The 72,089-nt window shown below is 37.5% G+C and overlaps 2 protein-coding genes, 1 non-coding gene and 1 pseudogene across 3 annotated transcripts; 3 read left to right on the plus strand and 1 right to left on the minus strand.

The window, feature by feature from the left end:
• Positions 1-15,562: 15,562 nt before the first annotated feature.
• Positions 15,563-17,559, minus strand: LOC107829443 (aldehyde oxidase GLOX-like). The gene has a single exon (XM_016656900.2). The coding sequence runs from the start codon at positions 17,386-17,388 to the stop codon at positions 15,778-15,780; it is 1,611 nt and encodes a 536-aa protein (XP_016512386.2). The 5' UTR covers positions 17,389-17,559; the 3' UTR covers positions 15,563-15,777.
• Positions 17,560-21,444: 3,885 nt separating this feature from the next.
• On the plus strand, positions 21,445-21,515 carry TRNAG-GCC (transfer RNA glycine (anticodon GCC)). The gene has a single exon. It is a non-coding gene; the product is annotated as a tRNA-Gly (tRNA).
• Positions 21,516-22,421: 906 nt separating this feature from the next.
• Positions 22,422-24,928, plus strand: LOC107829442 (uncharacterized). The gene is made up of 5 exons (XM_016656899.2): positions 22,422-22,562; positions 22,702-22,822; positions 22,917-23,020; positions 24,482-24,613; positions 24,699-24,928. Exons 1-5 carry the CDS (start codon positions 22,560-22,562, stop codon positions 24,723-24,725), a joined length of 387 nt encoding a protein of 128 aa, XP_016512385.1. The 5' UTR covers positions 22,422-22,559; the 3' UTR covers positions 24,726-24,928.
• Positions 24,929-52,958: 28,030 nt separating this feature from the next.
• On the plus strand, positions 52,959-55,207 carry LOC142180656 (uncharacterized; annotated as a pseudogene).
• Positions 55,208-72,089: the final 16,882 nt, after the last annotated feature.

The following is a 72,089-nucleotide window of genomic DNA, read 5'->3' on the forward strand; positions in this document are numbered from 1 at the left end:
TTTGTTAAATTAATAAAAAAAATACAAAAATATGTCGCATTTGCATTTAGGATTTAATTCTAAAATTATGAATAATTAAGTTTGTTTTACAAGAATGAAAATTACAAAAATATGCATCGTTTGCATTTTTAGCATTCAATGTCAGATTGTGCAATATTGTTTTAATAGGTGTTTAATTATGTATGATATTTGTCACTAGGAATTAATTAGTATTTTTTATAAGTTAATTTAGCTTATAATTTAATTTAGAATTTTAGTTTTATTAATTAGAAAGTAAAAGAAAATAGAGCAAAAAATATAAAGAAAATCAGAATTGGGCCTCTTTTTCAATTTTTAACCACAAGCCCAAAGAACCAAACCCATACCGAGTTAACCCGACCCGGTCCACCCCATAACCAAAAATACCCGCCCAACACCCCTATCTTCCTCTATCTCATTTCAACCTAAAAAAAAACCCTAACCAATCTGCCCCCTCTCTCTTCATCTTCCCAAAAACTCCAAAACATACACATCTATGGCTGCCTTCGAACCAACGATGTCGACCACTGCTGCTGCTTCATCTTCGTCGTCAAGCTCGAGCTCCCATGGCTGCCTTCTTCGTCGAACTCCATGTTTGACGCCGCCATGAACGACCACTGCCATCACCGAGCTCCAGCCATGGACGTGGGATTTGCTTCATCTGCTCCACCAACAAACCTTCTCATTCGCCATTGCTGCTTCTGCTACGTCCAAACAAACCCCGTTGCTGCTGCTTCATCTTCTTCGTCTTCGTTGAGCTCGAGCACGAGCTCCCATGGCTGCCTCCGCTCACCACTGCCATCTCCGAGCTCCAGCCATGGACGTGGGGTTTCGCTTCGTTTTTCTCCATCCAAATGACCAGCTCGCTTCTGCTGCTCATGCTGCATCCAGCCAACGACGTGAAGCAGCTCGTCGATCACCAACAAACCTCACCTGCTGCGTTGTTGCTGCCTTCAGCTTTGTCGAGCATCTGCTTTGGCTGCGTTGCTGCTGCCTCGTCGAGCATCTGGATTCAAAACCAAACTCCATCGCTGCTGCTTCACTTTTTGTTTTCGTCGCCTTCAGTTCAAAACCAAAACGAGGCTTCACCATCTCGTTTGTTCGAGCTTTGGTCGGGGTCATCGAAATAGTTCATACGCAGTCAAGGTACGGATTGTTAAAAGTTTTTAAGGTCCGTCTCATCTCCCTTTCTCATTTTTATGATCTATATGTGAGTAAGATAAGAGCCGCTAAAATCTGTTTAAATGTTATGGGTTTAAGGAATTTGAATCGTTCTTGGATTGAATCTTGGTTATAAGAAATTCGTTGAATTCTTTTAGTCGAATTTGAGTTCGATTGGTTTGTCACTCGTTATTATTAGTTGTAGAATGTACAGTATCTTTGCTAATATTGAGTTGGTTCAGATAATTTCGTTTTGTGTATTGTTTGGTTTCCTGCTTTTTGTTGTTCATCATATGATTTCAGTTTGCATTTTGTTTCCGTTAATTGTGATTCATGTTGTTTCAGTTTACTTTTGTTGTTAATATTGTTTACTCCTTGCTCGTTCATTTGTGTCTAAGTTAACCAGGATTGGCTCCCAATATGGTTAACTTATTCCCATTAATTTGATGTTGTATGATTCAATCCGTGTTCATGGGATTTGTTGTTTGAATTTATTTAGAAATTGGTTATATCTGCTGTATTTTGGTTGGAATTGATTAGGTGAATTGGTTATAGTTGATGGGGGCAGATTGGTAAATTGCAGTACGTTCAGGGGTAAAATGGTAATTTCAGTAAGGTCGGAGGGGTATTTTTGGAATTGAACATTTGAACAATTATTTAATCTAAGTGCTCTGTCCACTAGACATTAACAATATTAAAATAGTATATTGTGGGGGACAAGACATAAGTTAGTGGGGAGGTAATATAATTGTTTAATATAGTGGGGACAAGACATAATGTAGTGGGGGAATAATGTAATTATTTAAGTTAAGCATGTGGGACAAGATATAATGGAGTGGGGTGGATATATTTGTTTAATATAGTGGGGGACAAAACATGTAGGCATGGGGGACAAGGGAATTAAATAAGAAAAACATTAAGTAGTGGGGGCAAGGCATACAATTAAAAGAATATTTCGGGTTAGTGGTTCAAGACAAGAGTCTTGCTATAAATAAGAGTCATTTTGACATAAAAAAGGGACGATTTTGAGAGAACATTTTAGGAGGACATTTTTTTTACAAAGATAGTTTTTAGAGAGGATTATTTTTGGAGAGAGAAAGACATTTTAAAAATCCTAAGAGAGTGTTGGAGAATTTAAAAAGAGAAAACAAAAACAAAGTGAGACGAGTTTAGTTTCGGGTTTAATACACGTGGGGTTGAGTATGTTTGCGGTGATGTGGTTTGTTGCTGTTTAAGTCTTTTACAAACTTTTGGGTTTGTTCTATCGAGCTTGCTTGGTTTTCTTCAAATTTTTATGGGTCTCGAATCTGGTTCGAATTGCTGCTGTTGGGTTGCTGTTGTCTTGCCGTGTTGCTACTGTTGCTGACTGCTCTTTCATCTTCTTGTATTGCCATTTCCAGGTACATATTTGTACACTCTTAGCTTGAGGCGAAATGAAGTATTGACCAGGCTTTGTTTCTGTTGAATTCCTCCTGTTTAGATTTGTGCTTGAATAAAGTTTTCCTTTCTTTTGTATAAAATATAGTTGACTGATTAATGAGTAATGGGGTTACATATGTATAATAATTCCTTCATCTAATAATGTTAGTTTAAATCAATCAAAGAATAGTCAATTTGTTTTGATATTATTGTGTGTCAATCTCATATTCTAGTGTTATTAAATAATAGAATATAGAATGAAAGCAATCTCTCTTTGTACAAACTCGATTGCAATTTTCCATTTGTATTAGCCGTAAATTAATAACTAATAAGTTACGTCCTTTTTTAGCATGTAATTAATTGAGAGATTTTCTTTTATTTTAGAGACGAACTTAATAGAAAATGTAGTCGCTGTAGGTTTAACCCTTTAAATAAAAACAACGAGGCGAGCCTCGCCAAATAAAACGCACAGATTGCGAGGCCCTCACAAAAATGTATGTGTTAATTACTTAGAACTCGGGATAGGCCGCTTAGCGAACTCCACGGCCTTACCCAAAATAATAATACGCTAATCGCTTTAGGCGCATTTTAATAATCTTACCTTCTTAAACTCGGGTGCACATTTATGTGACCCAAATCCAAATCTCAACGGAGTCGAAATGTATCTCTAATCACGGGTACATTGATTGTAACGTGGTTCGAGACGCATGTCCATGATGTTGCAAATTCCTTTAAAAAATAATGAATGAGACGAGCCTCGACAAAATAAGAATACACAAATTGCGGGGCCCTCAACATATAGTTATTTCGAATGCATAGATTTCGAGACAGGCCGCATAGCGAACTTTACGGCTTTTCTCAAAATAACAACGCGTTAGTCTTTAGGCGCGTATTTAATAATGTTATTTTCCTAAATTCGGGTGCACATTTATGTGACCCAAATTCAAATCTCAACAGAGTTGAGATCTGCCAACAACCACGGGTGTATTGATGTGATGTGGTTCGAGATGTATTTCCACGATGTTGCAATTCTTGATAAAAATAATAATAATGACAAAAGCGGTTAAAAGTTAAAATTCGCACATAGGTTCAACATGTATTAAATCAGATAATCAAGCCGAATATGACAGTTGAGCGACCGTTCTTGAACCACGGAACTCGGGAATGCCTAACACCTTCTCCCGGGTTAATAGAATTCCTTATCCAGATTTCTGGTTCGCGGACTGTTAAACAAAGTCATTCTTCTTCTCGATTCAGGATTAAACCGGTGACTTGGGACACCCTAAATCTCCCAAGTGGCGACTCTAAAATAAATAAATAAATCCCGTTTCGATTGTCCTTTAATTGAAAAAACTCCTTCACCCCTCGCGGAGGCGGAAAAAGGAGGTGTGACACCTAGATCCTTATGGATTTGCTAGAAAAGTCCTCGAAATCTTCTAGGCTTGTAGAGAATTCTAGAGAAAGCTCTTATCTCGTAAATATTAAGGACTTGTGTAATAATTAATATTTATACACTAGCCCCTATGAGACTAGTATATAAAGGGGGTCATTCATTTGTAATTCACCAAGCAAAAAATTCAAGTTCTCTCTAATATAAAGCTTCCCTTAACAATTCTCTTGTGTTCTTTCTACCATTCTCTTAGCGATCTTGAGTGTAGTAAGGCTGACTTGGCATAGCAAGAACGTGAGCAAGTTGTGCAAGATCGTGAGCGAGTTGTCAAGTGCCGCATGTGTACTTAGTTAACAACTAAGGACGTGACAACACGGTATCAGAGCGAAGATTTCAACTAAGAGAATGGTGAACAACGGAGAAATTAACGCTGCTAACACCTAAGCCAACGTAATCCAGGATGCTGCTGACAGGAAGGGCCGCAACAAAAAGAGGAATGCCACCAACAAGAGCCAAGAGGAGCTGCCCAAGATTGTGCCAAACGAGGGGATTACATCCCAAGAACCATCTATCATTAAGGCGAGCGAGAATGAAGTGGAGGTCTTGCCCGAGGACGTCTCGCTCAGTAAAGAGTGGGTGATGAAGATGAACACGGGGATCGACGCCATGGAGATCTTTGGCCAATGCTCGGGGAAGGTGAAAGGCATCCTTAGCGTTCTTGAGGGGCACACTCTTGAAGAGATTGAGAGTATCCGAAATGACTTGGAGGGACGTACACAGACCGAGATGGAACTAAGGCAAACCACTACTGGCTTAGAGTTCAGACTCATGGAGGCTTTGAGTACTATCGATGCGATGAAGGCAAAGATGAAGTCACTCGAGGAGCATGTCGATGCTAGCGTGACATAGGCAGCCAACAATGTTGTGGTGATGAGGGAGACCAAGATCGAGGCTCCTAAACCCTTAGTGTTCAAAGGTGCTCGTGATTCACAAGAAGTGGAAAACTTCTTTTGGAACTTGGAGAACTACTTTAGGCATGGGAAAGTGAGGGATGGCGAGGCCAAGATCAACACTGCTGTGTTATATCTCTCAGAGACTATCATGCTATGGTAGAGAAGGAAGATGGCTGACGTGGATAAAGGTCTATGTTCTATTAGCACGTAGGACTAGTTCAAAGCCGAGTTCAAGCAACAGTTCTTTCCAAACAATGATGACTTGTTGTTCCACTTCATGGACGGGTTGCAAAATTGGGTTAAGTAAGATTGCAACGCCGGCAAGTCGCGGATATAGACCAAGCCATAGTGAAGGCCGAATCATTGATGGATTTCAGGCATGACAAGCACGACAAAGGCAAAGGCAAGGAGTCAAAAGTTAACAATGTCAAAGGTGGGGGAGACCGTGAAAAAGGCAAGGAGATACAACATCAATACTCCAAGACTCAAGATTCCAAAAAGTCGAGTGGTCGTTAGGGCTACGCCAAGAAAAAGGGATGCTACATATGCGGAGAGCCGCATGACTTCAGGAATTGTCCCGACCTAAAGAGCCTCAGCACCATGGTCCGTGAATGGAAGGAGCAGCCACAAAGAGAAAGTTTGGGAACTGCACAGTTGGGTATGATCGACTTATGTGGTGCTGTCACGAAGCAAGCTATCTAACCTACCGAGAATGGCAATCAATACGTGGATCTCACCATCAATAACAAGCCCGCTCGTGCAATGATGGATACTGGAGCAACTCATAATTTCGTAACTGAGGTTGCCGCAAAAAGACTAGAATTGAAGCTTGCTCCAACCAACTCTCGCGTAAAGATAGTGAATGGCGAGATACAGAATGCTCGTGGGATAGCTAATGGAGTTGGTGTCAAATTGGAAACTTGGAAAGGTATGACAAACTTTACCTTAACCGCTATGGATATCTTTGACATCATACTGGGGCAAGAGTTCTTTAGACATTGTCATACTTTGATCGACCCCTACCTCCAACGTCTCTTGGTTATGGAGCGAGAAGGAGTTTGCATGGTACCTACAGTGACTATGTCATATGAACTGATCCAAGCACAACTATCAGCCATGCAGGTTGTCAAGGGGATCAAGAAGGGGGAGCCAACATTCGTGGCAATCGTTGGAAGTCTAGAGGAAGACAAGAGTTTTCAAGAGACACCGCCACCTTGCATAGAGGAGTTTCTTTAGGAAAACAAAGATGGCATGCCCAAGGAGTGGACTAAGCACTTGTTGCCTAGGCAATAGGTGGATCACAAGATTGAGTTGGAGCCAGGGTCTAAGCCACCTGCATTCGCCCCATATCGTATAGCACTGCCCGAACTAGAGGAGCTCAGGAAACAATTGAAAGAGTTGTTGGATGTTGGTCACATTCACCCATCAAAGGCACCTTTCGGCGCACCAATATTGTTCCAGAAGAAGAAGGATGGATCATTGCACTTGTGCATAGACTACCGAGCACTTAATAAGGTCACAATGAAGAATAAATATCCGATCCCGCTCATTATTGACCTGTTCGATAGACTTGGGCAAGCCAAGTACTTTACCAAGGTGGATCTTCGCAAGGGCTACTACCAAGTTCACATTGCGGAAGGGGATGAGCCAAAGACAGCATGTGTGGCGAAATTTGGAGCCTTTGAGTGGTTGGTGATGCCCTTCGGTTTAACCAATGCACCGGCCATGTTTTGCACCCTTATAAATAAGATTTTCCATCCCTACCTTGATCAGTTCATAGTAGTCTACCTAGACGACATAGTTACCTACAACAACACATTGGAGGAGCACATGGAGCACTTGAGGAAGGTTTTCCAAGTCTTGCAGGTGAACGATCTATATGTCAAGAGGGAGAAATCCGAGTTTTCACAATCAAAGGTGCACTTCTTAGGCCATGTGATTAGCAATGGCGTGCTACGCATGGACGAGGCTAAGGTACGTGCTATCCAGGAGTGGAATACACCTATAAAGGTAACTGAGTTACGATCCTTCCTTGGCCTTGTTAACTACTATCGTCAGTTCATCAGTGGCTACTCAACAAAGGCCGCACCATTAACTGAGTTGCTAAAGAAGAACAAGCCATGGGTTTGGACGGAGCATTGTCAAAAGACATTTGAAGGCCTTAAGGAAGCTATCATAAAGGAGCCAATCTTGGCGTTACCTGACTTTACTAAGACATTTGAGGTGCACACAGACGCCTCAGACTTTGTCATTAGAGGTGTCCCCATGCAGGATAAGCATCCCATAGCATTTGAGAGCTGCAAGTTAAATGAGACGGAGTGGCACTACATGGTGCAAGAGAAGGAGATGACCGCCATTGTGCTTTACCTTCGTACATGGTGACATTATTTTCTCGGGTCAAGGTTCGTGGTCAAGACTGGCAATGTGGCTACTAGCTACTTTCAGACGCAGAAGAAGCTCACACCAAAGCAAGCTAGATGGAAGGATTTCTTGGCCAAGTTTGATTATGTGTTGGAGTACAAGCCGGGCAAAGGTAACGTTGTAGCCGATGACTTGAGCCGGAAAGTCAAGCTTCCTACTATCACTTCAGCAAGTTGGGACATTCGCGAGGCTATAAAAGAAGGTATGCAACATGATCCAGCAACCAAAAAACTTATCGAGTTAGCTAACCAGGGCTAAACGAGACGTTTTTTGGGTAGAAGGCAGCCTATTGCTTACCATAGGTTAGTAGGTCTACGTGCCTAAGTTTGGAGACATTAGATGGTGGATAATAAGGGAGAGTCATGACATAATGTGGGCTGGTCATCTAGGCTGATGTTTTATAATTCAATACCACACAAGAGGGGGGTGATTTATGTGATGACCAATTTTTTTGCTGAAGCTATTTATGGAAGGACCTGGTTCTTCTAAGTGTTCCTTAACCTACTATTCCAGAAATAGTAAATGCGGAAAGTAAAGAACACAAGTATTTTACGTGAAAAACACCTGGCTCAAAAGGTGAAAAAACCACGACCTACTTTCCAGTAGGATTTTTCCAAACTCTCCACTAAAATCACTGAGCCAAAAACAACATTTACAAAACCTTTTTTGTAAACCTAGGACTAACTCTAATCCCGTTATAGCACACAACCTCAACTATTGCGACAACTTCAAGTTAACTCTAACTTAAAAACTCTAAGTACCTAATATAATTGCTTCTAGATAAAGCTGAAAGATACAATATGAAAACACCTACTACAATTGAACTAGAATAAAAGACAGACACTTGGAACTAGTTCTTCTATCTGGTTCAAGTAGCTTCAGGTTTGCACGTTTGAATCACACACAAACTGCTTGCAAAATGATCTTGATATTTTGCTCTCAATTCACCTTTAACTTTTGCTTATGTGTGTTACCTGTAAAAGAGAACAACACTGATATTTATAGAGTTAGTAAATAGAGAATGACTAAAATTCTGATGCTACTCTTCCTTGGTGGAAGAGTTCTAGTTGATCTCAACCTCTAACTCCTTCCCTTTCTCAAACTGTGTTCTCTTTGAGTAAGGAGTCCTTTTCCTTATCCAATATGCAACCTTTTCGATCAAGATCCGGAGATATTACTTCTATCAACTTAAGTTTATCTCTTTCACGTGTATCTCACATGCTTAAGTCTATCCGTATCTGTGCTCTACTATGGTGGACCTGGTTCATGTCTGAGTTCCTTTGTCAGTCTTCAAAACTAACCTTTACTTGGGCCAAAAAATTCTCCCTTTTTGATGATGACAAACTCTGTGCTTTTCATACACTTAGGCCCTGCTAGAACTCAGCTCAACATCAATGCAATGTTAGAAATTTTTCTCACTTATCATCAAGGACCATGTTCATTAGGTTATAAATATCACTATTCAGAATATAAAGCACAATACCTTTTCCCACTTTTGGCATCATCAAAAAGTTGCATAAACAAAGTGTGATTCCCAGATTGTAAAAATTACTCATAGCCACTGGGGCAACTACAAATGCGTTCATGGATTAATCATCAGTAATCAACTACACATTCAAACTATCAAGGAAAGAGAAACAGTTAACAAGAGCAAAATCAACAACTTCATTGATAAAGAATATCATTCTGCCACAATCCACAAAAAGAAACAAAAATAGTTAAAGCATGAGCAACAAAAGAAAAATTCCTAATCTGGGTCACTAAAAGGTCTAGGCAAGGTTCAAGAAATGAAGGCTTAGGAAATTAAGGCTTGGAAGAACTGGAGGGTTGGCTTTTGGCTTGGAGAAGGTGCAACATGTCTTGAAGAATTCTATCATTCTTCTTATTTTCCTTTGTGAGCTCAGTTCTGAAAGCATCTCTCTTAGATTCTACCTCTGCCAAACGAGTCTTCAGCCTTGCTATCTCAGCATTCTTTGCCCCACTCTCCTGCAATAGAGCTCCGACTTTGCTATTGATAGGTGTCTTTTAGATGAACCAAGTTCATTGGGAATGACAGTAACCTCATAATCACACGCAATCAGAGTATTGATTCCAAAATAGTCTTTGCTTGTGGCCATCTCTCACTTCTTCAGTGGCAACCTTAGAATGGGCAAGAACAGTAGCGAGAATGAAACCATAAGGAGTGGCATGGGCCTTGGAGCCATTGATAACTCGATCAAGTAGCTTGATCATAAACCCAGGCTAGTTAATCTGTCGCCCACTTTCCAGACACTCAATCAAAACCAAATCAATGTAGTTGGCAATGTGCCTTCTGTCCTGCCTAGGCAGCAACACTTGTTGACGAATTCAAACAGGACTTTGTGGGATGACTTCATTTCACTCTTATACACAACCTTGGCCTCATTCACTTCTGTGCTATCACGGAACTTCTTAGTAATGGCTAGGGCAGTAAGAAGGGAATCCAGACTTGACCATTTTTGCCTAGTGTAGTCATCATAACCTTCATAAGGAATACCAAGGATTTCACCCAGCTCTTTTGCATCAAAAGACACTTGAACCCCTTTCACCTGGCTGGTAACTCTTCCATCCTTGACCTCTACATTGGCCATGAACTCAATTATCTCATTTCTAGCCAGCCTACCATCTAACTGAACGACCATGTCCTTCTACCCCTGAACCTCTAGCGCGTCAACCAGTAAAACTATCCCTGGTTCCTCCAAGTCCTTCAAAAGTCTACCCTTCAAGATGGTTCATTTGCCAAACTTGGCCAGCTTATCTTGTTCATTATCGGATTCATCCTCTTCTTCACCACTCCAATCTTCCTCCTCGATAATCTTAACTTGATTGACTTTCACAGTAGACCTTGTCCTTTTAGCCAAAATAGAAGGTTCACCAGACTTGGATACAGATGGAGATTTTTTTGAGGAAGTCTTGGTCTTCTTGGGCTTAGGGGTCTGAACCTCCACCTTCACAGTCATATGTTCACCTTGATGGACCGGGTCCATCTCATCCACAACAACAGCCTAAATAGGCTCTGCCTTTGCTTTCCCTTTGTCCATTCTTTTCTTCTTACTTTCTTCCATAGCTTTCTGCAATTCCTCCTCACTCTGCTTCAACTTACTTCTTGTGGCCCTTCCTTTTAGTAAAGGAATAGAAGTATTTGTCGGAGAAGCAGCCTTCCTCTTCTTGGTGGTTCTTGCAGTGCTAAGAGTTTTTGGAGTTGGAGTTCTCCTTTTCTTGGGGTTATAGCTGGCGCAACCTTCTTCAGAAGATCTACTTTGGTCTCCTCAATAAATTACCCAAATAAATATTTGGACAAAAATACCCACACCTAAAACATGGAAAACTTTAGGAACAATTGCTGGACTTTGAATAGTTATAAGTTCAGACTCCACGAATTGTTCATGAAATTTGAAAATATTCTGTTTGTGAAACCCCAATATTATATGCCGTAGTTTGAAATTTTAAAAGGTAATAGTCCAGCGTTGTATGCTGCGGTTTAAAACTTTAAGACTTCTCTGCAAGTAAAATCCTAAAATTCTCTGTAGGTGAAACCCCAATACCCCAGTACATGCACTGCATTGCGCTAGCTTGATTCGCATCACCCAAATAGATGAGGTTTGATGTAGCATCTTCAAGAAAGTCACAAATCTGGATCCAATTATGTGACCAAACTATCTCTTAATAGACCTGGGGCTATGAATTAAGATACTTTAATGATATCCGGCTTTGCTCATACATCCATGATGCTGTAAAGTTCTTTCTAACAATAGGAATTGTTCCTGAAATTTGAACTCTAGCAAATTTATGCTGATTTTCACTTGTCAAAGTGTTGAAGTTGTGTTTCACATTTTAGTTAGGGGAAAAAACATCAATTTAGTCGGACCAGTAACTATTTTGCTAATTCCTTTGGAATGCTGACTAAACTCTAATAGTCGGCCCAACAAAGGGCTAGTCCAGCTATTTTTTATGTTAAAATAGCATGGGCTAGCCGATTTTCGGACTGCTAATTGAAAAATAGCCTGCATTTACAAAGTCATTAAAAAAGCCACTATTTTATTGCAACACAAAAGGTTCCAGCATAACACACTGTTTAAAATCCGAAAAATACGCCAGTATATTATGCTGGAGTTCCAGCATAAGTATATTTGAACTCCACCATATTATGCTTGAGTTCCAGGATAAGTATACTTGAACTCCAGCATAATATGATGGAGTTCCCGCATAAGTACACTGGAATTCCAGCATAATATCCTGGAGTTCCAGCAAAGTATATCGGTCCAGTATAATATGCTGGAACTTCATACACAAGTGCTCGAATCTCCAGTATATTATGCTGGGACTTTCCATATGTTGGAGTTCTAGCATAATATGCTTGGAGTTCATACACAGATGCACTGAACTCCAGTATATTATGCTGGACCGGTCTCTGTTGCAGCAAAATAGTGATTATTTTTTAATAACTTGACAAACGCTGACTATATTTGATGACTAGTCCGAAAACTGACCAGCCCGTGCTATTTTTACGGTTATAGACCTTGCAGCTACCCTTCTAAAAGGCTCAAATTTTGCCATTCCTTTTCCAGCCCAACCAAGTATATTTTATTCATTTTATTGGATAATTAACCTACATAGTCGCCTATCAATTGCTTAAACTATGAAAAACTAGAGCAGTTATATATATATATATATATATATATATATATATATATATATATATATATATATATCATGTAAACCGGAGTTTCTTCTGTTTATTTCCGATATTTCATTTTTATCCAGCAGTAAATTATATAAAGATCCATAATTTATTTAGCTTTGATTTCCTTTCCCTTTTCCTATGCTTCTTTGACAATATTAGCCATTATCAGATGGCTTTTACCAATTACCATGTTTAGATTAATCCAGCATCATGGATAACTTTTCCTCACTAGACAAATTTCATATAGCCATTACACGTATGTTTTGAAGATAAACTTGAGAAACTAAAAGCGAGCATTTTCTAACAACTTTAGCCTTTTCATTATATCTTCATGCAATTTAATATGGGTGAGGCAGTAAAGAATCTAATTTCAAATCTCATCGCCACCTTTTTGTAAAATAGAAAATGTGAGGGGACATGTTGAGAAAATATAGTTAAGGAAATAAAATTTCATCATCTAGAAAAGTTTGAACTTTTAGAAGAGGTGGTATAATCTTTACCTTCGGTATCAAAGATTTTGGTCGTTCTCAATAGATTATTCTATTTTTTTAAAGGATTTTGGGTATAGCAATCCACCCATTGAACAGGCTTACAAGAAATTGTGAAGGAGATGCAGTACTAAATAACCCATTTTTTGGGCTTCCTCTCTAGTGAAATTCTTGGCTAAAACATTTCCAATTCCACTAGCCCAGCTGGAGGACAACATAGCTTCTCAGAATGGGCTGTTAAGCGAATGTACTCGTGTACAGGCGCAGTAAAATGCTCTCCAACTTTAGCTTAAAAATTGAGGTAAAAATTGGGTGAAATTCAAAAATAGCCAGATTTATAAGTGATAGTTGAAAAATAGTCACAACTTTAAAAGTAATTAAAATTTAGCCACTTTCCATGTAATGATAAATCTTAATAAAAATACTGTTCAAAATTTGAAAAATATTACAGCATAATATACTGGAGTTCTACCGTAATGTACTGAACTTCCAGCATAATATACTAGTCCAACATAATATGCTAGAAGTTAATATACATGTGCTCCAATCTCCAATATTATACTGGAACTTTCCGTGTATTGGAGTTCCAGCACAATATACTGTAAGTTCATGCACATGTGTTCGCTCGGATTTATCTTTACATGAAAAATGGCTAAATTTCGATTACTTTTGAAAGAATGACTATTTTTGAGTGACCACTAATAATCTGGCTATTTTTGAATTTCTCCCTCTATAACCTATTGGGCAAAAATCACTTTTGGTCTGCGATTGGAATTATTTATATTCGATAGATATAAATGTACATAAAATTTGTATATATATATATATATAAAATATATTTTTCGACTATTATTTTTAAAGCGACTACAGGGTGTCGTTTTTCCTAATGGACTTTTGGGCTACCAAAGTAAACCCAGATACTAGGTCCAGATGGGAATGGAGCCCTACGTGGTCTTTTCACATGGAAACAAAATTGGTGGGGTATAATAATTTTATCTTTTACTTTTGGAATGTACAACCTTTGTGCTTAATTAGTTCTTTAATAGTCGGAAATGATTCCACATTTAAACAGAAGGCATCATCATAGAGGTTTTTTTTAAGTGACCACAGAGCGACCTTTGCATCTTTGTCTTTTGTTATATAATTTCCAACTAATTTTTCACTTAGAATCCACGCTAAATAAAGTTCATGTCCTTTTAACTTTATGGAAGTCCACGAAGCTATGAGACTCAAGTAAAATGTGATTATTTCCGTCTTGCTTGTTTAAATTACATAAGGTATTTATAATAATTTATAATTTCATGAAAACAACTAGTTCTGACTCGAATGTAATTTGGGTTAAATAAATTCAATTGAACACATAATTTTACACGATTTCAAAAGTGCAGTAAGTTCAGAAGTAACTAATGTTGAATTTTGAGCCCGTACTTTTAGAAAGATAAATACACAACAATGTTATAAGTAGCAGAGTAACCTTGTTATCACAATTCATTACTCCCTCCTATCCAAAATAAGTGATTTTTTGGTTGTTTTCACACGTATTAAGGAATTCACATATTAACATTAATTAACAATGAAATTGATCATATTAACCTTTACTATCTTTTCACATAAACACGCCTAACACATACTCCAACATTAATTACTCCAAGGACAATGTAGGAAAAAAATAATTAATTCATTCTTAAAATCTGGAAAAATCACTTATTTTGGACCACATGAGAAAAGCTGAAAAATCACTTATTTTGGACCGGAGGGAGTAAGATTTAGCCCTTTGTTGCTTCGATTCATAAAAAAATATAATTTCAATAGTAAAAATAAAGATGGGATCTATATATGTTTTAACTGGACTATTTTGATGCCAGAATCTTATACTTTATTCGTCCCAATTTATGTGAAGGTTTTCGGGCTTCGAGAGTCAAACAAATTATATTTTAACCGTAATATTTCATATCTTTCAAATATTTTAAATTATTAATTATTGTGACTTATAATTTTTTTTATGTAATTTTTAAATATATAAATTTTATTGTGCATATGTCTTTTAAATATTTTAACTTATTAATTATTGTGACTTATAGTATTTTTCAATGTAGTTTTAAATATGTAAATTTTATTTATAAAAATTAAAATAGTTTATGTTCAAATGTATGGCCAAAATTAAAAAGTTTAAATTTTGAAAAGCGAAAAGTATCACATAAGAAAGAAGGAGTATTGTTTTATATGTTTCGAGTGGCCATTTTCTGGATAACAAAAAAAAGGGAAGATTTAATAACAAAAGCAAATATTGGTTTGAATCAAGTAGTGTACGATAAAGTGAAGTTGAAGGTTGAAAATACATTGCATGATTAGATGCTTTCCTATTGAATTTTTATTTCGAAAAAAGTTCGCATCAAAAGAGGCTTTATTATCAAAGGTAGGACATATGCAATGGTTTTGATAATGGCCTAATGGCCACTCTAATGTGACTAGTTCTTAACAAAAAAACACTAAAGCCGCCAATCAATTTCCAGCTGAGACAAGATGGACATGGCTATAATTGAAAGGTATCTTTACGCAAATAGACCATCGGATCCACTATTTACTTTTCTAACCTATCATTTGATTCTCTTTCGGAATTGGTTACCTGTCTGATTTCAGAAAATAATTAAACTTGTTTTGATTTACTTTTGGAAACTAAAGTATATATTTAAACTTTTGTTACAAGGTTCTAAAAAAGCATCACCACTGCCCTAAAAATTGTACATGCTTTCATGTTAAAAACAGAGAAATATCAACTAAATATCTTTATTCTCTTAATATTCTCTCCAAGACTTTTACATAATCTTTTTATAGTTTTATTCAGGAAAAATAGATCTAATTTCTTGTTTGGTCTGACTTCTGAGTTATAAATACCACTAAGCTTTTAATACAATATAAAGAAGAAAACTGTTTTATTTTTTCTTTTTAAAGAAGAAAACTTTAGGAGAACAAGATACTAAAGCTTTAAAGGAAAAAGAAAAGGAGAAAATAACATAAAAGTACTTGTGAATTTCATTATCTTTCCAACTTATTTGAAAAGGATAATAAAATGATAGACTCTACAGTCTCATTAAGACTTCCAGAATCTAAAATATCTGAGGAAACCTTTAACATTTGTATCCAGTATTAATTAATTAAAGAAAAAGAAAGAAAATCATATACTAATAAAAATTAAAAAGAAAGAAAAGAAAAGTGGAAAAAGTTTCAAACCACAAGCTGGACCCAACGTGCCACACTTGGCACCCCTTGGTTTACCGCAAATACCATGTAGTACCCCGGCGGCGCCACCCTCCCATCCGGCGGAGCCGTACATCCGATCTTATATTTTCCGGCAACATCAGGTATAGCACTCGTTACTCTCAATTTCACAAGCCTTTGCCCTTGCGAAAACGAATGTGTAGAAAACGGAGCACTCGCAAAATTCACCTCCACTATCCCAACCACCGGCAACTCCACCGTCACCGCCACATCAAACTCCTCACCGTAATTCACCTTTTCCGGCGACTCCACCAAAACCGGTCGAATATTCGCTTTATCAGCCGCTAAATACTCCAGAGAAAACGCTTCAATCCGTAACTCCGTCGGAAATTCAGTAGCAAACTTGTAAAAAAAATGCGGGTTACTTCCGGCGAGCAAAATTCTACCGTCCGGTAGTAAATTTGCCGTTGAATGATACATTCTTGGGACTGTTCCCGGTGTCAAAGTCATAAAACGAAGACCTAAAGGTTCACTTGGCCTATATAAAACAGGATTCAAACATGGATTTGATGCCATTTCAAAACCTTGAGTTCCAGCTTGAGCTCCATTTATAATAAGAATATCACCAGTTGGTAACATTACCATATCACCCATAATTCTAGCAAAAGGCATATCTTCCATTTCCCAAACTGGGTTTTCTCCAGTTGCTTCAATTCTACCACAGCTCCCATGAGCAGGTGTATCACTACTCCTTTGTAAATACGCTCCGAATTCAGCTCCACCGCAAATTACAATTGTAGCAGAGGAATAATCCTCTGTTAACGCTAACATAGCTGAAGACCCAGCTGATGGGTAATTTCTTGGTCCACCCTCTAGTATTGGATAATCTTTTACCACTTTATTTGTATTATAATCGTACATTACAGCTTTATTGTTAGCGAAAATGAAGAGATGTCCGTTGGGTAATAAATGAACATAAGGATAAAGATTATCATGTTGATTGTCTTCAGCTTGAGTTAAGAAAGGGAATTCAAAAGCTCCTTCTTTTCTAGGTGGGAAAAATTCAACACTATTAGCAGCTCGGCCACCGACAATTATGATTTCACCGTTTGGAAGTATTTGGTTAGTTGCATACCATCTGCCTTGTGAAAGTTGAGTATCTTGAAGTTCTTCCCAATCGCAGAGAGAGGTTGAAGGTTCACAAGGTGTGAATTTTCTGAATTTACGGAAGCCGTCGAGGTCTCCGCCGGTGTGAAGAAGTGTGCCGTCGGGGAGGAATTGGCCGGAGGAACACCACGTGTCGGTGAGGATCATGAGGGGACGAATTGAGTTTGTTTGTAAATCGAGTAAAACAGAGTGAGCATAGCAGTCTTTCTTCAAAATGGGGTCGTTGGGGTCCACGCGGCAGTGGTGGGGAGGGAGGAGTTTACGTGAAGGACCGATGTCGGTGCGGTCGAGGAGGACGACGGTGTTGAAATGAGTGACGGCGGTGTGCATGGATGCAATTCCGGCGTCGGCGACGAGAAGTTCCCACGTGCCGGGGAGGTCGGCACGTGAGGACATAGTAACAAAGTGGATAAGGAAGATGAGGAGGAATAGAAGTTTCGGAGTCGTCATAGGTGCAGTGAGTTGTGATCAGTGTTAGAAGGAAGAGTTTGGTGTCAAATAATACAGAGAGCTTGTGAAAAGGACAAGAAGAAAGAAGGATTAGTTAGGGAACTGAAAAATATGTAACGGACAAAAATGATATCGTATACTGTGAAGTGTGCGGATCAATGAGTGATATGAGCAGTAGACTCACCAAAAATAAAAAGTACGAGTATATGTAACGGGGCTTGTAAATGAGTCCGGAACCAAAATGTGGCTTTTTTTACTCAAATTACACAAATAGATGGTAAAAAAAAAATGATCTTTTTATATATAGCGTCATAATAGCTGGCGCTATATACTAACAGTAACGGAACCGTTAAGGTATAACGTCAGGTATTGTGGCGCTATACTGTAAAAGCTGACATAGCCAGGTATAACGCCACAATACCTGGCGCTATATATACAGCATTAATGTATAGCGCCAGGTATAGTGGCGCTATACATAGATATTTTATACCCCTCCGTCTTCTTCTCCAATTCATCCATCCACCATTATTTTAAAACTCTTCCCCACTTCTTGGTCCCCCACCGATTCTGCCCGTTTCTTTATCACCCCCCCAATATAATGAAACTCTTATTCCACGCTCTTCAGACATAATGAAAAAATGTTGGAGAATTTAAGAACAATAAACGTTTCAACAAGAGGTAACAAAATTTTTGAATGAATTTCTATACTATTCTAACCTCTTTATATAGGAAATGGCTAGCCGGGATTTTTTTTATATAGGTATAGCGCCCAAAAGGTTGACACTATACGCTTTTGAATTATTGAAGTCACGAATTATTGGTGGGGCCAGGAAATCTATGTATAGTGCCACTATACCTGGCGCTATACATTAATGCTGTATATATAACGCTAGGTATTGTGGCGCTATACCTGGCCATGTCAGCTTTTACAGTATAGCGCCACAATACCTGGCGCTATACCTTAACGGTTTCGTTACTGTTAGTATATAGCGCCAGGTATTATGACGCTATATATAAAAAGATCATTTTTTTACCACCTATTTCTGTAGTTTGAGTAAAAAAAAAATCACATTTTGGTTCCGGACTCCTTGTAAATAGCTGCGTAAATTGGACGATTACAGGCAGGATATTGGTCACTATAATATCGGAGTATTAACTTTAGGTATGTTTACAATTGAATATGTAACATAATTTATACACACATGAATTAACTTGACCCAAAAATATAAAACAAATAAGAATAAAGTCAAAATTATATAAAAAAATACAAGGTTGGTTGTATGATGAGCCTCCCCGAAAGAAATAATATGAACAATGTTAAGAACAAAAGAAAGCAAGTAATTTTATAATATGAGAGCAAATTATAGCCTTTGAGTACAAATGATTTTTTGTCTCTTATAATGGATATTAATTCTCTTATATATAGATCTATTTAGGAAGACATGATCTCCAAATCAAGCTCCTCTTGAATACGAATAAAACCGCCACTGATTCATGCATAATTGTTTAACCAGAAATAGGAATTTCGGTCAAAACTTGTTTTTAGAAGAACTCGGGTTACTAATAATCAAGTAGAAATAGGAATAAATGACGTAAATAATAGTTGGATAGAAAGCTAAGTAAATTAGTATATTCCAACAATATTTCGTGTCCTTACAAATGTTCATTCTTCACCTTTTATAGCTATTTCTAAGTAATACGTTTTTCTCCTTTCATAATAGAGTCATTATGGACATTTAACGACATTTAATGTAACGTTATAATTATCAATCGTAACTGATTCATTACAGATTCTATAACGTTTACCATAATTAATGCCTATTAATTACCAATAATACGTATGTATACCCCTTTTGCTATTTAGGTTCATTCTTCCGATGCGTTTTCAGAATATCAAGAGGTCCGAGCACCTATCCCTTTTGGTTTTCTTGGATCTTTGCCCGTGCCTGTTGAAGCTCGTGCCTCTTCAACTATTCTTTGCCAACTGTCATTCGTTTACGAGTCCACGTGTCATGACATATCACCTCATAATTAATTCGATACATGAACTTGATTTTTCCCAATACAATAACGATTGACTATAAATACATAGATTCTTTGTAACGGCTGTTCATTGAATGTTGTCTTTCCCAACTAATATCTTCCTTTCAAATCTTTGTTATCGGTTCTCATGCCTTCGGAATTTATATAGCATCGAACTCATGTTTGTATCTAATGTCAACTATTTTCGACTCATATATATATATATATATATATATATATATATATATATATATATATATATATATTACTTGTCTCCAGTTACACGTGTCACCTCGTAATTCATCCACCTGTCGCTAACCAATTTACCTTTTACAAGGTCGATGTAGGAACCTCTATTGCATCTCTTCTCTATATTGTTGTAATTTTTGCATGCTTGCTTGGAGCCGAGAGAATATCGGAAACAATCTCTCTATTTGCACAAAGTAAGAATAAGGTTGCATACTCATTACCCTCCTCATAAACTTCAAATTCTATATCCGCTTCTATAATTGTATTTTACTTTTATATCCATATGTTTCACATAAAAATAATGGAGAATAATTGGCAGTAGAAGAAAGGGGAATTTTGGTTTCAGCATTCTAAGAACTCTAGAGGAAACCATGGAATGCAGCTGTGGTCATATTATGCAATGTTTGGCCAAAAAAGAAAAGGATATGAGGTAAAGGAATGGACACCATTCAATGGAGTAAAGCTGAGAGTGGAAGTTACTGTTTTTATAGTGTATGGGCCGCCATGTGAAGAAAATGATTCGTTTTCCTTATTAACCATTTCTAACTTTTGGCTTTTCTGACTTCAATATCTCAATTTCTACTTTCTTTCGTTGAACTATAAAATATCTCTAGGCTTGATGTTTGACATTATTGATTGTTTGTTAAATTGGATTTCCAGAAAATGTTCTTTCATCTTTAAGTAGAAGCGAATGATCCGTGATAGTGATTCTAGCTGTTGATTGTATACCAATTCTACTACGGCGAAAAGCGTTAGCAATTGCTTTTCTCTATTTGGTGCACGTAAACGTAATAGTACTCACCCGATAGGCACATGCAAGCATAGCGAATAGCTGAATAACATAGATAAGCCCCTACCCGCCAACGCGCCAATGGATAGGGCCTTTCTTGATGGCGAATTTTGATTGATTGACACTAGGAATTGATGGCAGGAGTTAGGAGCCGCTAAATTACAAGTTAAAGTTACTTTGGCACATGACCCATGATTCATTATAAACGAGCTTCTATTCTTTGAATATGATGCATTGATTTGTTAAAAGGGCAACCCGGTGTATATATCCTGTATTTACGCAGGGTTCGAAAGAGGGCCGAACATTTAGGGGTGTGTAAACCTACCCTAATACAAGCATTATTGACTATTTTTACGGCTCGAATCCATTCTATAAGTTACACGGAGATAACTTTATCATTGCTCCGAGATTTCCCTCGATGCGCTGATGTGTTGAACCTTGAAATTTACTATTTCTAAATGAAAGAGAAACTTCCATCGCGCCTTGATATCACTTTTCCCAAATTAAGTTACAGATTAGCACAAAGGACTTTTTCAAATAATCTACTCTATTATTCTCAGTGGGGACACTCATCTAAAAAATTAAACAGACAAAAATGTGCAAAATTCCGAACGATTAATTAATAGGAAAGTAACTCAGAATAATTGCAATTTGCAAACACACAATAAAGTTCTTTCATAATTGCTTGAAATGATAAAACCAGCATCTGTTTCCACCAACAAATATCATAAGTGCACAAACATCACAGCTAAGCAAAACAAAAAAACAAGAGTGCCACGGTAAACTATATCCTCATTAGTTTAGCTACTTAGATGCCAAACGCATCAAAAAAATTCAATAACCAAGCAATATAGACATAAAAAGAAATGGAAATGACAGAAGTTAGGCTTACTAGAATTAGGAATTGCCAAATGAATAGCTGCCGAAAATTCTTAAAAACAAGTAACACACTAACTGTTGAATTTCTATTCCATTACAATGACTGTAAGCAAATAGCACCAGTGGTCTAGTGGTAGAATAGTACCCTGCCACGGTACAGACCCGGGTTCGATTCCCGGCTGGTGCATGTGTATTTTTTAATACACAGGTCATCTTTTTGCAGCTTTGATTCTTTTTCTCACCTGCGGTCTAAACACCCCTCAACCGCAAGCCTAAATATGGATGTTCAAAAGAGCATTTGTTAAATACAAATGTAAATACTTATATAACATTTAAGTACCAAGCCCCAGTATGCGAAAACAAATACTGTCAAGAAATATTCTATATACAAATTGACATTTAGCTAGAGTTAATCATAATCCTTAAATATTTTTTTAAAAATTACTGGCCTTTATTGCTGATTTTTAACCTGAGCACATGATATCCAACACTGTCTCATTTTAAGCTGACGTGCACACCATTTTTAAAAAAAATGTAGAGTTTAACTTTTTTACACTATCAATGCAATGGAGTTTTACATTATTGAATCACTTAATATATAATACATGTAACCGTAAATATTACGTCTAGTTAGTAACCTGCAAAATAAGATAACGGCTACTAAAAAAATTAATTATATTGATAGTGTAATTTTTTTTACTGTCAATATATGTAATTCAAATCCTAAAATATAGATACAAAGCTCGTTCGACATAAGTATCTCCATTTTAAATAGTAAAATTACCACAAATCTTGCAAAAAGCAAATAATTAAAAAAATGATGAATTTGGACATCACTTATAGTTAAAGCTTGAGGAATAAAAGTACGAGGAATTTATGGTTTAGCCCCAAAAAACCAACAGTTTATAATTCTGGTTATCATAATATATGGTTAAGCATGATATAACCTTCAAGTAATTGAGATATACACTTTTGATCCTTTTACTTGTATTAATCTTCAAGTAATGAACTTTAACTGTTAATGGCCTATCACAAGGACTAAAAGTATAATTTAATAAACAATGAGGGATCAAAAGTGGCCACCTAACAAAACCCCATTTATTAATAAATGTCTGAAATAACTTAAATAGAGCCCCTTTCGCTCCCTTAAAACCCTAGCAATTTCTGTAAGGCAAACGCTTCCATAAGAGCTCCCTAACTGCAGCTCCCTCCTTTTCAACTCTCCGCCACCATGGTATTCTCTCTCTCTCTCTATATCTTTTTTGGCTTTTGTATGTGTGTATTTGTTGGTAACCTTCATTTTGCTTGGTTACTGTGTTTCATCACTAAAAGCTAATGTCTTTTTTTCACTTTGTGAAAATGTTTAATTGTAGACTACAGAAACAGTAAACCCAAAAGCATACCCACTTGCGGATGCGCAGCTTACTACAACGATAATGGACTTGGTTCAACAAGCTGCTAACTATAAGCAGCTTAAAAAGGGTGCTAATGAAGGTATAATGTTTGTAAAGTTTCAATTTTTATGTCTTTTTTAGTGTATAAGTGATTTATAGATGTAACGGATAAAGTGGGTTTGGTTTTGTTTCAGCCACAAAGACTCTAAACAGAGGGATTGCGGAGTTTGTTGTAATGGCAGCTGATACAGAGCCCCTTGAAATCCTTCTTCATCTCCCACTCCTTGCTGAAGATAAGGTAATTTTGTTTTTTCTTTGTCTTTTGCAACTCTTTTGGCTGGCTATATCATACAGAGTTCCGACCGTCAAAACTCATTCATAAAATTGCTTTGGTTGCTTATCTATAAATCACCGACCTTAACTTGTTTCGGACTAAGGCGTAGTTGTCGTTTGCTTATTAAAAAAAGGAAATAGCTTTGATTGCTTATTTATTAAACAAAGGGAAGATTGCTTTGGTTGCTTACTAGCTTGATTACTTGAGTGAAGTGCAGTTTTTCTTTGATAGCTTAATAGCGATGTGCCCAGAATGAAGCGCAGTTATTCTTGTTAACTCGTTTAATACCAAAATGAGAAAGCCTTTTAGGTGTTACATTTAGCTCTTATGTTTTTTCCTGCGACGATGTGCTATTTCATCTTGTTTTGTGATATACTTAGCATTTACTGGGGACATATAAGGATAATATGGTGATGTTTAAGGATATCAAGCTGAAAAGTTAAGTGCTTTAGTACAGGACAAAGAGCTATAGAATAGGCAAGCTGGAGCCAGTCTCTCACCCTCTGTGGTACTGTTTATCAGAGAGATGTGCTTTCTATTAGCAATATAAATGCCTTGTACCTGGCCCCCACCCTGCCTGGTGATCCCTCCCCCTAAAGAAAGGTTCTGTTGATGGAGAAAGTGGATTCCAGCCGCAGAAGAGTTTGTATTTAAAAAGAGTCTTCTGGCTATTTCTTGTGTTATTCTTTTTTTTTTTCTGACTTTAATCTCTTTATTTGGCTTGGAAAACAATCTAAAACAAGAAGACCGAGCATGTCTATGCAAACTCTTATACTTCTACAGGTCTAAAACATAGGTTTTCCGGTTCGATATCTTTGCATATTTTCAGATCTTTGTGAATTGGTTAATAGTTCAAATGAAGTTCCTTTTTTTTGACAAGTAGTTCAAATGAAGTTCCTTGTCAGTCTATTTGAAGAATTATTCAAGATAGATTCCTTAAAGATGCTTGGAGCCATGAACTTCCATTGTCATGTAGTCGAGCACATTAAATTTTAAAAAGGGAAAAGTTCTAGGATTTTAGAAATGTGAAGATAGGTAATTTTTTGCTGGAAGAGAATATTTACAGAAGTTTATGATTCTTTCTTTCGAACTGTTTGGAGACACTACTTTTGAAGTGATTTTGTTTTTCCTGACTTTTCACAGGTTTTCTGTTAGTGATAGGTTACACTTAAGCTCTAGTATGTAGTCTTCGAGTGACTAGCGTTATTAGCCGGTTGCATATTTAAATTAACCTTCCCTGCTTTGCTGTGTTGTGCAATGCTTATTATACTATCAAACTGCAATTCCTCCCGGTTTTGGTGCTAATTAGCCTTACTGTTGGTAAATAGAATTGCATCTGAGATGAGTGTCAATTTTAATTCTGTAATTCAAGAAATGCTGCTAATTGCTAAACTTTTCTTATCCTTGTTTCTCTCAATATTTCAGAATGTCCCATATGTTTTTGTTCCCTCAAAGCAAGCTCTTGGTCGAGCATGTGGTGTTACCCGACCTGTGATTGCTGCTTCTGTAACAAGCAACGAAGGAAGTCAGTTGAAATCACAAATTCAGCAATTGAAGGTAATGTCATGGATGATTTCTAGAATTTTGAGTTCCTTCCTTTATCTTAATACCGAAATGGATTTTCTCTTTTCTTGTGATGCAGGATGCAATTGAGAAGCTTCTTATATAAATCTTGAGCCTTTTCAGCATGAGGGGCCTCATGATTTCTGAAGTGGATTGAGTAGGCTTTGACTGAAGCAGTTATTTCCTCTCTTTTTTCTCTTTTCCTTCCTTTCTCATTTTCCCTTGTCTGGTTACAATGACTTTTTATGAGTTATGTTAAGACAGCCTATTATGTTTGAGAAGTTAAAATCAAGTTTACATTACCTTTTAGCCTGAGTTTTCATGTATCATGTACTATATCTTTTTTAAGGGTATAAAGGTTTTTAGAAAAATCATGGTGAGCAAGAACATGGTTGAAGGATTCTCGTTCCTGACAGAGATCAGTTCTAGACTCTTGACGTGCATCAAACTCTATTAAAGCTATTAAACTTAAACTGGCTCACTTCCACTCTGCGGTAAACTTGTAAGTTATCCATTATGCGGAGCGGGTTTGGATTTAGTTGGATTCTTTAGAATTCCCAGGTTTTGACATGTGATGACTCTGTTATTTTGAATGGCCACTGACTAAGAACCATAGTGACATTTTACTCATTTTTGCGAATTTGGTGTTGTGAAATCTTTGTTTGATATGTAGGTTTTAGTGGCTGGTACTAAAATGTTGAATCATTCAAGTGATAACTATTTCTCAAATCCTAAACTTGTTGAGGGTGGCTGTAAGAATTCTCAATTGCATTTCTTTTTCTTTGAACTTTGAATTACTGGTTGTGGATTTGTCTTCTAAGACAATTTGAGGATTCCCAAAGCTAGAGTTTCCTCAGGTCTCACTTTCATACATTAACAAACGACTAAAAATAAAGACAATAGCAGACCATAATGTGTTGAATATGTTTCCTTTTTTGTATACTATTGTAGAATAGTTGATGGATATATACTGTGGCCATCGTTCATGTCCGTTTAATTCATCACCCTTTGTCTAGAGAGTTTTGCTAAGCCCGATAAAAGTATGTATGTTATTGCGTTGCACTAGTGACTTTTATAAGACATTGAAAAATTTATCGAAAATTAACCGAACCGTCTCGAAGAGAAATTGATATGATTGAGACGGTTTCGAAAAGTTTAATTTTGTTCATACATAATAGAATAATCGAAAAATTGGTATGGTAGAAATTTAATAATAAAATAACCGGCCGAATCGAAATGTTGACATCCCTACTTTAACGATATAGAGATAATAATTTCACTTAATCTTCAGCTTAAATCTAAACATACTCCTTAAGAGAGAACATTTAAATAACAATAAAAGAACCCAGTTTTAATAAAAGACCATGTTATTCCCAAATAAAATAAAATCATAAATATCCGGATGTTGAGAAAATAAATAGTGTTAATCTCGATATTCAAATCTAAATACAACATGTTAATATTCATATATATATAGTTTCAAGTATCTTAATCCTTTTTAAAAAAATTGCCCCTAATCATAATCAATTTGCATACGTGGAATATACCTCTTAGTTAATAGGGTAATGTGGTTGATGGAGATTCATAAAAAATGAAAAAGAGGATTTCCCACTACACGTTTTGGTTATGCATACGTAGAAAGTATCTTATTTCTATTTTTCTTAATCTATGTATGTTAAGAAACTAAACACAAAGTAATAAAATAGACAATAAAATAGACAATAGATGCAGAGATGATGAGAGAACTTTCTTATTTCATCAAGTGTTTTTCAAGTATATCACTTCTCATCCTCTATTTATAGTATTACATAGAGGTATACAAAAGAATGCCATAAATATGACATTAAGCATTTGAGATCATGGAGGAAGATCATGAGGGAGGTTATGGAAGTATGATAGTTACAACCATAAGTATTGAAGTAGTGAGAGTTATGGAGATAATAGAGAAGAGAAATCGGTATTATTCCTTTGATGGTTATGGACATCCACCACAATTTAATATTTGATAACGCTCCTCCTTGGATGTCCATAGATAATGTGTCTCGTTAAAACCTTACTAGGAAAAATTCATGTGGGAAAAATTCTAGTGAAGGAAAAAGATTGCACATATCTAGTTATACGCATTGCTTACTGTCTTATTAAAAACCTAGCCAGAAAAAGCCAGTGGAATAAAACCTTAGCTAAGGAAAAAAGAGTACAACGCGTATTTGCCTCCCCTGATAGAAGCATCAATTTAATTCTCCAAGATAATGTGTTCCGATCCTGCATACCATCTTCTCAAATGTTAAGGTTACTCATGCTTCATTGAACAAAACCACTAAATTATCAAGCGAACAAATTTGTTGAACATTTATTTCACCGTTCGTTGAAGATTTTGTCTGATAAAGAACATTCGTGAAATATGTTTTATTCTTTTTCCTTCAACATATCCTTTTTTCAATTGAAATAAGCAAACATTATCATCTTCACTATTATTGGAATCTTCTCTTCAAAGGAAAGTCACATCTGTTGTGTGTGTAGTCACTTGCTTTAACAGTTACTAGTATATTGACATGACTTGAATAGCATCAATAATTAAATGCCTTATAGAATAATAATATGGCAGTACCCTCACATGCAAATAGATTGTTTGAAGAAACGAACTTCAAAAAATGCATGCATTTGCATAACCAACAAAATCCTGACAATATTTGTTAGAATAAACAATCTATATTAAAGATTCCTTTTGCAATATAACACTAATCATATTTCAATATCTCCATATAGGAGTAAAACTATATCTCGCTAGCATATTGTTATGCTCATGGTTCTAGCAAGATACATTAGTCCGCAAATTGCACTAGACACAAAAACAAATCATGTACGCCATGATTGCTCCAATCCACATAAGGAGTTACCGAAACTTTATTTAATAAATTTCTTGGGAACCTTAATATGCTTCAGACCAATTTAAATCCTTCAAGAATTTTCATTATACACATATCAAATGTATTATCAAACCAAAACCTGAAATAACTACATTCACCACAGGAGAATATGTCTCCATATAATCAATGCAAGGATATTTACAAATCTTCTTGTTCCACAAGTCGTCTTTATGTCTATAGACTTGATTGTATTTATTTTTGGTTCAAGAACACATTTATACCTCCACTGGCTTTATACTTTCAGGTATTGAGAATATTTGTCCAACTTCACATTTTACTAGTGAAGTCAATTTTCATCACGTATTTTTCATTTGGCCAATCATTTATCTGTCCAAATTCCATGACAGATTTGAGCTCAAGATCCTCATCAATATTAATAATATTGAGCACTACATTATATCAACAATATCGTTGAGGATCACTTTATATCGGTTCCATCGTTACCCAATAAAGACATAAGTTATTCAGATCTCTTTATCTCATTATCAGATACCTGAGCCTCTCCCATGAAGTATTATGAATTGTTATGTCGTGGAGCTATTCTAGAGCACTTTCTTCCTTATTATTACCATCTTGATCATTTGCTTCTCTCCTTCTTCAAGAAGTTTTATCTTTAGAACCATTAGTCTATTACGCTTCATGCATGCCATAGATTCTGTCCATTATGAATTTTATACTATTTGGAGCATTAACAAATGAAGTATAACATTTAGCTTCGGGTCAGCAAATAGCTTTGGCAATATTTTGCAAATAAATTATCACTTGAACTTCATCTAGATATACTCATAATAATTCATTCCACATATCACTTTTTTAGCTGTCTATTTTCTCCCCCTAATGTTCAGATCACCAACACATACCCCAACCTTTTTTGGGAACCCATCTTTGTGCATTGTGGTGGGATAATTTAATCATATAGCACATTCATATTTCTAGGTGAAAATTATTTGGTTCCTGACCCTGAACCAATTGTGAAAGGGAGAATTTATTATAACTTCTTGGCTAGATGCGTACAAGTGCTGCTGTATATTAAATAATATACCTCATACCAAATTTCTATTTTTGGAAGTTTTGTTCTCATAACCAATGGATTATCTATAATTGGAGGCATAGAATTTCTGCTAAACTAACTTGGATTTAAACCATCATTATCAAGATAAATCAACATAATTTATATTCAGGATTTGTACTCTAATAATTTGAGAAATCAACCTTGCAAAATCCAAGATGCAAGTTGATAACAAACGCACATGTGACCATACAATAGATGCATCTATTAAAATCATATAATAACAGTCCATTTGTAACGACCCGATCGGTCATTTTACTTTCTAGAACTCGTTCCCCTAAATAAGACTTTTCGTACTTGCTTTTACTATTTTATGACTTATTGGGATGTTAGTTCGGGATTTGGAAGAGTGCAGGTTGAAATCGGAACATTTGGTTCCTCAAGGTTGGCTTAAAAGGCCAAGTTTGACTTTGGTCAACCTTTTTAGTAAAAGACCTCGGAATCAAGATTTGACGATTCCAATAGGTTCGTATGATGGTTTCGAACTTGGGCGTATGTTCAGAGCGGGTTTTGGATGACCCGGGAGCGTTTCGGCGCCTAATAGTGAAAGTTATCATTTTGAGCAAATTCCATAAGTTTGGCTTGAGATGGATTTTTATGTTTTAGACATCCATTTGGGATTCCGAGCCTGAGAATAGCTCCATATGGTGATTCCTGACTTAGGAGCGCATCCGGAGTGAATTCGGAAGTCCGTAGGTCGTTTCAGAGTCATTTGGCGAAAGTTAGAATTTGAAGTTTTTGAAAAGTTTGATCGATGGTGGACTTTTTGATATCGGGTTAGGATTCTAGTTCCGGAATTTGGAGTAGGCCCTTAATGTCATTTAAGACTTGCACGCAAAGTTTGGCGTCATTCCGAGTTGATTTGATTGGAATCGGACGCGCAGAAGTGTTTTAGAAGTTTTTGGAGTTCATGAATTCATGCGTTTCAGCATCCAGCTCGTGGTTTTTGATGTTATTTTAGTGTTCTGATCGCGTGCAAGTTTATATGATGTTTCTATACTTGTGTGGGTGATTGGTGTGGAGCCCCGAGGGATCGGGTGAGTTTCAGATGTTCGATAGGGATGAAAAACACACCAGATTTCTGGTGTTTCTTGGCATCAGTTGCAGGTATCGCAAATGTGAGAAATAGTTCCCAAATACGAACCTAGCATTTGTGAGAAGAACTTCGCAATTGCGAAGAAGCTCGACTGGGGCATTCTTCGCATTTGCGATACCTGAGCCGCAATTGCGACCTCAACAGTGATCACATTTGCGACCTGAGCAACTGAAGCCAGGCTTCGCATTTGCGAGTATTTTGTCGCATTTGCGAACCTGGTATCACAAATGCAACACTAGAGGCCTGTGTCCAGCTCTTTTAATTCGGGACTTAGGCCATTTATTTCATTTCACTTCATCTCTTGGGCGATTTTTGGAGCTTTTGTAAGAGGGTTTTCACCTAGCACTTTGAGGTAAGTAATTTCTATACAACATGAGTTAAATACATAGATTATGGGTGGATTAACATATAAAAATTAGTGAAAATCAAGGGTTTAGATGAAAACCTATGTTTTTGATAAAAATGAGATTTGACCACGCAATTAGTTATGGAACTTAGTAAAAATCATATATTTATGTTTCTAAGATTATGCGTAACAACATTCTTCAGAGATTTTCGGGATTCGGGCATATGGGCCCGGGGGTGAATTTTAGGAATCTTGCGATTTGGGTTGGGTAATCACTTTAATAAAGGGAATATGAACTTTGAAACATATATTTATTAGTTTTAAACTATTTGAATAGTTTTGGATTGATTCAGCTCCGATTTGAGGGTTTGAGCGCATTCTTGAATCGATCGGAAGTAGGCTTTGAGACGAGGTAAGTCTCTTTTCTAACCTTGTAAGAGGAAAATTTCCCCATAAGTAAATTTAATTAATATGTGATTACTTGTGGGGGTTACGTACACACGAAATGACAAGAGTCCGTACGTAGCTACTATTTCTGTTATGTCCGGGGTAGTTTTAGGCTTACGCCATGCTTTGTGGACACCATTATCTGATCATATTTGTTGATTTGCATTGAACAGAACTAAGTTGAGGTTTTAAGATTTCAAAGGTTTCAAGTAAATTCTTATTTTGAAAATAATTGAGAAAAGTTATGTTATATTTATATTTAACCACGTCGCAAGAATATTCCTCGAGCGGGGTGACTATTTCCACTACTCTCATGGGAGCGGGCCGTTCACTTCGGCAGATTAATAGACACATCTATGGTTCGCGTCGTTCAACCCTCGACAATGCAGAATTTACATTTTATGTTGGATTGGGCCTAATGTCCTCGGTGGAATTTGTGTGTGATAAGAAAACTTGAAGCCCCTTTTTATAATTGGTATAAATTTACCGTTTTAGAGGTCATTTACTTTAAATGAAGGAAGTGTTTTAGGTTTTTAAATATGACGAAAGAATTGTTAAATTATTTCTTGTTCTGAGTTTATTTTTAGCTCTATATATCATGCTTAATTAAAATCACATATTATTATATTGTTGGCCCTAGTAATTGTCGGAGTCGACCCCTCGTCACTGCTTTTTCGAGGTTAGACTAGATACTTACTGGGTACATATTTTTATGTACTCACGCTACACTTCTATACTTGATTGTACAGGATTTGAGGCAGGTACATTTGGCCACCAGTCCGGCGCGTGGATTTGATTTCCCAGCTCGAGACTTCCCGATGAGCTACCCATTTTGCGCTACTCTGCAACAACTGAAGTCTCTCTTATGCTTTATTTTCTGTCTATTTCTTTTCAGACAGTATGCTAGCCTTCTTTTGTATATTCTACTATATTGCCAACATACTTGTGACACCAGGTCTTGGCGCATACACTAGTAGACTTATGATTTTGGTTTTCTTACAAAATTTTGATTGTTACTCATTGCTCCCATTTATTTATGTTACACTTGCAAATTTCTAAATCTTTTAACAAATAAGGAAAAATTACCACTTACTAATTTATTTAAACGAAAAATCACTAATTTGATCAGTGTTGGCTTGTCTAACAATGGTGTTGGGCGCCATCATGACCTATAATGGAATTAAGTCGCAATAACATGGTATCGGGAGCCAGGTTCACGTAGGTCTCACAAGTTATGGACAGACCTAGTTGAGTCTTGCGGATTGGTACGGAGACATCTGTACTTATCTTCAAGAGGCTGTAGGGTGTTAAGAAACTACTCTTTATTCGTCTCCTATCGTGCAGTTGATGGTATAATGAGTTCCTTTCTCTTATTCCCTTAGAGATGGTGAGAACGCACGTAGCATACATTCCGAACCTGAAAGGAGTTGCTCCCCCACTGCTAGAGGCCGAGGTAGATGCCGGAGGAGGCACCGGCCCAAGGTAGGGGATGAGGACGTCCCATAGTTGCCCTATTGCACCACTAGCGGATCCTGTAGATGATCCCATTATTGAGGAGCAGGGCGAGATGCCCCTAGTAGAGCCTACCTCGGTAGATTTCATGACTGCACCAGGATTCTAGGAGGTCATGGGCCGTATGCTGCGGTTCATGGATTCTATGACCCAGGCTGGTTTATTTCCAGCAGACCCAGCCACATCCCAAGCGGGAAAGGGAGCACAGACCCCTACTGCTCAGGGTCCTAGGCATGCAACTATAGTGTATCAGACTTTGGGTACACTACCCGCAGACGGGCCCCAACCAATTGTAGCAGTTGTACTTTAGCCTAGACTAGCTACGATCGGCGAGCCACATAAGCTCTTGGATAGATGGATTAGGCTACACCCTCCTGTCTTCGGAGGTGAGCGACATAAGGACCCCCATGATTCCATTGATAGGTGCAGGGATAGACTGCACAATATGAGGATATTAGAGTTGCATGGGGTGGATTTTACTACTTTCCAGTTGGAGGGCAGGGCCGACAGATGGTTGCAATCTTATCTTCTCGGCAGGAAAGTGGGTTCTCCTCCCATGAATTGGGACCAGTTTACACGACTTTTCTTGGATTGGTATATTCCACTCTCCCAGAGGGAAGAGTTGCGGTGCCAGTTTGGGCATCTCGAGCAGGGTCAGTTGTCTGTGACCGATTATGAGGCAAGATTTTTTGAGTTATCTCGCCATGCACTCATGATACTTCCTATGGACACAAAGAGAGTGCAGAGATTTGTTGCGGGGTTGCAACCCAGTATTCAGGCTAGCATGGCTAGAGAGGTTGAGATGAGTACTAATTATCAGCTAGTGGTAGAGATTGCCCGGAGGATTGAAGGTTACCTCCAGAAGGGTAGAGAACAGATGCAGCAGGACAAGAGGACCCGATTCTCTGGAGAGTTTAAAGGTGCCTGATCGGCTCCAACCCTACACCACTATATAATTGTAAGGAGTGGTCGATGCAGCTTTAACCCGAAGGGCCGGGATCGATTTCCATAGGGAGTTAATATTGGTTGGGAGTTAGGTTTCTATCTAATCTATTTGTGCGTGTTGCTTTTAATTGCACTTCTAAACATATTTGGATTTGTTACTATTCTACTTTTAGTGCTATTGATTGCTGAAAATAAACTAAGTACAATATTTTTGTAAAATTTTCTCAAGTGATAAAAAACACTAGGGAAGTGACTTACACCTAGGCGAGTATCTAATGGGATCTAAAACTTAGGACAATCATGTTATATTTGGGGTCGTGATATAACCTTTACACAATATTACTCACTCTATACCTCTCGGTAGTTTGAGTGACTTTGCCCTAATTGGTTTTTTCAAGCACAATTGGGTGTTCAAATCATGCAAGTAAAATTGGCTCAAGTCGGATATTACTATCTCTAGGTTCAACCCTTTAATTGAGACTATCAATCTCTTGAGTGCACCCCAATTCCTTGTTAGCATAATTTTCCTAAACTTAGTCCCTCTTTCTCAAGAAGAGCCTAAGTCATAAAGGCATAAATCAATATTTGCAACCACCAATTCTACAATTAAAGCATGAATCAAGCTAGATATCATTAACCCATAAACAATTAAGCCCTAAAATAGAAGACCAGTAAATACCCACACTAGGTTAGGTCACAAACCTAGCTAATGGGTTTAGCTACTCATAATAAAGGTAGAAATCAAAGATGAAGATGAAATATAAGCCATAAAAGTTGATTACAAGAATAGAATCTAAGAAATTAAGCTAAAGCTACTCTAAAATTACTCAAAGTGGTGAAATACGGCTGTTCACGAGCTCCTTGGTATGAAAGATGACCTAAAAATGTAAAAAAGGTCTATTTATACACAGCTAAAATTACTAGACAATATATCCATATGGAGGTTCCGCTGTTAGCGCAATATTGAGCGCCCCAACGCTTGAACTTTCGCTGCTGCACAAAAGCAAATGCGGACCGCGTTTCTTCCATTTTGGACTGGGACTGGGTTTGATTTTGTTGGGAGCGTAAAAGAAACTGCCTCAGCGTTGTCTTCAACCGCGGCCGCGTAAAATGTTCACGTACCACACTCTTCATTTGAGCTTAAATTTTCAGGCCTCTGAATCTCTATTTCGCCCTCAACAGAATTGCACCGCGGCCGCGTCAGGTATTCCATTGGTGCATTATTTCATCGCTGTTAGCGGTCCCTGACTGCATCCAAAACACCTTCTCTAAACCTCAATTCCACTGTCAGCATAATTGTGGCCGCCTCAGCGCTAGATCTTCCGCGACCGCTCTTTTCCCAGCTTTGAACTTGTGTAGGTTTAACTCCTTTATGAGCTGGTTATGACTTTCTTGCTTCATTTTGACCAAACCCTACAAACAAGCACAATAAGTTAGTTTTCGGGAATACTTTTACACATTTTCGATCCAAAACCTAAGCAAAAAAGAGCATAAGATAGGCTAGAATCCGTAGTTATCAACTCCTCCAAACTTAAGCTTTTGCTTGTCCTCAAGTAAAAAAAGTAATTCCCACCTCCAAAAGGTAAAATAAAGAAGAATTTCAGCTGTTCTAAGGTGACTTCAGCAAGCATAAATTGGGACTAACAATTACCCTCAACACAAATGTATTATCAACAACACATAACCTTTTTAGCACCATGGCTCTAGTGCGACACAAGAGCATCAAGAGTTGACTTAACTCATCAAGGAAGCTAGCTCTACTACATAGGTCGTTGTGGAACCCAAACTCTTTCTCCCCCACTCTCCATAAGCAAAATCTCACTTAAGAATTGAAGCACTCAAAACAAGGATTGTGAATAAGCACACTCGTCTCTCACAAGAGAATGTCACAAGTCCAGCTCTAAGTACCATAAGCTTTCCCCTCATGTGAATCACCACTAATGTAAGCTCACTCAACTCAAAATCATATAGGGATTTTGCGGGAATGTAATGAAGGCTTTTGGTTCAAGGTAGGATATATCAGTCTATGAAGGTTTCATCTTTCCTTAAACACTTCATTTTCTCATTTTGGCTCACACTTTCTTGACTCTTTGAGTTATTTTTCTCTTCCTTAGTGGATTAGAGAGACACACTGTCACTCTTTCTTGATCATGACAATCATTTTTCTCCTTTCTAATCAATCCAAACCTTTCATCATTGCTTTTATTGAATCCCATCATTTTTTTTCTATATTGTTCACTTTCTTTTTGACTTTTTGGCTTTTCTTTCTTTTTTTCTTTTGCCTTCCCTTTTTTTCATTTTTGTACCTTTTATCACTTTTGCATTCCTCTTCTCTCCCCCCAAATTTATGCTTTTGCTAATTGTGCTAAGGAAAGATCGGATGCCAAGAGAGGGTCATTTTAGAACGGATAAAGACTTATATCATGGTTATTGAAAGAACAAGGGCTATAGTTCAACGGGGTTGACTAGGGATATCATATTTGGTGGGCTATGGATGCTTTCAAGTTTTCAATTTGGATCAAGGAAAGCCTATAATCATTTCTCAAGTTGAGCTACACTTAGAATTTCGCCTAAACAAACATTCAGGACAAGTTCTAGACTTATTGGCACGAGACTTGGACTTGCAAATCAATACCTCGCCTCACAAGCTATTGGATTGCTAAAGAAAACAGATTCGAGGTTCCACAACAACCTTATTTAAGATTGAGCAACATAAATGGTCCTGAAAAACCACTCGATAATTGTTTAGTCAACAAGAGTTTAAAGGGCAAAACTAGCACCATTCATTTCAAATCAACTTATTTCTAACCATAAGGTCAAAGGTAAATGTGTTAGGCCCAAGTGAAGCTTTGCCGGAGACACTTTATTCTTTACTACTATTTACACAAAAACATAAATAAAACGGACTCAAACCCTTAAGAAGGTTGTTATGCCATCCATTATCGGGAAGATCCACCTGGTCCATACAAATTCCACCTTTGAAAATAACCGTAGCATTAAGAAAATCAAAGACTTATTGGTCATGAAAACTACAAATTGAAAAAGAAACTACTGAATGAAAATAAGTAGCTATGCTATTAAGGAAAATTTCAAAAGAAGTTATAAAGTAAAATACAGAAAGTATACTGAATATGTACAATAGGGGATTGAGACAAATAAACATAAAAAGGGAATGAATATATACATGGAAGGTAACTTTATATACATACCGAAATTGAAAAATAACAAAAAGTGAAAAATAAATGGTAAAGTTATATACATACCAAAAGTGAAAAATAACGAAATAAAAAGAAGTATCATAATTACATTCCAGTCACCAAATCAAAATAGGATCACCCCCCCAAATAAAAACTAGCATTGTCCTCAATGCTAAAAGCAAAAATAAGATCAAAGAGGGGTTAAAGAGTAAATAAAACTCCAGATGTGGTCTGCATCAGATCCTGCACATCAGTGGGGTCAGTTCCCTCTGGGTCCTGTGGCTGGCCTGAGGCACCTCCCTCGGGGCCCTCCAGCTCAATCTCCAAGCCATCAGTCTGGGGGATCACCCCTCTCATCACGAGCTCTCTATCAGCCTCCTGCTCTGGTGCCTGTACTTCCTGAGCTGTTGGAGCTGGGTCCTCCAATAGTAACTCTAATGGGATGTGTCCAGCTGATCTAATCTTTTCCACCTCCTTCCTCAGCAGCTTTACCCACTCCTTTGAAGCCCAAGTCTTCTTCATCTTCTTTGTTTGTTTGCTCAGGTCCGTAATAGCTTTTCCTTGTGCTTCCAAAGTGGCCATGATCAGCTTCAGGTTATCCAGGAGCTTCTTCTGGTTGTCCAGGAGCTCCTTTAGTGATTCCTCCACTGAAGCAAGCACTATAAGCTGAGCTGGAACTGACTGAGCTGCCACTGTGCTGGATATGACAAACAGCTTAGATGTAGCTACTTGCATCTAGTTGTTGATACTGGACAGAGTCTGGTTAACCCTCAATACAGTCAGAGGGTATGCAGATGAAGAAGTCATCGAGGAGGGAATTGAAGTAGATGGTCCGGAGGGAAGATATGGTATGCCAGTAGGAGGCTCAGAACCAGTGGCCACCACCCTTGGCTCTTCAGACTGGCCAGTAGAAGTGGAGGCTTTGCCCTTTGACTTGGGATTGTCACCCTGAAGACTGTACCAGGAGAATGGTCTCTTTGGTTTCACCTTGGTGTCAAAATCCCTTCCTTCGACTTCCTGATCCTCCAAGTACATGGTGAGGAAGTTCAGGAAAGGGTAAGAGCTATCATTCTTGTTAACCACTCTGGTGATCACCCTGGGCATAATATTCTAGACATTAATAGGTACTCCGCCATGATGGCCCCCACTATAATAGCCCGAGAGACAAGCATATCACTGTCAAGAGTAGTGGGGTCTATCCGGCTGCACACAAACATTTCCCAACCCTTCACCTCGAAGCTCAAAGTGTTCCTGTAGATTGGAACCCCAGGTATCAGCCAAGATAGAGTAGTCCCCAGGAGAGCAATCACTGATGCCAACAATGGGCGGGCTAACTCATCCATCGCCACCTTCTCCAGATACAAGGACTCATCCTCGTCATTTAACCCATCATAATCGTTCAGAGTCTTGCCATCAAATTTAATCTTCTTGTTCCGGACTTTGATGAAAAATGTGCCCTTTTTGATGTGGGCGACATTGGCGTAAAACTCCTTGACTAAATGCTTATTGGCCTCCGGCAGCTTGCTTGTGAAGAATTTCCACCCTACTCTTTCATCAAATTGCCTCTTTATCAAATTGCCTCTTCATATTGGGGTTGTGGGGTAGAAGATCCCTTTCTATAAATTGCCTCTCTTGTGTGAGTGACCTCTGAGGCCACCATTCCTGAAACTTATGGTAGGCTATTTCACTCACAAATCTTTCTTGCCATACCACTGGGTTCCTTGTTCTCTCCAACCCTCCTGTCGGGGTGTCACCCCCTGTCCTCAAGGATCTTAGCATCGACATTAATCGGGTCCTGTCTAGGTAGAGAAGCTAGAGGAGAGGCTGATGCTGAAGACACACTACTTTCCTCTGAGCCATCAGATGACTCAAAAGAAATAGGGGAAGCTGGGGGTGTAGGCTCATCTCTCAACTGAAATTTCCCTTGGAAGTCTGTCGGAATGTGTGTTGAGACTGAGTCTCCTTCCGAAACTTCCCAGGAAGGGACATACTCACTACCCTCAAAATGGGATGCGGCTTTGTCCGCATCTTTGATTGTTTTCCTCAGCTTCCCTATCAATTTCTGGACCGCTAGTGGCAACTTGGTCCTTCTTTGTCCTCCTCTTCCCCTACCTCAGGAGTATTAAACCCTCCCTTTTTGTGCATCACCGGCACCTCTAGATCGAACCATTGTCTGTATAGAATAAGACATGAAACAACGTCAAAACAATGTATCAATCTTATGGTTAAGCATTGTAGTTGAAGCTAAAACATTGCACATGGAAATAGAGCATAGCAAAGGACTGACATTACTGCCTCTCAGAATCAGGTTTCGCTGACTGTGGAAAAAGAGGTGCAGTCGCATAAAGGCAACCACCGACCATAGAAAAAGAACCGCGATCACAAAATGTTGGGAATCAGACTACCCACTTTCTGAATTTGAGGCACCGCTGAGAGCGAAAAAATGGGCGTGGCTGCAAAAGCTGCACTGCTATCCATGTAAAAAAAAATGCGGTCGCAGACCCAATTTGATAAGTTTATGAACTTAGACATCCACGGTCCGCAAAAATTGAAGTGCGGCTGCGTAAAGCAGACCACTGTCAGCAAAATTCAACCCCTGAACACGGAATTCAAACCAATTAAGTCCACAAAACATGAACGCGGACAACGAAATTTGGATCGCTGTCTGCGGAATTCTATGACCAGACGGGCATTTTTGACTTTCTTAGACCTAGGGTTTCACTTTTTTAGTTATTAACAAGTATCATGAACACCATTAACCCTTACTAGGCATGCACAACAAGTTTTTTTTTCATTTTTTAGCATCAACTAATTAACAACTACTTAACCCTCGTTAAAACTATAAGAAAAGAGGAAGAATTTAAAACCAAACGAAAAGAAAATCACAAATTTAAAAACAATGTGATGAATTAAACATACTAGTTGTTTGATAAGTGATGGAATGGATTTCTAATTAGTGTTATGCAGTTGGGATTAGGTTAGATGAGATGAATAGTAGGGGTTTTCTTTTTAGAGTGCAAAGTGCGAAAAGGGTAAAAGGTTTGATGACCTTCTATTTATACTAAAAAGCATAGGCACCCACAAACTTACCTGGCGCGGCCGCAGAATTCCACCGTGGTCCGTGCTTTTACCTTTTAGAAGGGCTGTTAACAAGGAGGAACCGCTGAGAGCAGAAAAACTGGGCGTAGCGGCGAAACACAGTCTGCTCACCGCGAAAAGCTACCGCAGACGCGATTCAAACTTCAGAGAGGTCACATTTTTGACTTTTCAAGTCCACGTCTGCTACCAAATAACACCCCTGCAAAAAGCTTCCGCTGACCGTGGAATTTGAGAACGGTTAGCAGTCCAATTACATACTTAGCCAATTTTTTCTAGTGTTAGTCCTGTACTGCATCAAAAATTCCTAACAAATCTCACAACCAGTTAGTCCAAATAAAATCTACACTAAGAATAAAATGAAAAAGAAGAAAATGAAAATTACATGGGTTGCCTCCCAAGAAGCACCTGATTTAACGTCGTGACACGACGCATATTACCATCATCATTTGAAGTTGATCAAGGCTACCATGTGGCTGTCATCAAATTTTCCTTGGTAGTGTTTGACTCGGTGCCCATTAACTCTGAAAACTTCACCATTTTTATTTTTCAAATCAAGAGCACAAAATGGAGTCATATATACCACTTCAAAAAGGCCACTCCATTTTGACTTGATCTTTCCTGGAAACAGTCGTAACCGAGAATTGAATAAGAAAACCAAGTAACACTCTTGTCCTTATACATGGACGAGCTGGAATAGGCATGAAACTGGAACTCATTTAGTTCATTGAGTTACTCAACTCTGAGATTTGCTGCAACATCCCACTCAAGATTTAACCTCTTCAGCGCCCACATGGCCTTGTACTCTAAGTCAACCGGAAGATGGCACACCCTCCAAAATAGCAACCGGTACGGAGACATACCAATTGGAGTCTTATAAGCAGTCCTGTAAGCCCACAAAGTATCATCTAGTTTCCTTGACCAGTAGTCCTATTTGCATTGACAGTTTTGACAATATGCTCTTTATCTCCCTGTTGGAGACCTTAACTTGTCCACTAGCCTGAGGATGATAAGGGGTTTATACCTTGTTATTGACACCATACTTTTCAAGCAAAGTGTCAAATTCCCTATTGTAGAAATAAGAACCCCCCATCACCGATGATTGCCCAAGGAGTGACAAAATCGTGTGAAGATATTTTTCTTAAGAAAAGCCACCACACTTCGGGATTCATTGTTGGGAAAACCACAACCTCAACCTACTTAGAAAACGGCCACCAAAATATAAGTGTTGCCACACGAACTAACAAAAGGCCCCATGAAGTCTATGCCCCACACTTCAAAAATGTCAACCTCGAGAATAGTGGTAAGAGGCATTTCATCCTTTTTTGAAATTTCACCTACTCTCTGACACTCATCACATGTCTTGACAAGCTCATCATCATATTTATATAGAGTATGCCAATAAAAACCATAGCTAAGAACCTTTGAAGCAGTTCTCGCCCAACCATGATGACCACCGTAGGGCGAGGAATGGAAAGCATCAAGAATACTCATTTGCTCCTCTTCCGGAACACATCTCCGAATCACACCATTATTACAAATCTTGAAAAGATAAGGTTCATCCTAGTAATAATCCAAGCTGTCTCGTTTAAGCTTCTTCCTTTGGTTAGAAGAGAGCTCACTTGGAGAGGAGTTGTTCATATGGGAATGCATCATTAATTTTGAGACCATCTTTGGGTCTCCCTTCCTCCTCTAAGCGGGACAAGTGGTCCGCCACTTGATTTTCACTTCCTTTTCGATCAACAATCTCTAGGTCAAATTCTTGAAGCAACAAAACCTATCTTATCAATCTAGATTTAGAGTCCTTTTTGGTTATCAAGTAACGGAGTGCCACGTGATCAGTGTGAACAATCACTTTGGCACTCATGAGATAAGGCCTAAACTTCTCTATTGCAAACACAATTTCTAGCAACTCTTTATTTGTCACCGTATAATTAACCTGGGCATAATTCATAGTTTTTCTTGCATAGTACACCGGATGAAACATCTTGTTTACCCTTTGCCCCAAGATGGCTCCTACCGCAACGTCACTAGCATCACATATGAGCTCAAATGGAAAGCTCCAATTGGGTGCGGTGATGATGAGAGTGGTAGTCAATCTATACTTGAGCTCATAAGGTTTCATGCACTCATCATTAAACACAAACTTTGCATCATTTTCTAATAATTTGCACAAGGGATTCAGCACCTTGGAAAAATCTTTGATGAACCTTCAGTAGAACCCTGCATGCCCAAGAAAGCTCCTAACTCCTTTGACAAAAGTAGGAGGAGATAGTTTTGAAATCACTTTAATCTTTGCTTTGTCCACTTCGATACCGTTCTTTGAGATCTTATGGCCGAAGACAATGCCCTCTTTGACCATAAAATGACACTTTTCCCAATTAAGCACTAGATTTGTCTCCTCACATCGGGCTATCACTTTGTCAAGATTACCCAAACATTCTTCAAAAGAGTCACCCACAACACTCAAGTAATCCATGAACACTTCCAAGAAGTCCTCCATCATGTCAGTAAATATAGCCATCATACACCGCTGGAAGGTAGCCGGTACATTACACAAACCAAATGGCATCTGAGAAAATGCAAAGGTACTATACGGACATGTGAAGGTGGTTTCTCCTAGTCCTCTGGTGCAATAATAATCTGGTTGTAGCCTAAGTACCCATCCAAAAAGCAATATTAGGAACGCCTAGCAAGTCTATCCAGCATTTGGTCAAGAAAGGGCAATGGAAAATGATCTTTGTGGGTCACTTTGTTCAGCTTCTGGTAGTCCATGCATACCCTCCATTCGGTGATATTCCTAGTGGGGATCAACTCATTTTGCTCATTTGTGACCACAGTCATACCCCCTTTTTCAGCACACATTGTACCGGTGAAGTCCATGAACTATCCAAGATGGGGTACACAACCCCTGCATCTAGCCACTTGATAACTTCCTTCTTTATGACCTCTTGTATAGCCTCGTTCAGCCTCCTTTAATGTTCCACGGAGGGCTTGGCATCATCTTCAAGTATAGTCTTGTGCATGCAAAAGGCGAGGCTTATCTCTTGAATATAAGCTAGAGTGCATCCAATTTCCCTTTTCCTTATTTGAAGCACCTCAAGGGAGGCATCTACCTGCATGTTAGTAAGGCACAAAGAAATAATAACAGGTAAAGTTGAACAAGGGCCCAAGAATTCATACCTGAGGTGTGGAGGCAAACTCTTCAACTCTAGTAGGAGGTTCCTCGATTAAGGGCTTTCTTGATGGAGTCTTTCTATTCTCAAGATCCAAGGAGAGTTTATGAGGCTCATAGGAGTAGGAACCCATTCCTTGAAAGACACATACATACTCTACCAAGCCTTCATTCTCGGTCAAATCATGGTTCAAAAACACAGCTTCCAAAGGATCCTCCACATTTATCATGGCACTTGTGTCATCAACTATCACTTGCATCACCATATCCACAAAGAACAAACCTCAATACTATTCAACTGCCTCATTGATTTGCACACAAGGAAGATAACTTTTTCATCGCCCACCTGGAAGGTGAATTCCCCTGCTTCCATATCAACCAATGCTTTCCCTATTGCGAGGAAAGGCCTTCCCAATATTATCAGCACCTCATATTGACTTCGTAGTCGAGAATCACAAAATCAGCATGCAAAATAAACTTGTCAATCCGAACAAGAAAATCATCAATAATACCAAGTGGCTTCTTCATTATTCTATCCGCCATTTGCAATCTCATTGAAGTAGCTCTCAGTTGACCAATACCCAAGGTTTTGAATACGGAGTAAGGCATAAAATTTATACTTGCTCCCAAATCACACAAGGCCTTTGCAAAATTCGCACTCCCAATGGTACATGGAATGGTAAATGCGCCGGGATCTTCAAGCTTTAGAGCCATAGAGTGCACAATGGCACTCACTTGATGAGTCATTTTGATGGTCTCACAATCCATAGATCTCTTTTTAGTTTCCAAGTCTTTCATAAACTTGGCATATCCCAGCATTTGCTCAAGAGCTTCCACCAAGGGCACATTGATCAACAAACATTTCATCATCTCAATAAACTTCTTGAACTGGTTTTCATTCTTCTGATTTCCAAGTCTTTGAGGGTAAGGTGGAAGAGGACTTGCCAAAGGAGCCTTGGCTTTAGGCATTACCATTTCCGGTATGTCTATCGCATGTACCCTAGATGGGTTTACGTCATTCTAAGTCTATTCCTCATTGACATGAATATGAATTATCACCTTACCATCCAACTTCTCTTCACTCACTTGCTCATCAACTATTGGATCATCATCATTTTTCACTTCAACATCATCACTTACAACTTCCTTTTGCTTGGAGGTACTTGCTTCACCACCTCTACCGCTCCTTGTGGTCACCACCATTGCATGGCCGGTATTGTTCCCTCCCTACGGGTTTACTACCTTATCACTAGGTAGTGCCCCCCTTAGGGCGAGTGTTCAAAGCTTGTGAAATCTGACCAAGTTGGACCTCTAGATTGCGGATAGAAGTATTATGAGACGCCAATTAGGCATCAGAGTCGGCGTTCTTCTTCATCATTTGCTCAAACATTGACTCAATCCGCCCCATCTCATTTTTGGATGAGCTAGGACCTTGGGTCGAAAATGGACGTGGATTATTTGGCTGTTGAAATATTGGAGGCCTTTGAAAACCCGGCCCCCGATTACCTTGGTTACCATTATTCCAACCCCCTTGGTTGTTAATTTCTATTGTTACCCTAATTCTGGTTGTTGTTCCCCCAATTGTTGAAGTTGTTGTTATTTTTCCAATTTCCTTGGCCTTGGTTTCTCCAATTCTAATTATTCCCTTGCGATCTCCATTGTTGATTTGGAGTATTACCTCGTTGTCCTTGATAGTTGTTGGCATACAAAACCTCTTCACTTTGCTCACAATACCCATCATCCTGGTTGTAACCACTACTACCTTGCTTATATTGATCTTAATTGCCTTGTATTTGTTGCCCATGTTGTCTCCTCTTTTTTACCAATAGATTAACGCCTTCCATTGCATTCACTTGCTTTGGGCCCTAAATCTACTGAAGCTGTGCTTTTGCTAACTGGTTCATGGTTGTTGTCAACTCAGCTATGGCTTGTCCGTGGTCTTGAAGTTCTTTGTGAAGGTTTATGACATGAGTGTCCCCCTGAGGAAAGTTTTCCCGACTCTGCTAGGCTGAGGAAGTGTCAGCTATCTCATCAAGAATCTCACAGGCCTCAGCATAAGGCAACTTCATAAAATTACCCCTGCTAGTTGGTTTACCACACATTGATTGGTCATGTTTATACCCCGGTAAAATGTCTGTTGGATCATTGCCTCAGTCATATCATTGTTGGGGCATTCCTTGACCATAGTTCCATATCTATCCCAGATCTCGTCAAAAGATTCATTTGGTTCTTGTTTAAATGCTAAGATCTTATCCCTTAATGCAATCATATGTCCCGATGAGAAAAACATGGCTATAAACTTGTCGGACAACTCATCCCATGTAGTGATGGAATGGTTGGGGAGTCTTTCGAGCTAGTCCAAAACTTTCCCTCTAAGTGAAAAAGGGAACAATCTCAGTCTCAATGCATCCTATGACACATTTGTTTGTTTGCTTCCCCAACAGGTATCCACAAAGCCCTTTAGATGTTTATATGCATTTGGATGGGGAGTGCTTTTGAAGTACCCTCTTTGCTCCAATAAGGTCAACATGACATTTGTAATCTGGAAATTGCCCGCCCGGATCCTAGGTGGTACAATTGCACTTGCGTACCCTTCATTTGGAAGCACCTGAGGAGCAACTCTCGGAGGATCCGGGGGAGGGTCTGGAATATTTTCATTGGCCTGGCAGCCTTTTCTTTGAGCTTGAGGTACTAGAAGTACCTCATATTCACTATTATCATCTACCTCCTCCCCCAGGATAACATTTCCGATAGGATCATTATTTTCCATTTTGTACCTGAATCGATTAACTCACACAAGTTAGTAAAATAGAAGGAAAGAAAGACAAGACACACAACTAGTCATATAGATAGCCAAAACCGTTTAACTCGCCGACAGCGGTACCAAAAAGTGATCGTCTCCAACCCTACACCACTATATAATAGTCAGGAGTGGTCGATACAACTTTTACCCGAAGGATCGGGATCGATTTCCACAGGGAGTTAATATTGGTTGGGAGTTGGGTTTCTATCTAATCTAGCTATGCGTGTTGCTTTTAATTACACTTCTAAACATGTTTGGAATTGTTACTATTCTACTTTTAATGCTATTGATTGCCGAAAATAAACTAAGAACAATGTTTTTGTAAAGTTTTCTCAAGTGATAAAAAGCACTAGGGAAGTGACTTACACCTAGGCGAGTATCTAATGAGATCTAAACTTTAGGGCAAACTTGTTATATTTGGAGTCGTGATATAACCTTTACACAAGATTACTCATTCTATACCTCTCGGTAGTTTGAGTAACTTTGCCCTAATTGGCTTTCTCAAGCCCCATTAGGTGTTCAAATAATGGAAGTAAAATTGGCTCAAGTCAGATATCACTATCTCTAGGTTCAACCCTTTAATTTGGGCTATCAATCTCTTGAGTGCACGCTAATTCCTTGTTAGCCTAATTTTCCTAGACTTAGTCCCTCTTTACGAAGAAGTGTCTAAGTCATAAAGGCATGAATCAGTGTTTGCAACCACCAATTCTACAATTAAAGCATGAATCAAGCTAAATATCACTAATCCATAAACAATTAAACCCTAAAATAGAATACCCATTAAATACCCACACTAGGGTTGGGTCACAAACCTAGCTAATGGGTTTAGCTACTCATAATAATGGTAGAAATCAAAGATGAAGATGGAATATAAGCCATAAAAATTGATTACAAGAATAAAATCTAAGAAATTAAGCTAAAGCTACTCTAAAATTACTCAAAGTGGTAAAATACGGTCGTTCACGAGCTCCTTGGTACAAAAGATGACCTAAAAATGTAAAAAAGGTCTATTTATATACAACTAAAATTACGAGACAAAATATTCCTATGGAGGTTCCGCTGTCAGCGCAATATTGAGCGCCTCAGCGCTTGAACTTTCGCGACCGCGCAAAAGCAAGCGCGGACCGCGTTTTATCCATTTTGGATTGGGACTGGGCTTGATTTCGATGGGAGCGTAAAAGAAACTGCCTTAGCGTTGTCTTCAATCTCGGCCGCGTAAAATGTTCACGGACCACGCTCTTCATTTTAGCTCAAATTTCCAGGCCTCTAAATCTTTATTTCGCCCTCAGCGGAATTTGCACCGCGACCGCATCAGGTATTCCGCGGTCGCACTATTTCATCATGGTCAGCGGTCCCTTACTACATCCAAAACACCTTCTCTAAACCTCAATTTAGATGTTAGCGTAATTGTGGTCGCCTCAGCGATGGACCTTCGACGACCGCTCTTTTTCTTCACTGTCAGCACTTTTATCTTAGCTTTGAACTTGTGCATGTTTAACTCCTTTATGAGCTAGTTATGACTTTCTTGCTTCATTTTGACCAAACCCTGCAAACAAGCATAATAAGTTAGTTTTCGGGAATACTTTTACACATTTTCGATCCAAAACCTAAGCAAAAGAGAGCATAAGATAGACTAGAATCCATAGTTATCAACGCCCCGGCTAGGGGCAAAGGTTAGTTTGGGAGGGTTTAGCCTAGAAGGCCCACATATCTAGCACCACCACCTCCTCGAGGTGCTCTAGCGCGACCCTATTTCAGTGCTATGCCCAAGAGTTATTATCGCCCACCAGTTTATTAGGGTTCTTCCGGTGCCTATTTCAGTGCCATGCTAGAGAGTTCATACCCCCCACCAGCCATCCAGGGTCCTCCTAGTGAATATTCAAGCCATCAGGGTCAGATTTCGGGGCAGTAGTCTATGGCACCGAGGGGTTGTTACAAGTGTGGGGATCGGGGTCACATGAAGAGATATTGTCCCAGACTCCAAGGCAAGGCAGTACAATAGGGTCATCAGCCCATGATTGCAATACCAGTTGTCCGACCGCCTAGAGGTAGAGGGCAGATAGGTAAGGGTCGTCCTAGAGGTGGAGGCCATGCAGGGTGAGGTCAGCTAGCAATTGTTTAGTTAGGCAGAGGCCAGCTAGCCGGTGCTCCAGCTAAATTCTTTGATTTTCCGTCCAGACCAGATGTAGTGGCCTCAGATGTAGTCATCATAGGTATTATTTCTGTCTGTGGTAGGGATGCCTCAGTACTATTTAATCCAGGGTCTACCTATTCATATGTGTCATCTCTGTTTGCTCATTTCCTGGATATTCCTTGTGAGTCCTTGGGTACTCTTGTTTATGTGTCCACTCATGTGGGCAATTTTATGGTTATGGATCGGATCTATCGGTCACGTGTGGTCACATTCTGTGGTTACGACTAGAGCAGACCTTCTGTTACTTGATATGATCGACTTTGAGTTCATCCTGGTAATGGACTGGTTATCCCCGTATCATGTCATCCTTTATTGTCATGCCAAGATTGTTACTTTAACGATGTCAAAGTTGTCGATATTGGAGTGGAAGGGTTCCTCCATTAGTACAACTATTCGGGTCATCTCTTTTCTGAAGGTTCGACATTTGGTCGAGAAGGGTTGTTTAGCTTATTTAGCTTATATTATTGACACTACCGCAGAGTCCCCGATGATTGATTTAGTGCCAGTAGTCTGGGAATTTGCCAATGTGTTTCCTTCTGACCTTTCAAGCATGCCACCAGATCACGATATTGATTTCTGTATTAACTTGGCTCTTAATCCCACCGTATCGTATGGCTCCTTAAGAGATGAAAGAGCTAAAGGAGCAACTTGAGGATTTATTAGCAAAGGGGTTTGTCAGACTAAGTGTATCACCTTGGGGTGCACCAGTGTTATTTGTGAAGAAGAAAGATGGAACTATGCGGATGTGCATTGATTACCGCCAGTTGAACAAAGTTACCATCAAGAACAAGTACCCGTTGCCACGTGTTGATGATTTGTTTGACTAGTTATAGGGTGCTAGGGTGTTTTCTAAGATCGACTTGAGATCGGGGTACCATCAGCTGAAGATTCGGGACTCATATGTTCCGAAGACTACCTTCCGTACTAGATATGACCATTATGAGTTTCTAGTGATATCCTTCGGCTTGACTAATGCCCCAGCGACATTTATGGATTTGATGAATTGGGTGTTCAAGCCTTATATTTATTCCTTTGTTATTGTCTTCATTGATGGCATCTTGATTTACTCACGTAGCCTGGGGGAGCACGAGAAGCATTTGAGAGTGGTGCTTTAAACATTGCGAGAACAGAAACTATATGATAAGTTCTCCAAGTGTAAGTTTTGGCTAGAGTCTATGACATTTTTGGGGCATGTTGTATTGGGAGAGGGTATTAAGGTGGATCTTAAGAAGATTAAGGCAGTTCAGAGTTGGCCTCGTCCCACTTCGGTGACTGAGATCAAGAGTTTCCTAGGATTAGCAGGTTATTATTGCCGATTTGTGCAGAGTTTTTCATCCATTGCAGCACCTCTGACTAGATTGACCCGAAAGAGTGCTCCATTCCGTTGGTCCGATGATTGTGAGACGAACTTTCAAAAGCTCAAGATAGCATTGACTACAACACCAGTTCTAGTGTTGCCTTTCGATTCGGGGAGGTAGTTAGTATTATAGGTTGTGTATTGATGTAGGAGGAGCGAGTTATTGCATATGCTTTGCATCAACTGAAGATTCATGAAAAGAATTAACCTATGCATGATCTAAAGTTAGCCACGATTGTTCATGCTCTTAAGATCTGGAGGCATTATCTCTATGGGGTGTCACCATGTCTTTCATTTGAGAAAAATTCCCAGCACTTCATCTTTGCTTTTCATTGTATACACCCACACTCTTCGGGAAAAATCATCAACAAAGGTTACAAAATAGTGCTTCCCACCCAATGAAGGTGTTTTGGAATGACCCCAAACATTAGAGTGTACATAATCCAAAATGCCTTTAGTATTATGGATCGCTGTACCAAATTTAACCCTTGTCTGTTTCCCTTTGACACAATGCTCACAAAACTCCAAGTTGCAAGCCTTTACTCCTTTTAACAATCCTTGATCTGATAGAGTTTTCAAGGATTTTCCTCCAGCATGTCCCAAGCGCATGTGTCATAGCTTGGTTGCTTCTGCCTCTTTGTCATCACTGGATGTCACTGTCGCTGTCCCAATAACTATACTGCCACGATAGCGGTACATATTATTATTCTTCCGATTAGCCTTCATTACCACTAGTGCACCGGAGCATACTCTCATCACTCCATTTTCTGCAATGATTTTGAATCCTTTTGATTCTAGGGCTCCTACAAAGATGAGATTCTTCTTCAAATCCGGTACAAATCGAACATCTGTTAATGTTCTGCTCATTCCATCATGGTTCCTTAATCATATTGAACCAATGCCATATGAGGTAAGAGGGCTGTTATCCGCTGTGTGGATGACTCCATATTCTCCTTCTTGAAATTCCACAAACCAGTCCCTGTTGGGACACATATGATAGCTACAAGCCGAGTCCATCAACCATATGTCTGATGATGTTGATGACTCTGTTGTAACTAATGAGAAGTCTGAATCATCACAATCAGCTACATTTGAATCCATAATGGCCTTTCCATTATTATGTTTGGCCTTATTCTTCAACTTCGGACAGTCTTTCTTCTAGTGCCCTTTTTCTCGACAAAAGGCACATTCACCTTTGCTGGGTCTGGATCTTGACTTGGATCTTCCCTTCTTTGTCCTCGTTTGATTTTGAGGACGACCCCTCACAAATAGTGCTTCTTCTTCTCCGCCCTTCTGTTTTTCTCGCTTTCTTTGTTCATAGCTGTACAAAGCCGAATAAACTTCTCTGAGAAAAACTTCATCATTTCCATGGAGTAGAGTAGTTTCAAGGTGCTCGTACTCATCAGGAAGTGACGCCAACAACATCAAGGCCAAGTCACCATCATCATAAGTTGTATCCATATTTTGCAAATCTGTGACCAACTTATTGAAACTGGTGATATGTTCATTCATCGTGGTACCAGGAACATAGGTGAAGTGAAACAATCTCTTCTTCATGTACAATTTATTTTGATTATTTTTCTTCAAAAATTTATCCTCCAGTGCTTTCCATAATTTACTTGCAGAAGTTTCCTTGTGTATAGATATTTCTGCTCTCTAGCAAGGAAGGATCGAATGGTACCGCAAGCAACACGGTTGATAATTTTCCAATCTTCTTCTCCAATAACATCTGGTCTCTTTTCTTCAATGGCAAGATCTAGCCCTTGTTGAAAAAGGACATCTAGAACCTCGCCTTGCCACATCCCAAAATGCCCGGACCCGTCAAAAATTTCTACCACAAATTTCGCATTTGACACAATTCTTGTCATAAGCGAAGATGCCAATGATGACGTATTGTTGACACTTGATGTAAATTCTTCTTGTTTATTGTCTCCCATATTTGACACAAATATTATTTAATAGCTGACGACACAAATCAAGATTATTTCCTTTCTGATGTAGAAGATCAGACTAAGCTGCAGCCACAGAGCATACTCAGACAGAACCTTGACTCAGTTACCAAGATAAATCTTTTCTGATGTGGAAGATCAGATTATGCTGCAACCACAGAGCATACTTAGACAGTATCTTGGCTCTGATACCAATTGTTGCGGAAGCCAAATGTATATAGTGTGAATAAGTCACAACTACTATACCAAAAATTATGACAGCCACCAAATAATAAATAAGACAATAAAGCAACAATAAAGGGAACACAAGAATTTACGAGGTTCGACTAATTTTGCCTACTCCTCGGACACAACCAATATTTTATTCCACTCCAAAAATACAAGTGAAATAATACTAAAGAGAAAAGATACAAATGCCTTAAACAAATGAGAAGGCAAATGAGAGGTGTATTTAAATCCTAAACATTAGACCTTTTTTTATAGGGGGAAAATTCCCCTCAAACTCAAGAGCCCACCGATGTTGGACAAAGAATTTGTCATACTTCAACAGGTAGGGGCTGGGACAAATCCTCTAGAAGGAGCTGCACTTGGGATGTCACTACTGGAATCTTTTGCAGAAGCCCGGAGTTTGTTGACTATAGCTACAACACATCATGGAGAACTTAAAACCCCTAAATACGTAGCACCTTCTTATTGCTGCTTTTGTTGTCAATATTATATTTCCTTAACTGTCAAAACAAGTTTTTCCTATCTGGTTGACTTTTCTAATGCTTCTTGTTCCATCGACCTAAAGTAGGAAGAAAGGCAAATCTTCATAGAGCGAGCTCTACTTTGTGATAAAAATGTTCTTACGGAACTGTTGCAGTTTTTAGGCTTTTCTATGAGAAGTGGACGGAAGGAAGTCAATTATGGGGTTCCAAAGAGAGGTCCCAATTGGAGGGTATCCACCTTTAACTTACGGGTTTTCTATCTAATGTATCTCGTATTGAGTCTACATCTTGAGTTTTTAAACATGTTCATGTGATCCCATGAATGATGGAGCACTCCTTATGTGGATGGTACTTGTTGAACCTTTTTCTACTCTTTGTAGTGTTTAGTAACCGCTTGGCAAATTCAGCTTAACCTGTAATGGAGATCAGATATTTTTGATAGCTGATAATTACCTCTATTTTACCCAATGCTTTCTTCTTCTTTTTTTCTCGTCACATCTGCAATTGATCATGCTACGTTTCATATCCTCTCTATGAGCTTTATTTTTCTTTTTTTATGTGGAAAAGAATTAATACTATGTGAATGCAAAGGTAGAAGTCTCTTTTCCCCTGCTGGTGTCACTCTCATCACTGTCATGTGGACTTCTGTAGACTTGGAGGCTCAATTTGGTTTCTGACTGGCTAGGGGGTAAAGGTGGCCTTTTCGCAACTGTGAAAGTATGAAGGTTTTATGTCAATTTTGTCACAACTTCTACTCTGAAAGACATATCTAAACAAATGAAAGAAGGGTACCCTTTCATGTTTGCCTTTATCTAGTCCAGCAGGATGCTTCAAAGAAGAAGGTCTTGGCATGTTTGCATGTATTTTGGGGGAAGAAATCTGTCAAAAAGAGCTTATTGCTCTGAAACTTTTGCCTATTCCATAGTGTGATTAGGCAATCGACACTAATGTAATTTCCATTTCTCTGTCTTCGTTCAGATATGCGGAAGCATGTTTTGAGCAGAGACCTATTTGAAATGCTTTGTTATTTACCCTATTTAATATGTGTTTCCTAGATCTGATTTTACTGTTTTCGTTATTAAAATATATTGCAGTTGTCTGAAAGTCAGATTTTTTATGTTAGTAATTCTTGGCCGTAGTAGATTCATGAATTGCTGCTATCATCGTCTCTGTAGCCTGTTTAAGGATGGTACGAGTAATAATTAGTATACTTAAAGAGAAAAGATGGTATCAATTAGATTCATCTAGGCTTAGCTGGCAATTATTGCAGATTACAAGCACATTATTTTGTTTCGCGATTGTGATGTAATAATGCAGTGATACATTTTTATATTAAAAAAATAAAAATTAAAATAATGACAGTGATACATATCCAGGTCAGACATTTTGGTTTCTGAGGGAATTGAATGCTTTAAGAATGTGTTTTTTTAATGATGTTACAATAAATATAGAATCTATACTTTTCTATTTTTATCTGCAATCATATTATTGGTAAAATGGTATGTTTAGCGGAAATCCTATGAATGCGTAGCTGCAAATGGCCTTACGGCTGCTGCTTGAGTAATTAACTAATTATGCTTACTGCAATACCAGTAGTATCCTGCAGCTACCATCTCAGAGTCAATAAAGTTGAAATATTTTGCCTCTTATGGTTTAATATTGCAACAGAAACGACTTAATTGCTCTAAATGAACTAAATTCCTTTTCTGACAAATGATAGCCTTTGCTCGTCGGGTGCATCTTGCACATCTTCTTGTGCCTTTGCTTTCTGCCTTCCAACCATTTTATACTAGAGAATTTACGAATTTAGCTACTTTAAGACGTTATAAGATTCACTATGTATATCACTTTATTGGTGTTCGCTCACCACCTTCACCCATGAAATTTCCAGTAACCACGTTTAACCCTCTCTCTCTCTCTCCTCGCCACCTTCTTTGTCTCGACATCATCCTTTTCTCCATGTGTATCGGGCTGTAAGTATTCTTCTTTGTTGCAACAGGTACCTGTGTAGCTGCCCTGTGTATCTACCACCGGAATGTGGATTTCTTTTTTCAACTAGCTGGGAATGTGACCTTTTTACCTTAGCTTCTCTTAAGCATCCATAGAAGTGGTGTTGTACTTGGTTTTGCAGAGAGAGGCTAAGTTGGGGTAGTATATCCTCTCATTTTTGTGTTTTACTACAGCAATTGATCTCTCTCCCACAGTCAGTTTGCTTGACCTGAATATGGATAGTTGGATTACTGTCTTTCAATGACGGGAGTGGATCTCATTTATCTCTTAAACCTCCCCCCTTCTGAAAGTAAAAGAAAAGAGGCCAACATAGTTTTCCATCTTGGTTCTTGGCTAGTGAACTTGCGGTTCTTAAAGCTGGAATAGTAGCTTGATGTCTATCCACGTGCCATATTCGCTTCAGTTAATCCCCACTCCCCTTTCTCCATGGTTTGGTTGCTTTTTACCAAATGTCCCAACTGCAAATGGCTCTGTTGTTACATGATGTAGTGTCTATGATGGTTTGTGTTACAGAAGCACAATTCTGAATTAAAGAGGGTAATCCTAATATACTTTCGAATGGGATCTAGTTATCTGTGCAGTCACTTTTGAAGCGTGCTCTTTGGGATGATGTCAGAAAAATCTCAATATAAGCATTGAACTTCAAGTTTAATTTTATCTGTATCAGCTAGCATACAGAGTTATGTGATCTCCTAGTCAACGAATGTACCGGGATGTAGTTTTTTATGACGTGTTATTCTTCTCTGACCAGGCATTATCCACAACATTGTACTCGACACAATGGGGAAAAAGAGCATGTCGTACAGTAATCACATAATTGATTTGGGAGAGATCAGCGGAGTCTAGAGTATATCCATCCGGAGCCTTATGTGTTGTACGGGAGCTTTGCAGCTTTTCCACATCCAAATGTCCACACTATCATACCAGCTCTAGGAAACAGTTGTAATATCTATTTGCACCATATACCAGACCCTCGAGAAGGCGGTTTACTTTATGGGTTGTCATCGTCCAATGGGGTTCATCCGCGCCGTCCTGCCACCAACATTGACGCAGCGATTGCAACATCATCAAATCACTATAACCCTTACGTGGCTGCTCCATCTGCATCGATGGATTTTCCAGTTCCAGTAAATCATGGGTTACATGATCGGCATCCATTCTCAAGCACTCACGGCATCCTTGGAATTAGTGCAGACAGTTTTGATAGGAATGATCCTTATATGGACAGTGTCAGAGGCTCATTTAAGCAAAAGAATCATTCTGCTTTGGCGAGGCCTAGTACTTCCGTCGTCCCAGTGATCAAAAGAGCACGTGAATCTGATTTTTCTCTGACGGATACTGTATCATTTACTCCATATGGAGGGAATGAGTCATCATCGTCCATTGAAGATGGAGTACAGAGAAGTGGTAGGAACAGATCTGCTAGTGGTCCAGATACTGCATCCCAAAATAATAACAATCATCTGCTTCAAGGAAACTATGTTGGCCAAGCCTATCAGTTTCCTGGCAATCCTTGGTTGGATCTGCCTTTCAATAGTAGCGGTAGTGAGGCTGAAACTTGGACCTGGAATCAGGCTGCTCCTTTACCATATCCGCCCAGTAGGCACTCCTTTTTTTTTGAAAAAAAAAAAAACTTCTACGAGTTTTGAGTACCTATTTCAGCCTACTTTTTTGTTTGATAGATTATCTTCTCCCCTTCATTAAACTTTTCATCAAAGTCCTTGTTCTTCCAATTTTTGTTTTCTTATGAGCTATTAGCATGCCGCCAAGTTGGGTAATGCATCTTCAGTTGTTTTTCTTTCTTCTTACATGTTTAAAAGGGACAATCCACTGGAGACACGTCTTGTCTTTCCTTTTTCCATTTTCATAGTATTATTTGTCTCTTTTATTCCAAGTTCTAAAAGTTAGCTTTTATAACTGATTGTTTGTCTCACTTCTCTAGGAAAGCCTTTGTTTTTTCCTTTGCTCAAATTATCAACAGCAATTCATGATCTTTATTCCAAGTACTAGCAGTCAACTTCAGTAACTGATTGCATCTTTCTTCTGCTTTTTTTTCTATTACTGTAGGTGGCTGTATAGATTGCTGCAGTATGAGCTTCTCTCCGCAGATGACATCATCTTCACACAGAAACCTACGAATAGTTCGTCCAATAGCACTAATAATCCATTCCAAGGTGTTGTAGAGGGAGGGTCTAGATATATCGGACGCTTCTGACCGACTGGCTTTAGGTTAAACAGACCTCATCGAAGGGAATTCATGCTTGAAACAAATACTCAACAGCGCGACCTCCCTAACATGAGAGTTTTGCCAGAAAATGTGAAATATTTGACCGGCTCTTCTATTCTCTTTGTCGTATTGTTGTTTCGTTCAGTTAAAGTAATGGGATTGGATGTTGATTGGTATCTCTTAATTTCATTGGTGATTTTACTAGGGAGTGGCAATGCTGGATGTTCCAGGGTACCATGAAATTGGTGATGCTGTTGATCAGCACAGAGATATGCGTTTGGACATAGATCACATGTCTTATGAGGTGAGGGAGATTTGTAGGTTAAGTGCATGTATCATCACATATTTTCCATGATGGTTGATAAGTAAAAGCTGCGGTAATCCTCGGTCAATTATTTGCCATAACTTCGGCTAACTTATCCTTCACATGTAAAAATCCTATCCAGGAACTTCTTGCACTGGGGGAAAAAATTGGCGATGTGACAACTGGTTTAATTTATCAGAGGAAACCATTGTTAGCAATTTGAAAACGAGAATATTTTCGTCTTCCGAGACTCCTTGCGCTCTGGAAAGTGCTACATGTTTAGATCACGAAACTGATTTCTGTGTCATATCATATGCCGGGTATTACCCCTTTGCGGACTTATATTTGATATAATATTATTAAGTTTTTGTTACGACCCAAAATCTGCCTAGTTGTGATGGCACCTAACCCGACCCGCTAGGTAAGCCAAGTACAATCAACACATATCTACTGAAATTAATATGAAGCCAAAAAGGGAAATAATTGAAATTTATACAACTTCCCATGGACTAGTAGTACAAGTCACGAGCGACTACAATTTAGATTACAAAATCGATATAATGAATAAATACAATATCTGTTTGAATTGTACATAAACAGACAGAACTCAAATCTAATGCTACCAAGCACAAATGCTAGTCGTGTCCGAACAACGAGTACATCCTCAATGCCAATTCCTGCCATGCAGCGCAACATCGGCTTCAAGATCTGCAAGCAAGGTGCAGAAGTGTAGCATGAGTAGACCCTATATACTTTGTATTTTGACTAACCTAGGTGAAGTAATGATGGGGTTTTAAGTCAAAAGATACTTACTAAAATAACTTGTTCGGTAATTTTGCAATAGAAACAATACTAGAAATAACAGAGAAGAGTACAAGAACAAATATGCGAAGCAATAATGATTACTAAAAGAAATCAAGGTCAATTTTATCAACATCGCAACCAATCCCTTTCTTAAAGCGATAACCACCAAACAAAACAGTAAATTCATGAATTTTCATAGTGTGGGAAGTATACTCTAGATATCGAATCAAATGGTACGGCAACGTGTATTTATCTCATTCTCACCAAATATATAAATATATGTTAAATCAAATGGCACGGCAACATCCTTCGTGCATTTATCTCATCCTTACTAAGCATAAGCATAATGGTATCAACTAGGTGAAAAAAATGCCAATAGCATTAACAATCAAGTGGGAAATACACAGTTAGTAATAACGAACAATCTTAAATAAGATGCACTCCCTTGCTTTTGTGAGCACAGAACAAAGCAGTCATTTGATATTTTCCTAAAGGAAAAAGAGTGGGTTGAGGTATCTAGAGTTCTCAGTATTTTGAATATTAGCTGGTTGTTTCGAGTCATGGAAGCAGCCATGAATGCTTGCATTAAGGTAGGTTGTCTATATTATACCCCTTGGGGTGCTTGTTAGGGATATACTAGATATGCCCTAAATCCAATGTCATATTTGATGATTTGAACATATTTTTTTTGTGAACGTTATTTCATATAAAATCTATATATGCCATTTGATATTCTTTTGTCATTGTTATTAATTGCTTGATTAATTTGATAAGGTCCTTGATTAAATTTTGAGACTTGACATTGTGATGGAGATCATGATAATGAGAGTGAAGTTTCTTAGGAGTATAATTTAATCTAAATTTTGTTCTTGATCATAGGATTATTAATTTTGACATTAATAATCCGGTTAGATCAATATCTATGTGATCACCTTTATAGGATAAAGATTAGTTGATCTCATTAACTAAATCACATAGATAGATGATGCATATGGAGATATGATCATTGAACCGACTCATTGGATAATTCCTAATGGTTAGAATTACCATAAACTGTCAATGGGATATTCTGTCACGACCCAAATCGAAGGGCCGCGACGGGCATCCGGTGCCTTACTCAATCGAGTACCAACATAACATATCTTTCTTATTATACTATCTTGAGTAAATGAGCCAGAAACCCGTCATGAGATAACAAAAATAAAACGTAAGGGAATACTCAACATATGACGACCCAATATGATATACAAACTTATACATGGGACATACGGGCCTATAAGGCCGACATGACCATTTGTAAACTCAATACATAGGCCATACAAGTATCCATAAACTTGACATATGTCTACAAGCCTCTAAGAAAAATCATAAAGGTCGAGACAGGTCCCGCCATACCAATCAATACATATCCAAAGCATACTGACCAAATAGGCAACTTCGGAGCAAGTGGAGTGCACCAACACCTCCGCTGAGCGGATAGCCTACTAGGAAGACTGTCAACCTATCAATCGGGACTTGCGGGCATGAAACACAGCGTCCTCGGGCAAAAGGGATGTCAGTACAAATAAAGTACCGAGTATGTAAAGCAGGAAAGCATAAACAAGAACAGTAATGTAAAGAGAGATAGAGGAGATACAACCTGTAACATCTGAGTGCCTTTGGGGGATACTGACATGAAATACATAATACATATATATATATACATAAACTTTTAAAAACATACGCCTCTGTGGGCATCATCATCATCATATCGTACTTGGCCTCAAAGAGGACTCGGTAAAAACGTACCCAGCTATCATAAGGCTCAGTAGAATCGTACCCGGCCACGTGGAGCTCGATAAACCCAATTGATCAGTTGTTGCACAATAGGTGTCGTTCCCGGCCTACTATAGCGCGACTCGGTAGAGTAAAATAGATGCTATATATAATGCATTCTAGACTCATGAAATCACGTTCTAAACCTTTTGGAGTGACTTAAGGTCGTTGCACCTTCGATTAGCATTATGGACATCATGCCATCATTATGAGTTTCTATAGGATTCAAGGATCATACATACTTGCTTAAAATAACTTTATAAGGAAAGAACAACATGGGCAACCTTAGTTTCTAGGAGTAGATCCGTTATGAAATACTCATTTCACTTCAGATCATGTCAAAAGAAAGAGTGAAGTGCCTTAACATAATTTAACCATGGTGAGTCCTTAATATCTCCGAAGTTACTCTTCAAACAACTCAACTCAATCTACCATTGCATAAGGAGATTCAAAATCAGTGTTGAATAAAGGCCAAGTCTGCAACTTAAACTTGTAGCTCGTTTATATAAATTCGGGCAGCATATCCTATGTAACAAGAGCCTCCTCCAATATCATATACCAACAACAATTACCAGAGAAATCCAGCAATATATAATTATCAATAACAAGACACCATAAAATAACAACAAGTCATAACTATTTTACGACGAGCGACAAACTCCAATTGGAATTCGTATACCCCATATCATCCCTTATAGACTTTTTACTTTAACTTAATAGTATCATTAACATGATAATGAAGTCATTCATCAATAATTCTAGCCTTATACCATATATCCATAACAAAGAAAATGATTCACAACTCCAATTATTCTTAATTAGCAACTTTATTCACTAGTTCATGTCTAGTTCATCCATTTAACTTAACCAATGGCAAGATAACCTTAAGAACCTGTAGGGACACAATATAATTACCTCATACAGTAGATGCAAGTCGAAATCCATATTATAGTTAACTTACAACAGCCCAATACACCCCAATCAATTCATATCCAAAACGATGACTATAGTAGTGTCAAACATAATGATTAATCCATGATTTTGCCATTATGTGGTGTTTCTCCACACCATTTATCCTCCAAAAACTCCATTTAACAGCAACAAAATAGACATCCCAAAAGCTATACGAAACAACCCAAAAACAGTCCATTACAAGTCAAATAACTCGAACTCACGACTTTAAATCATCGTCCGGTGAGTTCTAACTATTATGAAATCAATTAATCAACCTTCCTTGATATTTAAGATCTTAAAACCAAAAATTAGGCATTTTTATTAACTTCTAAATACCTTCTAAACTCAAACTATATATAAAAAAAGTGATATAGCGATACTTACATCGCAGGGATCATTTTGATGTTATCGCTACTTGATTTCGTGCCCCGGATGATAGTATCGTTGAAAATCCTTGTAGAGAGCTTAAGGGTGATGTTAGGGGTCTTATTTGGTCGTGCTCTCTGAAAATATGCATAAAGAGACGAGATAAAAGAGATAAATCTCCATTTTGTTGAAAAGTCAAAAGGTGCTACTTGACACCCTATAATTGGCTCGTCTTCCAATGCTTATAACTTTTTATCCGAGTGTCGTATGAGCAAACAGTTAAGAGTGTTGGAAACTACATTCCAAGACATTCAATTTGGTATATAATATGTCCCAATAAATCATCATATAGCACACAAAATATATTTCTCAAAAAACTCAGTTACAAGGCAAATCCTTAGTCGGTTTTTCCGCAACATAGATCCGATTTTTCTCAAACATTATACTTCATATACAAACATCATATATAGTCATATCATGGCTTTAAAATCATTTGAATCATGATTAACAAGTCTCATATTCATCTTAACTTACTTAATATTTCGGCAAACCTTTCTTATCCTTGTAAAAGGATTTCATCCTTTTTGAGTTTACATTAGATAATCCTATAATGATAGTAACGTCTGAAGTACGGGGTGTAACAACATGTACCCTTATAAACATTTATCCTTGAATATTAACTCTCAAAGTCTTGCAAAAAAATATGGGACTAAAAATCACTTTATATACCTTCCAAGAGGATCTCATTTCTGAGCTTACATCAACGAACTTACGACGTACTTTCACGTACAAAAACATGGGTTGTAACATATTCTCTGGAAGAATGTGATGTAAGAACTTCCTTTGACCTGATATCATCATAGTAATTGACAAGTTATTTATTGTACTTTGATATTAGACACCTATGGCCCTAGGGCGATAATTGAAAGGATATTGGGTATGATTAAATACTTGTAGAATTAGTGATTGATCAAGATGGAATCTGTCAACCCTTGATAATGAGTTTAAGCTCCATGTTGTCATGAACTATAACCGACCAAATTAAGACTTTGGCCAGCGCGATTGAATGAAAGAAGAAAAGAGTTTCTTAGGTTATTCAATGGTTGATTATATATTGACATAAACACATAGTTGGTCGCCTATTAGGATTTGACAGTTGAACCATATCCTAGGGTGACCCAGAGCTATAATGACAGAAGGAATTAATACATTATTCTTCTACAGGTTCTTGAAAGTAAATTGTATACTTCATGCTATTCGATCGTTAAGGAGTGTTGCTAGACGCCACCCTTGATTAGTATATTGATATGATCAATTTACTACCGGCTTAGTATTGAACCTATGGGGTCGCACACTAACGAATGTTCTGATCTTTGCTAAAAGATTAATTGTTTTATTATTTGATAATTAAATTAAAGAATTTAATTAGTCAAATAAATTTAGTTATTAGTCCAAATGAAATATTATTATATTCTTTGCTAGCACAGATGATATAATTAATATAGAGGGTATGATTAATATTGTGAACAAATTGAAGTTTTCTATTTAAAATAAAAAATTAAATTATATCTCTTGGTTAAAATATATATGTGATATATATAATTAACACTTATTTTATATAAGAGATGTTATATAAAATATTAATAAAGTCTTGTTAGTAAATCCAATTTTGAATTGGATTAATTAACATGGAAAGTGCTATGGTATTGTCTACAATTTTCAACCCATTTGATGTGGGAGTTAATTTTTTAATAGGAAATATTAATAAGTAGAATTCAATTTAGAATTGAATTATATAAATGTGTTGCATGTTTTTATTTTCAAATATTGACTAAGTTATAGAATTCAATTTAGAATTGAATTCCATAAATGAGTTACATGTTTTTTTTTAAAATGGTGACTAAGTTGTAGAATTCAATTTTGAATTGAATTCCATAAATGAGTTACATGTTTTTATTTTAAAATGTTGACTAAGTTGTAGAATTCAAAGAATTGAATTCCATAAATAAGTTACATGTTTTTTTTTAAATATTTACCATAAGACATGTGATTTGTATTTTTCAATGAAAATTATGTGTATATATATACATGTGTGTGTGTATGTCCTAATTAAGAATTAGTGACATATAGATCTTATACATATTGTAAAGAAACCAAGAGAGTTATTCTTAAGAAGAAAAATTACTTTGAGAAAGTAATAGTGCAATATAAAACCAAGATAGAAAATCCTAGTACAAGAAAATTGTTTCTTGTTCTTCTACCTTTGAGTTGAGATTTTTGAGAAATATTTCAATACAATATTTTTATTCAATTTGAATGACCAGTCTCGGTGTGGATACGCAGGTTATTCGCACTATCGAAGAAATTTTGAAACAAGATTCTCATCACCAGGTATGTCTTAGATCTGATCTTTGATATGTAAATAAATTTTAAACACGAAAAGTTCTACCGAGGATTTTTATTATCTTCCGCGGTGTTATGAACACCTCTATGCAATCTACAGTGCAACCCTTCCCCCGATCTAATGTGAATGCAGGATGTCTTGGGCACCGAATTGCTTTTTTTCTTTCCTTCAATTATCTTGTTTTTTTTTTGTTTGTTGCCAGATCTATTAGCTGGAAAATTCAAAATGCTCAACTTACCAATCAATAATGAAACTGATCATGTTCTAATCGATCACTAAAGAAGCCGTTTTTGGGTTCCAATTTTCTGGCAGAGTTCATCTAAAAAATTCTTGTCTTGGATTATCAATGTGTTCCCACCACAACAATCAAATCAAGAGTAAGAGTTAAAAATAAAAGTGAAAAGCATGAGTTGCATTCATTTGTTCAGTGTAAACACTGAGTGCCACCAAATCTTTCAGATGCATATTATTACTGATGTTGGAAGGGGTAAAACTAATTAAGTCCTGGTTTTCAGCATAACAACAACAAAAATTTCAACGTAGTCCCACAAATAGGGTCTAGGAAAGGTACTGTATAAGTATACACAAACCGTACCCTTATTAAGGTAGAGAAACTGTTTCCACAAGTTGGGGTTGGTTTTCAGCATAAAGATGAATCAAAAGTTATGCCAAAAATTTATACTAGTAAAATAATTGGATTGCGTATACCGTGAAGTTATCAACAAATCCAAAGTTTTATTATAAGAAGTGTGAATTATGTACTTTGCATTTAAAGAGATGTCATGTGGCCTTTCTCAGTTGCTTCTTGAAAATGTCCACGGTTGGGGGCTTGTCCAAAACCACTGTGCACGTGCAACTAACAAACTCATCTCCACCTCCTGGTTTTGAGTTTTGACTAGTTCAGAGTCATCAGTGCTGGCCATGGCATTGCCAGCAAATTTCTCTGTTTAAAGCAAATACAATAACTACTACATTATGATACAAAGACAGTACATTGGTTTAATATACAGTTTAAATCCAAGTTTTTTAGAATATTGTCACGACCCAATTTAGGATCATGACCGGCACCTAGGAGCAAGTGCCCCCAAGTAAACCTCATCGGTATTTTACAGAAAATCGGACAGGGATTTGGACTATCCCAAAATTTTCCCTGTCTCAAATCAGCAACCAAACATCCTAATAGCAATTCAAATGACAATGACCTTATCAATTAACCAAAATAAATATCTACCTTTAATAGTCCACCCACCAACAACTAGAAATACTACTTTATCTCCAAATTTGATAAGAATGAGCAATACTCAATATAAATCTATAATAACGAAGAATACTCAAGACACTAAAAAATTTGACTATGGGACGACTCTAAGAGTTCAAAGAAAAGACCATAATAATAAATAAAATCTCCGCCCATGCGAACAAATGCGGGGCTCACCAGAAATTATCAACTTGTGCGTCTGACTAACGAAATCCTCGCCCTTCAACTGTTGTCTCTGGAAAAAAAGTTAGCGGAGAGTGAGTCGCTAGCTCAGTGAGTAATAATACTTAACCACAACCGTTTTTAATTGGGGACAAGTCAGAAAACATGCCTGTATAATAATAATTAGGAACTATCATAAAAATAAAATGTCCTTTAAAAAAACAGTAATAATAATCAGTCTCATCATGTGTTTCCTATAATAGGAATCAATTTAACAATTCAGTAATAGACTCGGCAAGCACTGTGTCATATCAAATCTTTATGTTTGGGAGGTTTCCAAGGAAGGATCATGTAATCTGTAACACTATATGGACTCCTTCATCAAAGGAGTCAAATATAACTGTAGGTCCCTACTCGAGGGAAAACTATAACTGTATGCTAGTTCTATCTTCCCACTAGCGAAGGCTATAACTGTAATCGGTAATCTGTAAATACAAGGTGCAACAGGTCTAACGAACCCCCTGTTAGCTACGGGATCCTTCAAAGTCTCCTCCCATTTATACTCTTTCTTGTAAATAGTAAATATTCGTACAAAAGCATTTTCAAAATAATGAAGGACGTATCATTCCTTATCAAATCTTGTAATTTTATTTCGGTAACAGTAATCATGTCTCAAGTAACAGTAAAACATATCTAGTAACAGTGAGAATACTTCAATTAATTGTAACATCTCAAGTAACGGTAAAACATATCTAGTAACGGTGAAAATATTTAGATTAAGCGGTAAACATATCAAGTAAACTGTTCTGTATCATATCAAGTAAAGAACTTGTCCCACATGCAATTTCAAAGCATCGATAACTCATTTATTTTCAAAATCATATATAAATCATGCAGGTTATGAAAACACAAATTGTGGTAAGACTACTACTCACAGTACTCGTGCCGAAATACAAAATGTTTCACCTCGAGCAATTCGCACAAATTCCTTCAATCAATCTATAATTACATAATATCGATCTCATGTTAATTTTCATGTTTAGGCTAATTCATAGCTAATTTAGAATACCCAATCATTGGGGTTCATGTTTGAGTCTTAATTTGTGGATTTATATTTACCCACATATGAGTGATTTAAATTAGTCCAAAATCTTTTAAATAAAAAGTTATTTATATGGTTTATTCCTTGTACCGTTCAATTTCCTTAATCGTGTGCATAAATTGAAACTGAAATACACTTATTGTCCATAATATTCCTTCTTAATTGGTACTTATCTTTGTACTCAATACTAGACTTACTACATTCCAACCCAAATTCGATATTTTCATTGCAATATAGTTAAACACCAAAACTCAATCCTTGCACCCTCACTTAATTTACACCTAACAAAGATCATATATAACTCGTTTAAGTACGAATACATCAATACCCTTATTTTTTCCAAGTGAATTTATCCTACAATTACATTGACCAATTTTCAATTGCATAACTTGCCCAAAATAACTCTTATTGGTATTTAATTTCTTATACCTTGCGAAACCCTTCAAATATATGAACTGAGATAAAAAAAAATAATTACCAGAAGAAAGGAACCCAGATGAGAAATTCGAATATTACCCGTAAGAACCAGTGCGTTTTTACAATTTCTCAAGGTTTGGCTCTAGCCTCTTTCTTCTTTTTCTCCTTTGTTTCCTCCTCCATTGTTTTTTTTTCTTTCTTTCTTTGCTTTTAGTTTCTATTGCTTAGCAGCAACTTTTCCCCTTTTTCCCTTTTGTTTTTTTTCCGTTTCTCATTCTTATGGGCTTTAGCCCATTGTCCTATTATTTCTTTTATTTTTGTTTTTTTAAACTTTAGTTAAAGATTTATATGCCCTTATTAATATATAGGATATTATATTCTTCCCACCTTATGAAATTCGGTCCTCGAATTTAATTTAAGTACGTACCTGTAGACTAAAATAAATGGGGATACTTCGCTTGTATATCTTTTTCTACTTCCCACGTAGATTCTTCAACTGTATTATTTCTCCATAACACTTTAACGAACACAATTTCTTTTGACGGTAGCTTCCTTACTTGCGTATCAACAATAGTCATTGCCTCCTCCTTATAAGACAACTTCTCATCAAGCAATGCAACAGGTGCTTCAAGCACCTAAGATGAGTCTGATATATATTTCCTTAGCATTGAGACATAAAAAACTGGATGAATAAAGGACAACTCAAGAGGAAGTGCCAAACGATAAGCCACCGCTCCCACTCAGTATAGTATTTCATACGATCCAATAATCTTGGGGCTTAGCTTGCCTCTTTTCCCAAACCGCATCACACCTTTCATAGGAGAGTCTTGTAGGAACACTTTGTCCCCAATTGTAAGCACTAAACCTCTTTTTCTCTTATCCGCATAAGATTTTGTCTACTTTGAGATGTAAGCAATCTCTGTCGGATCAACTGGACTTTGTCCATAGCTTCTTGTACTAAGTCGGGTCCCAATAAGTTAGTCTCACCAGCTTCAAACCGTCCGATAGGAGAACGACATCTTCTACCATACAATGCTTCGTACGGTGCCATTTGAATAGTGGACTGGAAGCTATTGTTGTAAGCAAATTCAGCTAAAGGTAGATAAGTGTCCCAACTACCTCCAAACTCAAGAATACAATCTCTCAACATATCCTCCAAGATCTGTATAACACCTTTGGACATTGTATTTGCGTGCGATAAACTAGTACTAAGATCTACTCGTGTACCTAACCTTCCTTGAAAAGGTTTTCAAATCGTGAAGTGAATGCGATACTTTATTAGAGCTGATGGACAATAGAGCTCTATTGAGTCACATAATTTTCTGTTCATGTATATCTATGCATATTTTACCTCATTATAAGATGTTTTGACTAGCAAGAAACATGCCTACTTGGTAAGCCAATTTACAACTTTCCCACATATAATCATAACTCTAATGGTTTGAGTAATTTAGTCATATATGTATTGTTCTATTGTATTTCCACTTCAGAATCTTGAGTTGTTTTAGTGGGCCTGTGAGTCGTAAGTGCTTGCCTTAACATACTGACATGTCAAATAGTTAGAAACAAAGTTAACGATTTTTTTCCTTCTTTCTTTTCCAACCATTCAATTTTTTATAGTCATGGTGCATCTTATAGACCTGAGATATATAGTGTATCCAAAGTTGTGAGCTCCATCACGAATAGCTTATCTCAACCCATATATGTTTGCTGCACATAATTAGTTACCTAGTCGTAGAATACCCTCACTATTAATAGTCATATCCTTGCTTTTATCAGCTAAAAACTAATCTCGGTAATTAAACAATCGTTCATCCTCGTATTGGCTAGCCTTTATACACTCTACATCGGGCTTGACCAATAGCCAATAATGTCTTTGAATTTTTTTTCCATATTGAATTTAACACGTGCACCCTCTAGTCTATGCATATCTTCGTCCAGAAAGAGCTAAATGCATCAAATCACACATATTTTTTTTTTGGCATAAGCTATAATATTTATCTTTCCCGAACAATACAAAACAGTACATTGTGTCTCTAAATGTACTTCAGGCTCTTGTGCTAGGTATAAATCTCACAGGTTTCTTCGTATAAATAGAGTCTCTAAATCTTAAAAGGAAATACCAATATGACCTTCTCCAAATCATGAATGGCATAATACGACTTGAGCTTCTTCAGTTTTCTTAGAGTATAGGATATCAGGTGACTATCTTGCATGAGAAAATATCCTAATCTTACCCTCAAAGATCACATAACATTGTGAATCCTCTAGAGGCTATTGAAATAAGGTTAACATTAGTGTGATTGTCAAACATGCTTTCTCGTTGTACATTTCTCCATCTACTGAAATTTAGCGATTTTCTATGTTACTTGGTGAGTGGTGGTGTTATTCTAGAGAAATCCTACACAAATGCCTATAGTAGCTTGTCAAGCCAAAAGTAATCTCTGTAGAGGAAATGAGTCTCGACCATTTATGAATTGTTTATATCTTCTTAGAATCTATCCTTTTTTTTAGATACCATGTTTCCTATGAATATCATCGAGTCCAGCTAATTGAAGAATTTGGAAAAAAAATTGATTTTCCTACAGCATCTTTGACATATTTTTCAAGTAATTCTCGTGCTCTTTCTTAGTACGAGAATATACTAGAATATAGTAAGTAAAACTATGGATTTTTTTTCTCCAAAAACAACTTTGAACACCATATTTATTATATACATCAATGCAATTAGAGCATTGGCCAATCTAAAGGACATCACAGGTAACTCATAATGTTTATATCGAGTACTAGAGGCAACATTGAAATATCTTCCTTTCTATTCTAAGCTGATGATAACAGACTAAAGATCAATGATTCCTTGTAACTAATCAAACAAGTTATCTATACAAGACAAAGGATATTTATTGTGTATTGTTATCTTATTTAATGATCTGTAGTTGACCCACATTCTTAAAGACTCGTCCCTTTTTTTTTCCAACCAATATTGGTGTACCTCATGATGCAACAATCGATATGATAAAACCTGTATCCAGTAGGTCTCTCAATTATTCAATTAGCTCTTTCAACTTTGTGGGTGCCATATAATATAGTTTGCGTGTCAGGTATCAGCTCAATACCGAAGTCTATTTCATATTTTGGGGGTAGTCCTAGTAAATCTTTAGGAATACATTAGAGAATCTCTCATTATGATACTTCTTCTTTTTTCTCAAACTAAGTGTTTCTTCTCTTGTGCCCCTTACCATATCTATGAGATCCAAACAACCTTTCTTCTATAACCGTTAAGTCTTCAAAATATATAATTTACTCGTCTCTAAAACCTATAATCCCCTTTTTGGACAAAACCAGCTTTAAAGTTCACCAAACCTAATAGTTTTCCATAGTAATCAAGGGTAGCATGGTAAAAATATAATTAATCTATATCCATTTGTACATTAGAGTCAACCATATCAAGTACAACTTGGTTAGCTAGATTTTCCTTCTCTTAACTTGAATCTTAAAAGTTTTAAACACATGTCTAACTACTATAAAATTTTCACAAATGTGGCAACCCGAAAAAGATCATTTAATATCTCAAAACATTCTTGATTTTTAAATCTTCGACTCATATTAAAATCCATACTAAAAGATATTCTAATCTCAATCTTCTTATGTGAGTTCTTGCACGCCTATCATGTCCATATTTTCAATCTTTCTGGTAAATGCAACTGCTAAAGAAGAGGTTCAAGTCTTCATATATGCAGTTACTATCTTATTTAAACAATTAACCAACCTTTCAACAAGCCTCTAAACATAAGATGTTGCTTGCATATCCAGCTGAGAAAGTTTGATGTTATATGTAAGTATACCCACAGTCTAAATCAATTTCTTAAATGATCTAGCAGGCAAGTTCACGTCACAAACTGCCAAGAAGGAAGTGATTCATAAACACTTTAGTGAAATTATTCCCAAATTAGTTGTGTTGCTCTTGTTGGCATCTCTAAGAGTACAGTAACATTTCATGTATTCGCCATGTTCTCTAGTCTAAAAGTTGCATGTTCCATAGACATCTTCATGAAATAAACTATAGCTTATAACATGGTAAGTATTCTACTAAAACCTTTAAGGATCCTTTGAACTATGAGAAATAGTAAACTTAGTAGTTTCAACTTTAGGAACTTTATTAAGAATATTTTGTTGTTCCCCATAATCTTTTAGGTGCATGAGGACTTTAGAGCCCCTATTCTGTTGCTCATTCTTCTCATGTTTATCTATTATATCCATAAAGATCTCTTTCTTTTTGTGATAGCACTCCTCTATCGCTGTAGTAGTGGACTGGTATAAATTTCGAAATGAACCCTATTACGCATCTTACCAGAAAGCACCTCATACAACACAATGAACCTTGGTCTTGTATACTACTTATGTAGCATTTCTTTGCTTGGAGATGGCTGCATATCCATTGGCGAAATTTGACGTATTTGAAGTTTGAACCTCTAGCCAAATTCTATTATAGGGTAATTGGTCCGAGCCATACACGAATAGGATAAGTAATGATAGATTCAGTTATCTGACCCTAATCGCCACACGCGTACGGTGGAATAAGAAAGAAAGAAAGACAAGACACATCCTATCACGCCCTCACATAATCACGATTATGGGAATGACCGGCTACATAACCATAATTGAGATTCTACTACCGACGTGTGCTCCATTAGTCACAAGAATAGCCTAAGCTCGAATACCAACTTTGTCATGACCCAATTTAGGATCATGACCGGCACCTAGGAGCAAGTGCCCCCAAGTAAACCTCATCGGTATTTTACAGAAAATCGGACAGAGCTTTCCCTGTTTTTGGACTATCCCAAAATTTTCCCTGTCTCAAATCAGCAACCAAACATCCTAATAGCAATTCAAATGACAATGACCTTATCAATTAACCAAAATAAATATCTACCTTTAATAGTCCACCCACTAACAACTAGAAATACTACTTTATCTCCAAATTTGATAAGAATGAGCAATACTCAATATAAATCTATAACAACGAAGAATACTCAAGACACTAAAAAATTTGACTATGGAGCGACTCTAAGAGTTCAAAGAAAAGACCATAATAATAAATAAAATCTCCGCCCATGCGAACAAATGCAGGGCTCACCAGAAATTATCAACTTGTGCGTCTGACTAACGAAATCCTCGCCCTTCAACTGTTGTCTCTGGAAAAAAAAATAGCGGGGAGTGAGTCGCTAGCTCAGTGAGTAATAATACTTAACCACAACCGTTTTTAATTGGGGACAAGTCAGAAAACATGCCTGTATAATAATAATTAGGAACTATCATAAAAATAAAATGTCCTTTAAAAAAACAGTAATAATAATCAGTCTCATCATGTGTTTCCTGTAATAGGAATTAATTTAACAATTCAGTAATAGACTCGGTAAGCACTGTGTCATATCAAATCTTTATGTTTGGGAGGTTTCCAAGGAAGGATCATGTAATCTGTAACACTATATGGACTCCTTCATCAAAGGAGTCAAATATAACTGTAGGTCCCTACTCGAGGGAAAACTATAACTGTATGCTAGTTTTACCTTCCCACTAGCGAAGGCTATAACTGTAATCGGTAATCTGTAAATACAAGGTGCACCAGGTCTAACGAACCCCCTATTAGCTATGGGATCTTTCAAAGTCTCCTCCCATTTATACTCTTTCTTGTAAATAGTAAATATTCGTACAAAAGCATTTTCAAAATAATGAAGGACGTATCATTCCTTATCAAATCTTGTAATTTTATTTCGGTAACAGTAATCATGTCTCAAGTAACAGTAAAACATATCTAGTAACAGTGAGAATACTTCAATTAATTGTAACATCTCAAGTAACGGTAAAACATATCTAGTAACGGTGAAAATATTTAGATTAAGCGGTAAACATATCAAGTAAACTGTTCTGTATCATATCAAGTAAAGAACTTGTCCCACATGCAATTTCAAAGCATCGATAACTCATTTATTTTCAAAATCATATATAAATCATGCAGGTTATGAAAACACAAATTGTGGTAAGATTACTACTCACAGTACTCGTGGCGAAATACCAAATGTTTCACCTCGAGCAATTCATATAAATTCCTCCAATCAATCTATAATTACATAATATCGATCTCATGTTAATTTCCATGTTTAGGCTAATTCATAGCTAATTTAGAATACTCAATCATTGGGGTTCATGTTTGAGTCTTAATTTGTGGATTTATATTTACCCACATATGAGTGATTTAAATTAGTCCAAAATCTTTTAAATAAAAAGTTATTTATATGGTTTATTCCCTGTACTGTTCAATTTCCTTAATCGTGTGCATAAATTGAAACTGAAATACACTTATTGTCCATAATATTCCTTCTTAATTGGTACTTATCTTTGTACTCAATACTAGACTTACCACATTCCAACCCAAATTCGATATTTTCATTGCAATATAGTTAAACACCAAAACTCAATCCTTGCACCCTCACTTAATTTACACCTAACAAAGATCATATATAACTCGTTTAAGTACGAATACATCAATACCCTTATTTTTTCCAAGTGAATTTATCCTACAATTACATTGACCAATTTTCAATTGCATAACTTGCCCAAAATAACTCTTATTGGTATTTAATTTCTTATACCTTGTGAAATCCTTCAAATATATGAACTGAAATAAAAAAAAATTATTACCAGAAGAAAGGAACCCAGATGAGAAATTCGAGTATTACCTCCTCCATCGTTTTTTTTCTTTCTTTCTTTGCTTTTAGTTTCTGTTGCTTAGCAGCAACTTTTCCCCTTTTTCCGTTTTGTTT

The sequence above is a fragment of the Nicotiana tabacum genome, chromosome 5 (assembly GCF_000715075.1).
Source record: "Nicotiana tabacum cultivar K326 chromosome 5, ASM71507v2, whole genome shotgun sequence".
NCBI classification, from domain to species: Eukaryota; Viridiplantae; Streptophyta; class Magnoliopsida; order Solanales; family Solanaceae; genus Nicotiana; species Nicotiana tabacum.

What these genes read in the sequence shown, in the direction of transcription:
- LOC107829443 (XM_016656900.2), bottom strand. Translation starts at nt 17,388, where the DNA reads ATGACGACTCCGAAACTTCTATTCCTCCTCATCTTCCTTATCCACTTT.
- LOC107829442 (XM_016656899.2), top strand. An exon ending in TAAAAAGGGTGCTAATGAAG is followed by an intron (nt 22,823 to 22,916) that starts GTATAATGTTTG and finishes GTTTTGTTTCAG; the next exon opens with CCACAAAGACTCTAAACAGA. An exon ending in CACAAATTCAGCAATTGAAG is followed by an intron (nt 24,614 to 24,698) that starts GTAATGTCATGG and finishes CTTGTGATGCAG; the next exon opens with GATGCAATTGAGAAGCTTCT.